The sequence below is a fragment of the Bubalus bubalis genome, chromosome 24 (assembly GCF_019923935.1).
Source record: "Bubalus bubalis isolate 160015118507 breed Murrah chromosome 24, NDDB_SH_1, whole genome shotgun sequence".
In the NCBI taxonomy this organism is placed as follows: Eukaryota; Metazoa; Chordata; class Mammalia; order Artiodactyla; family Bovidae; genus Bubalus; species Bubalus bubalis.
The window spans coordinates 8,807,083-8,876,079 of NC_059180.1; the positions used below are offsets into that span (position 1 = coordinate 8,807,083).

At 53.2% G+C, this 68,997-nt stretch overlaps 3 protein-coding genes and 2 long non-coding RNA genes across 6 annotated transcripts in view; 2 read left to right on the top strand and 3 right to left on the bottom strand.

Moving 5' to 3' along the window:
- The window catches only part of LOC123331506, a 10,212-nt gene extending 552 nt beyond the window's left edge, over positions 1-9,660 (bottom strand). The window contains exons 1-3 of the long non-coding RNA XR_006548156.2: positions 9,568-9,660; positions 6,851-7,377; positions 443-540 (exon numbers count right to left, since the gene is read on the bottom strand). This is a non-coding gene — a long non-coding RNA (uncharacterized LOC123331506). The remainder of the gene's footprint in view (positions 1-442; positions 541-6,850; positions 7,378-9,567) is intronic.
- A 1,273-nt stretch (positions 9,661-10,933) lies between these two features.
- CLDN4 (claudin 4) lies at positions 10,934-12,650 on the top strand. Its single transcript, XM_006057087.2, has one exon. The coding sequence runs from the start codon at positions 11,189-11,191 to the stop codon at positions 11,816-11,818; it is 630 nt and encodes a 209-aa protein (XP_006057149.1). The 5' UTR covers positions 10,934-11,188; the 3' UTR covers positions 11,819-12,650.
- Positions 12,651-13,538: 888 nt separating this feature from the next.
- On the bottom strand, positions 13,539-18,043 carry METTL27 (methyltransferase like 27). Its single transcript, XM_044935655.1, is given in 7 exon segments — positions 13,539-13,797; positions 13,799-13,928; positions 15,918-16,010; positions 16,389-16,524; positions 16,737-16,865; positions 17,388-17,508; positions 17,798-18,043. Coding segments are annotated over 6 exon segments (795 nt in total). The 5' UTR covers positions 17,505-17,508; positions 17,798-18,043; the 3' UTR covers positions 13,539-13,607.
- An 18,917-nt stretch (positions 18,044-36,960) lies between these two features.
- Positions 36,961-54,829, bottom strand: LOC123465335. The gene is made up of 3 exons (XR_006640562.1): positions 53,956-54,829; positions 39,116-39,309; positions 36,961-37,653 (listed from the first exon to the last, which is right to left on the bottom strand). It is a non-coding gene; the product is annotated as an uncharacterized LOC123465335 (long non-coding RNA).
- TMEM270 (transmembrane protein 270) lies at positions 41,476-43,993 on the top strand. 2 transcript variants are annotated; one of them, XM_006057085.3, is made up of 3 exons: positions 41,476-42,455; positions 43,101-43,520; positions 43,680-43,993. In XM_006057085.3, the coding sequence occupies exons 1-3, from the start codon at positions 42,384-42,386 to the stop codon at positions 43,974-43,976; spliced, it is 789 nt and encodes a 262-aa protein (XP_006057147.2). In that variant the 5' UTR covers positions 41,476-42,383; the 3' UTR covers positions 43,977-43,993. The 2 variants fall into 2 exon arrangements, with proteins under 2 accessions (XP_006057147.2, XP_044791668.1); XM_044935733.1 differs by having other exon boundaries at positions 41,476-42,080.
- Positions 54,830-68,997: the final 14,168 nt, after the last annotated feature.

Genomic DNA, 68,997 nt, shown 5'->3' on the forward strand with positions numbered 1-68,997 from the left:
TACTGATCCACTGTTTTAAACGCTCCTCTTTCCTCTTTAAATATTTATCTTTTACTTGTGTTGAATTCTTCAAAGGAGATTGTTTCAGTATATATCTCCAGGTCCTTGCTTTGCTACTTTTACCAAATACATAAAGAAAAATAAAAATGCAAAATGCAATTCCATCATGCACTCGTGCACGTTAAGGGCTCCAATCATCAAAAATAGAAAAGAGGGGACTTCTCTGGTGGTTCAGAGGCTAAGACTCTGCACCCCCAATGCAGGGGGGACCTGGGTTCCATATCTAATCAGGGAACTAGATCCTACGTGCTGTAACTAAGAGCTCACATGCTGCAACTAAGACACGGAATAACCAAATAAATAAAAGCAAAATATTTTTTAAAAATAGACAAAGGAAAACTTTTTGGAACAGCCAGTTAAGTGAATTAAAAAAAAGACTCACATGAATTTGGCTTCGTTGGGGCAGAAATCCATTCCTATTATCCATCTCATCACAGGGTTGTGCAGGGTAACAGAGGTTGTGTGGGGCCTTCCTGGCACCTGATAGACATTTGACAAGTGATCATTATTATTTTGGGAGCAGCTCTACTGATAAATTGCGTTGGCCAAAAAGTTCAATTTGGTTTTAAGTAAAAATAAAAGACATATTTTGGGGGACTTCCCTGGTGGTGTGGTGGCTAAGACTCTGAGATCCCAATGCAGGGGGCCTGGATTCAATTCCTGGTCGAGGAACTATATCCCACGTGCCTCAACTGAGACCTGGTGCAGCCAAATACATAAATAATACATATTAAAAAAACCCATAATTTTCATTTTCACCAAGAGCTTTACTGAGCAATGTAAAACTGTGGTGCTAGAGAAGACTCTTGAGAGTCCCTTGGACAGCAAGGAGATCAGACCAGTCAGTTCTAAAGGAAATCTACCTTGAATATTCATTGGAAAGACTGATGCTGAGGTTGAAGGTCCAATACTTTGGCCACCTGATGGGAAGAGCCAACTCACTGGAAAAGACCCTGATGTTGGGAAAGATTGAAGGCAAGAGGAGAAGGGGGTGACAGAGAATGAGATGGCTGGATGGCAGCACTGACTCGCTGGACATGAGTTTGAGCAAACTCCAGGAGATACTGAAGGACAGGAAAACTTGGGGAAAAGAGTCGGACACAACTTAGCAAGTGAGCGACAACAGTTCACTAACTGAACGAACATTTTGGCCAACCCAATAATTCACATACTATACAATCCAATCATTTAAAGTGCATAACAAAATGGTTTTTAGTCTATTCAGAGTTTTTAGTCTATTCAGAGTTAGGCAACCATAACCAGTCAGTTTTAGAACATTTTCATCATACCGAAGAGCAGCCCCATACCCTTTATGACCCTACCCCACGTCCTCTCCAGCCCTAAGTCACTCATCTATTTGCTGTCTCTCTAGATTTGCCTATTCTAGATGTTTCATGGAAACAGAATCATGCGCTATGTGACCTTTCTGTCTGACACTTGCATTTAGCGTGTTTTCAAGGTTCATTCACGTTGTAGCATATATCAGCACTTCATTCCTTTTTATGGCTGAAAAATAATTCCAATGAATGAATATTGCCCACTTGGTTGATCAGTTCATCCTCTGATGGCCACTTGGGTTGTTTCCCCTTTGGCTATTGGAATTGTGCTGCTGTGAACATTCAGGTAGCTATTATTATTAATAATATAGATACTAGTATATAATACATTATCAATATATTGTATTATTATTCACATATTGTGTTATTATTAATAATATATTATTAATTAATAATAAGATAATGAGGCCTGAGCTCCCCAGACTGTCCAGAGCACAGAGAAGGGAAAGAGCCAGGGGGGTGTCATTTTGTACCAGATTTATCCCAGAGGGAAGTCCTGGGCCACAGAGTTACATGGGATGGGTGGGGGGTCCACCTCCCCATCAGCAGGGAAGCCTGGTGTATACAGATATAATTCAGGATATGAATGTGGAGTAGAAGGCTGGGCCAGACTTTAGTACAGGGGAAGGATTGTTGGTGCCTGGGTTAGACTTCTGTGGGTGAGTTGGGGTTGGGAGCAAGTGGGTATGGAGGGTGAAGCCTGTAGGAGGCCAGCGAGGAGGATGAGGAAACAATGGCTGGTGTGAGTGTGTGTGAGTGATTATTGCCACATCAGTTTGCCTTTGCGCTCTCCCCTTCCCTATTCCCAGCAGCAGTAGGCTTGGGACTGGGGTGGGGCGGAAAAAGAGTCAAGGTCCCCCTGAGTTTGACCTTGAGGGAAAGGCCAAGGTCAAGAAGAGCTGGGAGTTGGTGTTCTGGACTGGGGACAGGAGGAATGGATGTGGGAGAGACTCCTCCATTGGGACACAATGACTATCGGGTGTGGGTGACTTGAGAGTGTGCCCTGTCAGGTGTCAGAGAAAGTTCCTACTGTGTGCTCCTACTGTGCATCCGCCACTGTTCACAGGATTCACCTTTTAGTTGATGACTGTAGGGTTCCTGGCCAGCGATTTCTGATGCCTGGGTGTGGCCGGGAGGTCACTGAGCCCCAGGCCCTGAAGGGGCCACCCACACTGGAGCTTGGAGGTTTCCAGGGCAACCAGGGCTTGGCCTTGACTTATGAGTCAAGAAAGCATTTCTCTCAATGTCCTGGGATGTTGAGTTTCCCTGATCAGAGATGGAGCTGCAGGAAGATCTGAGGTTGAGAACATTTGCTTCATATCGAAGAAATGTTAGCCAGCCTGGCAAAGAGCTGGAATGAGGTCGGTTAAAAGAATATTAAATACATATTAAAAATACATATTAAAACACACAGGACCCTTGGTGTACACCCGCATGTGGGGGGGCAGCTTCATGCCGATGTGTGTGGTCTGAGTGGGCCCTGGAGGTAGACGGCTGTGGGGTGATGCTGAGGGGCAGTGACACGAAGCCAGTGGCAGCTGGCCAGCCCCCCCGGCACCTGCAGTCCCTCAGCATCATTGGAGGGAGGCAGGGAGTGGACGGGCAGAGAAGGGAGGGTGGGACCAAGGGCCTTGCGTGAGCTCTCAGGCCCATGACAGAAGCTCAAACCATGCAGGTTAAGCCCTGCTATAAAAAGCACCTTGAAAAGGAAAAAAAGTTCAAACTAACCACAAGCGTGGCTGCTCCCAGCTGATGGGGCAGGTCGGGGCCGGCTGCACCCTTCCCCAGGGCTAGACTGATCCAGAACTGGGAGCCAGCAGAGAATGAGGGCTGGGCCAGAGGGTATACCTGGCAGTGGCATAAAGATCTGCCTGATGAACTAGGCCCCAAGCAGGCCAGGGGTCAGGACCTGTGGGTGGTGTCTCCCCCATCCATGCCTGGAGGCTCTCGGACAGGAGGAAGCCTGGAGGGGCCCGAAGGCCAGGCCTGAGAGCCTTCTCACCAGAAGGAGAGCGCAATTAATATGATCTCTGAGTCACCCGGGGCTGGGGTGCCCCTTGTGATCCTTAGACTTCTGGTTTGGTCCCTGGCTTGTCACCGCTGACTCACTGGCTACCTACCTGGGAGTAGTACTCTGGCTGGCCTACTGGTTTCTGTCTTCCTTTCAGTGTGTCATGGAAGCAGAGATAGCTTTTCTGTAAGGCGGAGTCATCAGGTGTAAGCTGCCCAGGCTGCTGGGAGGGAAAACGTGCTAGGTTCCAGGGTCCTCTGGGTTCTCCATGGAGTTCTCATTTCATGTTCCAGAGGTCTCCACTGGAGGGATGAGGAGGAGGTGAGTCAAGGTGACCCCAGCCCCTGGCTCTGTCCACTGAAGAGCTCAGTCTGTCTTGATCTGGGGCCAGCAGGGCTGCTGTGGGGTCAAGATGTCCCATAATGTCCTAAGGCTCCATCCATGTGTCTTCCCGTCCAGTTAAGAAGTCACAGCTAGCTGGGCCTGCCCTTGACTGTCCATGACTCCCCTGGGCCTCCAAGCTTTGAGCTGGGTACTAGTGGTTTTTCCTGATGTGCCCAACGTGCCTTCCAGACTCCACAAGCCCCCCAAAAGGCACCCCCCAGTCTCCCCTGATCCTCTTTTTAGAGAACTCTCTCCTTTCCATAGACTTCCACGCTTTTACTCGCCTTTCACAGCTCTCCTCTCCCCTCTCCCTCCTCCAGGAAGTCTGCCTGGGGCCTCAAGATGCTGCTGCCTGTGGCTCCTCCAGAGACCTCACAGAGTGGCTTCTCTGGGCTAAGGAATTGTCTGTGTAGATCAGGGGGTCTCAAGGTCAGCTGTTGTTCATTTGCTAAGTTGTGTCTGACTCTGTGACCCCATGGACTGCAGCACATCGGGCTTCCCTGTCCTTCACCATCTCCCAGAGTTTGCTCAAATTCATATCCATTGACCTCAGGGTCAGGCACCAGCTCAGTTCCCCACTGTTCTCAATATTTTTGTGCCCCTGGAATGTCACCTGAGTTCTCCGAGCCTTAGTTTTCTCATCTCTGAAATGCCCTGCATGGTTTTGTGGTGAGATACGATAACTTGCGGAGAAGGCAATGGCACCCCACTCCAGTACTCTTGCCTGGAAAATCCCATGGACGGAGGAGCCTCGTAGGCTGTAGTCCGTGAGGTCGCTAAGAGTTGGACACGACTGAGTGACTTCACTTTGACTTTTCACTTTCATGCATCGGAGAAGGAAATGGCAACCCACTCCAGTGTTCTTGCCTGGAGAATCCCAGGGACGGGGGAGCCTGGTGGGCTGCCATCTATGGGGTCACACAGAGTTGGACACGACTGAAGCGACTTAGCAGCAGCAGCAGCACAATAACTTGTCATAATACTAAGGCACGTAGCCTACTGCCTGGCCCAACTCTTGCTGACCAGTGGGAAGAGAGACCTGGTTGGAAGGCGGATTCTCTGGCTGGGGGGTCGAGGCAGGGAAGGTGTGGACTGGGCAGGACTGATCCCTCCAAAGGGTTATTTGCTCCTCAGGGATCCCCTGGCCTTTAGGTCCTCTTCTTCCTCTGCCTCTAGAAAACAGAAATCTTACAACCAGGAGACAGGGGTTGCTCTGAAGTGAGGTAGGGGGAGCAGGAGGGAGGGATGGGTTGGGGTAGGGGGGAAGGAGTTCTCCTGTCCCTGCAATGGACTCCTGTGAGAAGTAGGGGACAGCTTGTGAAGAGCAGACAGCAGGGTGGGACGGTGGGGATGGCTGCAGTCTTGCATAAATACAGGCTCTTTAAAACTGCCATGCAGAAGCTCAACTCAGGAGGACTAATTTAATGGAAAGTAATTAAAAACCGCTGGCTCAGCGCTAAAGAATCCACCTGCCAGGGCAGGAGATGCAGGAGGGGCAGGTTACATCCCTGGGTGGGGAAGATTCCCTGGAGGAGGAAATGGCAACCTATTGCAGTATTCTTGCCTGGGGGAATCCTATGGACAGAGGAGCCTGGCGGGTGACAGTCCATGGGGTCGAAAAACAATTAAAAACTCATTTTCACCCATCTTTCAGTCTCCTCCCCTTCACAGAACCCTTCCCCGCATCTGAGCCCCTCTCTCTCACCAAGCCCATTCAGAGCATCTGCAACCCCTACTCAGCCCCGCCTGGCCTGCGTGCGCTCTCTCTTTCTCTCTGAAGCCATCTCCACCCACACCCCACCCCTCATCCTTGCATCCTGTCCGGGGAAGTGCCGGCCTTGCCTGGACTATGGGACTGTGACCAGCAGCAAGGTCTTGCTCCTCCTCCTTGGAGATGCCACCCCACGCCCCACCTTCTCCCTCCATACACGTGGGGCCCAGCCTGGGGGCAGCAGTGGCTCAGCCAGTCCAGCCAGGCTGGGCAGCTGGGCCTCTTGTGCAACCAGGCCTGTCATTACCCCCTCCTGGGCCAACTGGGGAGGAGGGCCACCAGTGTGGGCTGTCAGGCCGCAGGCGGAAGGGCTACCCGCTCAACCGAGGGCCTGGCCTCTACTTCTGAGCCCAGAGCCCGTGGCTTTCTAGGGCCTGGGCTGGACCCTCCAGACCCTTGTCAGGGCAGCCAGAAGAATCTCAGTGGACTAAGTGGGCCTTGATTCCCTGTTTTCACGGAGCCTCCCAGTCTCAGAGGGAGATGCTGTCGTCCTCCTTGCCTGGATGAGAAAATTGGCTGAGCGAGTTTGAATCTATTGCCCAGTATCACAGAATCGGTAGTGACAGAGCTGGGACTCAACTGAAGGATGGTTGGGGTCGTCTTAGATGAGAGCCATGAAGACACCACATTCTGCTCCAGATTTCGGAAATACCAGCTGGGGACCCAGCCTTCCCAGCCAGCGCTGGGTCTTGCCTGCTGAAATCTCCATGGTTGCTAGAGCCATCAAGAGGTGGCCAGCGCACACCGGCCCGGGTTTGGACGTGAACACCCGTTTGCTGAAAGCATCTAGGAGATCCTGCTTCCGGGACAATCCAGGGAGATGGCTCACGTGATTCAGTGACACAGTCTTTACACTCACAGGGAATTAGGACGCCCCTTTGCAGATTATTTACTGAAACTTAAACAAATTTTTAACTTAATGACATTGTCTGTGGTTAAAAAACAACAGGATCTTAACTTGTGTCCGTGGGCAGAGAAGTTAATGAACTCCTGCAAAAACAAGTCATTTAGAACCAACTTTCGGCTAGACTAATTTTTCAGCTGAGAGTGAAACTGCTTCTTTTTTTCTTCAAAAAAGCCATTTGGTTTTATACTGATCAAAACGTTATGTCTGGTAGGGGAAGAATAAACTTTTTTTTTTCTTGGCTGCACTGCACAGCGTGTGGGATCTTAGTTTCCTCACCAGGGATGGAAACTGCACCCCTTGCATTTGAAGCGTGGAATCTTTAACCACTGGATCACTAGGGAAGTCACAAGAAGAATGATTTTAAGCTGACACTGACTTACTGGCTTTGGAGTTCCAGGTCCCATAAGATGAGTGAAAGGGCCGAGACCTGGGTCTGCTCGACCCTCAGAGATTCTTCTGGATGCCTGGCAGGGGTCTGGTGGACCTGCACAGACCAGGGAGGGACAAAGAAGGTTCAGAAGGCAGCAGGGCGCCTCAGGGTTGGTTGAGACACTTTATCTGTCCCTTTCCCAGGGACACTCAGGGAGCTGGGTACGAGCACTGTGCGTGTGTGTGTGTGTGCTGTGATCAAAGACTTGGCTGAACCCCTGGGGCCCTGGGGACCCTGGTCTGAGAAGTCCTAGTGGAACCAGAGCTGAGGGGCTGTTGGTTTGGGACACGAACTTGGCTCTTTCCTCTTCAAGCTTTTCAGCTCACAAAGGATTTTCATATCCTCATCTTATTTCACATCTGGGAGAGGTGCTAATGCCTTCAGTTTTCAAAGAGAGGTGATGCTCAGATGTGGAGCTGGCTTCCCCCGAGGTCACAGGGCTGGTGAGAGGTTATGGGCAGGGATGGGTGATATGATCTGGTTGGGAAAGAGGGTTATCATAGATTAAAAAAACCAGCATGTGGTGGCTCAGTGGTAAAGAACCCGTCTGCCAAGGCAGGAGATGCGGGTTTGATCCCTGGGTTAGGAAGATCCCCTTGAGAAAGAAATGGCCACCCACTCGAGTATTCTTGCCTGGAAAATCCCATGGACAGAGGAGTCTGGTGGGCTATAGTGCATGGGGTCACAAAAGAGTTGGACATGACTTAGCACTTAGAAAAGTGTAAGACACAATTCTATTGGCATAAAATTAGTGTCTGTTGGGAGAAAGAAAAAGAAGTAAGTGCTAACCCTGCCCTCCCAGCCTCAAAAGCAAAAGTGATGAATGGCAGACACATTATTAAAGTGTCACAGTGAAAGGTTGTCTAAGCTGTTGGGAGGACCAGGCTTGGAGAGCCGGAGTGGGTGTAGCAGAAGTGTTCTGGCTTCGCTGGTGTTTTTCCTTTTCCTGGGAGGGACCCAGCCAGTGTCTCCTGGCATAAATGAAGCATCAACAAATAGCGGTCCAGCTCCACTCATGTGCAGAGGGTTCATGGCTCCCCCAGGACCGGCTCCTAATTATCTTTCATACCTGGGCACCTCCAGCTCTGCCTGAGCTCCCCCGCAGAGCCCCCCTACCCACCCCCCACACCTCCCCCCTTAGCTGTGGGCTTGTCCTCTGGGGCTCTCCTGCAGCTGTCCACCCCTCTAGCTCTCAGCCCCTCCCCAACCTCTGATGTGCTTGGCTGAGCTGGGAAGGACAGCTTCTTAGTCATTTCTGTTGGGCCACACATAGAAGGTTCTAGGGCCTGGCTGCTTCCCCACCCCCACTACTGCTTCTCCAAGTGCCAGCTGACGGTGTCCCAGAACGAAAGCCGGAAGTTGGCAGGGGCTGTCGTGGGGTGAATGAAGGCCTGGCCATCTGGCCAATTCACTCCTGTAGGCAGAAACCTTACAGAAGGGCTGGGATGACCGGCCCGCCCCATGTTGGGCAAGCTCTCCCCCTCCCCAGCCCTCTCTAGGCCTCAGTTTACCCGTCTGTGCCGAGGCAGTAAGAGTCTTTGCCCGGCTCACTGATGGGCAGGCGGTGATCAGGTCATCCCAGAGAAGCACTTATCCTGCATCTCAAAGGGTAGTTATCTCTGTTGCTCAGTCCACAGCCTGTTTGCGTGCCGTTCCTCAAAGCCTTGTAAGGAAAATGCCAGGAAGGTGTGGTCCTGGCAGAAACCATCCCTGTTTATGTTGCTGTGTGTGCTTGGGAGTGAGGCCGGGGGAGGGGAACCGGAATAATGCCTCCTGCCTTACTGAGCACCCAGTACGTGTCAAACCGGGCACTGAGCTCTGAGGTTGAATATCCTCAGGAGCCCCCAGCATCGTCCAGCCCCAGGCTTGACGCCCTGGGACGGAGGCTTTGTGTCTAATCTGACCCAGACAGCGTTCTTTGAGCTTCCTGAAAGAGAGCTTGCGTGACTTGGGTGGAAGCCTTCTGTGAGCTATCTGAAGCATGCTGATGGCCGGTGGAGCCCCCAGCCTTGTAGGGGAGACCGAAGTGTTTACAGTCAACCACAGTACAGGACTTCAGCTTCTCCATCAAGCTAGGTGATGCCCGCCAGCCCTGTGGTTCCAGGGGCCATCAGCACGCTTCAGATAGCTCACAGAAGGCTTCCACCCAAATCACGCAAGCTCTCTTTCAGGAAGCTCAAGGAACACTGTCTGGGTTGGATTATACACCCAGCTGCCCCAGGGCGTCAGGCATGGGGCTGGATGATGCTGGGGGCTCGGGGACTAATGGGAGCCCTGGCCCCTGGGATGAGCTCCCCAGCACATGGGGAGCTCTGCAGCACGTGGATCACGTGGGGTGCCCTTGATCCAGCCAGGATGAGCCCGGCCACTCTCTCTCACCTCCATAATGGCTGCTTCTTTAGGTTCCCAAAGTCCTCGGCCCTGAATCAGGCCCTTCCTGGTCCTCTGCCTGCTTTCATCTTCATTCTGTCTCCAGAGACTCCCCCTTCTTTTTTTTTTTTATTTATTTTTGTATGTGGACCATTTAAAAAGTCTTTGTTGAATTCATTACAATACTGCTTCTGTTTTATGTTTTGGTTTTTTGGCCCAGGAGGCATGTGCGGTCTTAGCTCCCTGACCAGGGATCGAACCAGCATCCCCTGCGTTGGGAAGGGAAGTCTTACCCACCGGACCACCGGAGAAGTCCCCCAGAGAGCCGCTCAGCCTGCATCCACTGCCTCTGTTTACAGCCCAGGGCTCCGCGGTGCCCGACACAGAGATTTCTGGCTCTTTCGCTCTGGCCCCTCCCCCACTTCCCCTGTCTCTGGTCAGACTGGATTCCTCTGAATCCGTTTGGCTCCCAGAACTGGCTGCATTTCCCCACCTCGGGCACCTTTGTCCTCACTGTCCCCTCTCTCTGTTCTCCTTCCCCTAGTCCAGCTGCCTTGCCCAACTCCAGGGGGACCCCTCCATGGAGATTTCTGTCCTCAGAGTCCTCTGCTGCACAACCCAAGAATTCAGTGCCACCTGGAGTTGAGCCAGGCAGCTCCCCCTCCCAATCAGGCCCCCTCCCTGGCAACCCCACCTCCAACTCCATCTGATTTAACCCTCCCCTTCGAAGTGTAAGTCTCGTGGGACTTTGCTCCCACTCTGGCTTTATCGGAGGACCGCTGTGTGTATCTTCACTAAGTAAACACCTGTTTGTTGGGCTGAAGTCCCCACAGTCTGACCCATGGCTTTCTCTTGCTGACTTCCCCCACCACCTAGTTCTGGCCAAGCCAACTTAGCTCCAGCAGCAACTGGCTGAAACTTCCGAGCTTGGGGGTCCAGGGGTGGGTGGAGCAGGCTTCCTTCTCTCTTTGGCCAAAAAGGTGTCTCCTCCAACACCCATCCTCTGCAGGGCTGGGAAGCCAGGTGATGGTGGGTAGAGAGGAGGAGGGCAGGTGAGGGACCCAGGAGTCCTGGCGCCCCCCCAGCCCCTTGCTCCTTAAAACTGGACCTCACCAGGCCAATGTCCAGACCTCAGGTGAGGATGGTGGCTGGTGAGACTCTTAGCTATTAATAATTATCAGGCCAGTGATGAAGCTGATACAGACTCTTCCAACAGTAATCAAGGTGGGGCTGCTCTTCGGCATTTCCAGGACTCTATCCTCAGACCCTCTCCCTGAAGGTGGCCACACAATCCCCCACTCCCACCCCGTCCATCCATCGAAGCCTGGAATGAGGGAGCCCTGGGACGTGGGGATCCTTCTCTTCAGGTTCCCAAACCCAGCTGGGCCTGACTCCTCCTCTGGCCCCTCAGGGATGTCCAGGTGCTTGGAGGCTGTGACTCAGTGTCTGTCTCTTGGGTGACCTCAGCAGAGGCCTGGGGGCAGGGGGAAAGGGCAGTTTCCTCTGAGACTGGATCGTGACTCAGGGGCCCAGGGCTGGGACCTGAAAGTCCCTTTGTTGGCAGGCTCAGGAATCTAGAGGAACTGGTCAAGGGGCGGCTCCAGGGACTGAAACCCCTCCCTCGGCCCCCGCCCCTCCCACGGAGCACCATATAACCGCTCCAGTTTGGAGCCCGCGAGCTTGTGGCACCTGTTGGCAGGAAGAGAACTGGTCGGGTCACACTCGCTGGGTTTGTGTCTCTCTCGGGAGAGACGCCTGAAGCGGCTCCAACTGGCTTTGCCCTCGGACTTCCTCCCGGTGTAAGGCCTTGCTGCGAAGTAGCCGTCCGCGGCTCTTGGACTCCTACAGCCTCCAGAGCCGGATCCTCAGCGCCTTTTCAGGTCCTAGACGCGCCTCGCCTCTTCGCCGACGCTGAGCCATGGCTTCCATGGGGCTGCAGGTGATGGGCATCGCGCTGGCCGTGCTGGGCTGGCTGGGCGCCATCCTGAGCTGCGCGCTGCCCATGTGGCGCGTGACGGCCTTCATCGGCAGCAACATCGTCACGTCGCAGACCATCTGGGAGGGCCTGTGGATGAACTGCGTGGTGCAGAGCACCGGCCAGATGCAGTGCAAGGTGTACGACTCGCTGCTGGCGCTGCCGCAGGACCTGCAGGCGGCCCGCGCCCTCATCGTCATCTGTATCATCCTGGCCGTGTTTGGCGTGCTGTTGTCGGTGGTGGGCGGCAAGTGCACCAACTGCGTGGATGATGAGAGCTCCAAGGCCAAGATCATGATCGTGGCCGGCGTGGTGTTCCTGCTGGCCGGCCTGCTGGTGATGGTGCCCGTGTCCTGGACGGCTAACAACGTCATCCGCGACTTCTACAACCCCCTGGTGGCCTCGGGCCAGAAGCGGGAGATGGGGGCCTCGCTCTACGTGGGCTGGGCCGCCGCTGGCTTGCTGATCCTTGGGGGGGCCCTGCTCTGCTTCAACTGCCCGCCCCGCAACGACAAGCCCTACTCCGCTAAGTACTCCGCCGCCCGCTCGGCCCCAGCCAGCAACTACGTCTAAGGCACTACTGTTGACTCTTTTAAATTTTTTTTCCTTTCGTCTTTGTTTCTCCCTGGACTGAGCTCACTGCAATCTGTGACCCTAGGCGGATGGCCCAGCCATGGGCAGCGGGGGACCGGGTTAGCAGCCCCCAGAGCCTCCTGGCCCTCTCGGACACTTTCTCAAGGCCACCTCCAACACCAGCAAGGAGGAATGGAAAGAGACTCCTGGGCCACCCTCCTCTGAATGGCTGTGGATACAGGGGGCTGGCTCCTGCTGGCCAGGACAGTTCAGCCTTGACTTTGCTTGGGCTCTGCCTCTGAGTGGGTGCTCAGTGGACCATGGGGCCCACGTTGACCACCGTCCCCCTTCTTCGATCCTTCCTGCTCCCCTCTGCCAGCATTCTCTGGCTGGGCCAGTGAGCACTTAGGCTGGGTCTTGCCCATGGAAACCTGGGGTCATGAGAATGGCCGCCTTGCTCACCTACCTGCCCTTGGAGCTTAGTTGCACAGAGTGGACGGACAGGTTTAGAGGGGAGGGGTGGAGGTGCTACAAACTGGTTTGGGTAGTGGTGGGGGAGGAGGCCATAGAGGTGGCCCAAGCTGCCTGCACCCCTTCCAGCCCCCGACCGTGGCCCCCGGCCCCTTGATCCTGGCCACCTCTGGATCCTCTGCCCCTGCCAAGGTCATTGGCAGCCTGGAGAGGGCAGGGGGAATACTCTTTCTCTGGCCCTCATCCCAGGAAGTCCTGGGGCTTTCCCCTGCCTCCTATGTGGTTTCTGTTTTGTAATTTAAGCTATTTGTCACGGTAATTGCTATTATTTTCTACAATAAATGGGACCTGTGCACAGGAATTCTCTGTATTGATCTGATTTCAGTTGTGGACATGGGGCGGGGGGTGGGGTTGGAGGCCTGGGCAGGGGGTTGGTAAGGGGCAGGACCCCCATGGAGTGGCTAGGATGGGAAGACTTAACAAAACTGATATTGGGGAACTGTGAGGCATGGAAACTGGCCCTGACCTTTGTAGCCACCTTGCTCAAGCCCTCTGTTTGTCAGTGTAAAGCCCAGGATCCTCGTGAAGTGCTGGGGACCCTAGAAGGGAGGACAGAGGAGAACAGTCAGCCCTGGGGGATGGGCCATCTGCCTTCTCCCACTTTTGTTCCAGGTTTGTCTGGGCTGCCAGGCTGGTCGGCTCACCCTTCAGATCCTTTCTCCCAGCCTGTGCTCAGGCTGTCCCTGCCCTCAGCCTGGAATGTCTTTTTTCCCTCCTCCACCCTCTGAACCCTGTTAGTCTTGAAGGCCCGGCTCCACGCCTCCTCCTCCATGAAGCCTTCCTGAGGCTCCTGAATGGAGGAGTTATCATCGGCCCTGGGCACATCCCCACCTGTGCTGGTGCTGACTAGTCACCCAGGCCCTTTCACCTGCCCAGCTCTGGGGCAGCCTCCAAGCTACACTCTGAGATCCTCCACTCTGCATTCCAATCCCTTTAGAGATGAGGAAACCGAACCCAGGACACGTGAAAGTGTTCGGCCAGATGTGTGAGCACGGGTTCCTGGTCTGCGGGTTAGAGGGAGGGGGCCCTCCACGCTGGGAGGAGTCACGGAGTCGCGTCTGTGGCCCTGCGTGCCAAGGCCCAGGGACAGCCAGGGGTGGGGGCCCTCTTTGTCCTGTTTCTTCCCTCTGTCTCCCACTGGGACAGACGTCACTCTGGCGGGGGGGTGAGAAAAACCACAGCGCCAGAGTTCTGATGCCCACTTTGGGTCTCATTTAATAGGCACAGCTCTCCTGGGGGCAGGGGTGACTCACTGGTTTCATTTTACAGGCAAAGCAGAGGGTGAGGCCACAGGAGGGTTAGAGGCCAGCTGGGGGCTAGGCACCGGGCCTCCCTCCCTCAGCTTGGGCTGCCGCCTGCTTCCGGTACAGGTAGATGATACCGGAGATGAAGCCGTCGCTGTCGGAGGTGCCAGGCCCCACCTCGAGCTTGGAGGTGGCCAGTTCCCACCGGTCTACAGGCCGGGCCACCAGGCGTTCCCATGCCCCGGCCTGCTCCAGCCTGTCCAGGGTGGCCTCCAGCGCCTCTTTGTACCGCAGGTTGGATGGGTTAGTCCTGGTGGTCAGACACACCAGCCCACCTGGGGAGGGGTGGGAGAGGAGCAGGTGAGTGGGGGGAGGGCGGGAGCCAGGGACAGGGACGTTTGTCCCCTTCCCACTCACATCCTCACAGGCGGAAGTCCTCCCAGCTTTGAACGCAGGCCAGCTGTTTCCCATCTCCAAGCCTCTGGGGCTCACTGCCCCCTCCCCCAGGCATACCTTCTGCTCCCCCAGCTTGATGGCCTCCTATGTACCTTTCAAGGCTCAAGCATCCTTTCCGCTGGGAATTCTTGGCTGAATCCCCTTGACAGAGGGGGCTACCTTCTCACTGCTCACCCAGTCTGTCTGCTGGAGGGTATGGTTGTGTCTGAACACTCATGGGCTTTGGACCTAGAGCAAGTCCCTTCACCTCTTGGCGCCTCAGTTTCCCAGCTTGCAAAGCGAGGAAGGTTACCCTGTCTCACAGGAAGGCCAGCACACTCAATAAGCACTGGCTGAATGAATGAGTGACCTCGTCCCTCCAGGTCTTCTCTAGGCACCTACTGTATGCCCAGCACGGGCTCAGATATACTCAGGAGAGATAGGGGTCTGGAAGGCTTCCTGGAGGAGGAGGTAAGGAGAAGCAGGGTGCTACTGGTGGAGAGGGGGCTTTGTAGAGGAAAGGCTCTGAAGCAGAAGAGCCTGTGACCTGTGGACAGGCAGATTGGCCAGCTAAGGGGTCTGGCAAGCCCAGGCTGGGCGAGGTGGCCTGGTCTTACTGATACAGGTAATGGAAGTTTCCTGTCCCCCTGAGCCTGATCACTACCTCTCTCTCTGACCCCAACACAATGTCCTTGCATCTGTCAGCCTCTGTGGTTCCCTGAGGGTGAAGCCTGCCCGGACCTGCCCTGATTTAACCACAGCCCCTTCTGGGCCCTGCGGGCAGGAGTAGATGAGGTTTTGCTGGGATGGGGCACCTTCGGGCTTCCAGATCCTGTGCTTCAGCCGGGTCTTAACCACAGAATCCTCATACTTCATCACCCTCCTTTCTGCCTGGGCCTTTGCTTAGACTGTGCGCCTGGGTGTCACCCCCCCCATACCAGAAGTGGGAGATGCCTCTCTTCCCTGAATTCTCGGAGGATTGAACACCCACATTCCTGGGGCCCACCTCCAGCCTGGTGTTTTTCCCCTGGCCCCTTCCCAGGGTGTGTGGGGTGCGTGTGTACCTTCTCTCCAGTCCAGAGGCTCCCATGGGGTAAGGCACACAGTAGGAACACAGTAACCACAATCCCCAGCTGCACACCAGCCCCGTGTGTGGAGTTTATAGAAAAGTGCTTATATCTATCAGCTCCATTTCACAGATAAGAAAACTGAGGCCTCGAAAGTGAAAGAGACTCCTCTAATGGCTGGCCCTGAGTTAGTGGGGAAGCTGGAAGATGAGGGAACTGAACTGAGCCCCTACTATGTGCCAGGATTGAAATACAGGCCTTATAGACACTGAGTGAGCAAGTGAAAATCATTCAGTCGTGTCCAACTTGTTGCGATTCCACGGACTATAGCCTGCCAGGCTCCTCTGTCCGTGGAATTCTCCAGGCAAGAATACTGGAGTAGGTAGTTAGTTATTCCCTTCTCCAGGGGATCTTCCTGATCCAGGGATCAAACCCAGGTCTCCCACATTGCAGGCAGATTCTTTACTGTCTGAGCCACCAGGGAAGCCCTGATAGACACTACTTCACCCAATTCTCACTGCAACGCTTGTGGGGAAGGGACTGTGGCATTCTGCTTATTGGTGAAGATGCAGAGGCCAAAAAGGAGTGGAGCTGTTTCCGGTTTCCCAATGGCTGAAAGGCAAGATGACCACCTGGGTCTGTTGATGGTGGCAGCTGAGGCCGAGGCTGGGCTGGAAGCTGGTGGCTGAGATGCTAGGCTGTGTGACCCCAGGCACAACCCCACCACACATCTCGCTTGGCCTGAGGGGTTCTGAGGCTTGTGTCTGTATGTGTGGAGAAGGGAAGGTGTGCGTGGGTGTGGTTGGATGGGCTGCTTCTCACCTGGCTTGGTAACTCGCAGGAGCTCAGGTATCGCGCTGCAGGGCACCTGGCCATCACTGAGGGCACCCACCATCAGCACCGCGTCAAAGGTCCCTGTGTGGGCGTGCGGATATGGCGTGGTGGTTTGGCTTCAGTGTGGCCTCAGACCACCCTGGAGGACGGTGTTCATGGTGGGGACTGGGGGGGGACCAGGCCTGCTGCTAGGGTCTGCAGGACCATGATCCCTGGGGCCATACGGCAGCTGTGGCTCAGTCCTGGACTGAGATAAGGTCGTGGGATGGAGGTTTCAGAGGAAGCATCTCATGCGAGATTGTCCCTCAATGAGAGATTGAGGGGCTCGGCATGGGAGGGGACTTGGGGAGGGCTAGGCAAGGGGGATGGCGTCTTGGCAAAAGGAAGGGGCTCTGTCAGCTGTCAGGTGGGCTAGGTCAGAGGGTGGGCCTTGGGCTGTCAAGGGGGGAGGGGAAGTACCTTCAGCGCTGGGTAGCGGCTCCTGGCCCAGGATGCAGAGGTTGAGGCACTGGTAGAGGCCGCGGGCCCGGGCCTGATCCAACATCCCTGGGCTTCCATCCACCCCATGCAGCTGGCGGAAGCCCCGAGCCTGCAGCTGGGGTGGGGGAACCCACTCACAGTTCACACCTGCCACCTCCCAGGTGGGTCCCCACGCCTCGAGGAGGACAGTGGGCCCCACGGTGGATGTGGCCCCAGTGTCTGGAAACAGTGAGTCTGAGCAGGCAAGTGGGGATCTGGGGCTGGGGTAGTAGGAATTTTCAGCAAGTAGGGGCTGATGGGAAGGAAGGGGATCTGGGGTGGCCTCACCTCTGCAGCCACAAGGCCAGTACCACAGGCCGCGTCCAGGATCAGGGCAGCATGGTGTGGACCCTGAAGGGCTTGCGTGAGGCAGTCAACTGCGAGGCGGGGAGCACGGTACTGCAGGGCAGCCACATCCTGGGGACAGGATGCTGAGCCAACCACCACCCCATGCTCCAGCATTTAGGGGTCCTTCTTGTGGGGTAGAGTCAACCAAGCCAAGCTGTATGTGTGTGCTGGGGGCCCAGGATCTGGTGGAACTACAGTGAGGGGAGATGCAGGTGTGAGGTACTTTTCTCTCTCAGTGGGCCCTTTCTGTGGGCCTTGGCATCGCTGTCTGCTTAATTCATTGTGATCGCTCACGGCACCTCATCCAGGCAGCTCCTCTGCCTGGACTCCTGTACCTGGGTGAGGAGGTCTTGGCTCCTAGTCTCTAGGGGCTGCCAATCTGGAAGAGGATCAGAGGGCAGGGCCACCGTGGTTGGGCTGAAGAGGAGTTGGATGGAGAGCAGACAGGGCTGGAGGTTGCACCCAGATCTTACTTCACTCTCACATTCATCTCCCTGGGATGATTCTAGGCTTACTATTCCGGCTTTACAGACAGGAAAACTGAGGCCAGGTGAGAGGAGGAGAGCAGAGGTGAGGACATGGCCGATTTACCTGGTCATAGTTCGGAGCCCATTGGTCATAGAAGTGAAGCTTGTGGGCCAGGTCAGTGATGCCATGCGAAGCCCCAACCAGCGCACGCACCTCGGGCAGGCTCCTGCCCTTCGCCATCCTGCTGTGGGGACATGGCCCACCTAAAGCTCTAACCCCCTCCCACCCTCGTGCGGAGCAGAGGAGGCTGTCAGGACGCGGCCTCTGCCCGGGGAACAATGCAATCCCATTTCACAGGAAGGAACACTGAGCACAGAGAGGGCGAGGCTGGACACCTGGGGGCTCAGGGCTGCGGAAGGGGTGTTTCTCGCGGTGGGGGAAAGGGGGATGACCTGCCCTCGTCTCCCAATCGGCCTTGGTGAGAGGGATTCCAGGGTAGAAGGGCCCTTAAGACGTAGGTGGTCAGAACTCACCGCCAATCTGACCCGCCAGGGAGGTGGGTGGGCTCCGGAACGCTGGGCGGGGCCTGTACTGCGAGCCTAGCCCCGCCCCCATCTCCCTCAATGATTGTTTTTCCGCTCAGAGAAAATGCCCAATCAGAGCAAAGCGCTGGCAACCCGTCCCTCCACCACCAGCCAATGAGTTCAAAGTTCTTGGGAACGCCTTCAGCCTGGAAAGATTCCAGGATCTTCAGAGACGCTTTGAAAGGTATCCCGGTGGAAGTATATTTCTTTTTCCTCCTGGCTCCTGAGGTCCTTTATGCTTCCCCAAAGCATCAGCTTTTAGGCAGTAGGAGCCTTAGAATTCCGGCGGGACAAAGAGGGACGTAGGATCAGCCTTCAGTTTTAGAATAGTCACCAAGATCCATGCGAGGCTGTCCAGTAGAACTGACGATGGCATTGTTTTATAATTACACGCTGTTCACATGGCTGTTGAGCACTTGAAATGCGTCTAGTGCTGCTGAAACCAAACAACTCAGATTGGGACTCGAACCCAGTTGTGCTTCAGATGGGACATGAACCCACAATCTCTGGCTATGGAGCAGGTTCCAAGCACCAGAGAAGAGTGGGTCTGTAGATGGAGGAATCTGGGCCCTAGATTGTGTGGGGCAGTGTCCTCTCTACCAACCTGCATTGCATTGTAACATGAACAACAACAAAAAAACTTTCATATTGTTAAGCCACTGAGATTTTGGAATTTGTCTACTACAGTAACTATTGTGTATGTGTTATATATGAAAGAAATGGCAACCCACTCCAGTATTCTTGCCTGGGAAATCTCATGGACAGAGGAGCCTGGCAAGCTACAGTCCAAGGGGTCACAGGAGTTGGACACGACTTAGTGACTAAACAACAACAGTAATATACACATGCTCTTTTTCACATTCTTTTTCATGATAGTTCGCCAAAGGATTTTGAATATAGTTCCCTGTGCTATACAGTAAGACCTTGTTGTTTACCCATTCTATAGATAATAGATTGTAGCTGCAAATCCCGCCCTCTCCCTTGGCAACCACCAGTTGGTTCTGTATGTCTATTTCTGTTTTGTAGATAAGTTCATTGATGTCATATTTTAGATTCCACATACAAGTGATATCCTATGGTATTTACTTTTCCCTAATGAAACAGGGGGGAAAGGGGCCAGGGCACAACTTTTAAAAGGATGACATAAGCCATCGAGGGTATAACAAACTGGTTAGAACCCACTAGGTCCAAGATGGCAGAAGATTCAACTTCCAGCAGACCCTGAGCCTCGTTACATGCTCATTGTAATTCACTGTTGTTGTTCAGTTGTGTCCGACTCTATGTGACCCCAGGGACTGCAACACATCAGGCTTTCCTATCCTACACCATCTCCTGGAGTTTGCTCAAACTCATGTCCGTTGAGTCGGTGATGCCATCCAACAAACCCAGTCGTGCCTCACAGGGGACATGAACCCAGCTGTGCTTCAGATGGGACATGAACCCACAGTGAACTGTGTAATTCATTATGTATGTGTGAAGTAGCTCAGTCGTGTCCGACTCTTTGCGACCCTGTGGATTGTAGCCTACCAGGCTCCTCCCTCCATGGGATTCTCCAGGCAAGAATACTGGAGTGGGTTGCCATGTCCTTCTCCAGGGCATCTTCCCAACCCAGGGGTAGAACCTGGGTCTCTCGAATTGTAGGCAGACGCTTTTACCTCTGAGTGACTAGCATAGACTATATGACACACCCATCGGTGAGATGACAGGTCTGACTGAGGCTGACCATAAAAGGCCAAAAATGGACAGTGGCCTGATTCCTGGAAATCTCCTCCCCTTATCCAAAATAGTTGGAATTATCTTCCCACTCATTAGCCTATGAAGTTACCTAGCCCATAAAAACTAACCACCCCATGTATCAGGGCCTCTTGCCTTCTGAAATGGCCAACACTCTGTGGAGTGTTTCTCTCTAAATTTGTTAATTTTTTTCGGGAATAGTGCTTAGTTGTCTTTAACTTGATTGGAAACAGTTTTGTTAGACTGTGACAGCTGCTGTATCAGTGTGCATTAAAAAAACATCAAAACTGGTGAATTTTTGTGTAGCCATTTTAATATTGAAGATGGAAGAAAAAAAGCCATATTTTCTTCATAAAATGCTATATTATTTCAAGAAAGGTAAAAATACAATTGAAATGCAAAAAAAAAAAAAAAGATTTATGCAGTGTATGGAGAAGATGTGACCGATCAGACGCGTCAAAAGTGATTGTGAAGTTTCATGTTAGAGACTTTTTTTGGGTGATGCTCCACAGTCAGGTAGACTGGTTTAAGTTAATAGCAATCGATTGAGACCTTGAGAACAATCAACATTATACCATGCGGGAGACAGCCAACATACTCAAAATATCCAAATTAAGTTTGAAAATCATTTGTACCAGCTTGGTTATGCTAATCACTTTGATGTTTGGGTTCCAGATAACTTATTTGAAAAATACTTTCTTGACCATATTTCCACATGTGATTCTCTACTGAAATGTAATGAAAACCTTCTGTTTTTAAAGCAAATTATGATGGGCAATGAAAAGTGAATACTGTATAATAATGTGGATGGAAGAGATTGTGGGGCAAGTGAAATGAACCACCAGCAACCATACCAAAGCCCGGTCTTCATTCAAAGAAGGAGATGCTGTATATATGTTGGGATTGGAAGGGAGCTCCTTCTGGAAAAATCAAGCAATGACTTTCAACAAGTACTGCTCTCAGACCGATTTAAAGCAGCACTCAGTGAAAAACATCCAGAATTAGTCAATAGAAAACACATAATCTCCATTAGAATAAGGCAAGACCACACGTTTCTTTGATGATCAGGCAAAAACTGTTACATTTTGACTAGTAAGTTCTAATTCATCTGCTGTATTTGCCAAACATTGCACCTTTGGATGTCCATTTATTTTAGTCTTTACAAAATTATCTGAAAAATTTTTTTAAGTCTTTATTGAATTTTTTACAATATTGTTTCTGTTTTATATTGTTTTGGGTTTTTTTTGGTCATGAGACATGTAGGATTCTGGCTCCTCAGCCAGGGATCGAACCTGAAGCCCCTACACTGGAAGGCAAAGTCTTAACCACTGGACCACTAGGGAAGTCCCTACAAAATTCTGTTAATGGAGAAATTTTCAATTCCCTGGAAGACTTTAAGAGGCACCTGGAAGAGTTTTTTATTTTTTGCTCAAAAAGATAAAAAGTTTTGGGAAGATGAAATGATGAAGTTGCCTGAAAAATGGCAGAAGGTAGTGGAACAAAATGGTGACTATATTGTTCAATAAAGCTCTTGGTGAAAACAAAAAATATGTCATTTATTTTTATTTAAAAAAACAGAAGGTACTTTTTGGTCAGTCAATAAATTCACTTCTTACCTATTACTTTGTCTCTCCCTGAATTCTTTCTGCAATTAGACATAAAGAACCTGAGCTTTATTAGGTCCTGAGACCAGGAGCGTGAACTCAACTAAGAGACAATGGTTTCTGGCTGAGTTTGAGTACTGGGATGTGGGTTTAAACCCGAATCTGAGGTGCATGGTTTTATTAAGTCTCAGAAAGAAACTCTGGGACTGCGCTGGTGGTCCAGTGGTTAAGACATCATGCTTCCACAGCAGGAACACAGATTAGATCTCTGGTTGGGAAACTAAGATCTCACATGCCTCTTGGTGTGGCAAAAAAAGAAACTTTGACCTTCCCCCTAACTGCCTAAAATATTTAGATAGGGCTATGGCCATAGATATCTGCTAAGAATGTGAGCTAGGTGTGGTGGGAGGAAATTCCAGGAAGTGCCTCGAGATCAGAGTCCTCTCTCTGCCCCATTATCTCTGCTTGGCCCAGCAAGCATTTGTTTACCAAACATGTACTTTTCTGTCGATATCAATGGCTTTCTTCCTTTTTTCTTAACATGTTTGTTTATTTATTTGGCTGTGTTGGGTCTTTGCAGCACTTGGGATCTTTACGTAGCACAGTCTTTTTGTAGATCTTTCTGTTGTGGTGCACAGGCTGCCCAGTTGTCGCTCATAGGCTTAATTGCCCCTCAGCATGGGGGATCTTCGTTTCCCAACCAGGGATCGAACCTGAGTCCTCTGCATTGGGAAGCAGATTCTTAATCACTGGACCACTTAATCACTGGACCAAGAAAGTCCTGCATTCTTCCTTTTTGACGTTCCAGACCCCTACCCCAACATCCTCCTTTATCTTTAGCTGACGAGAGTATTTAAAGTGAGTGTTTCAGCCATTTTGTTGAGTTACTCAGTTTTCCCGGGGTCTCTTCCATGTATGTTGTTGTTGTCAGTTGCTCAGTCGTGTCCGACTCTTTGCTACCCCATGGACTGTAGCCCACAAGCCTCTGTCCATGGGATTTCTCAGGCAAGAAAACTGGAGTGGGTTGCCATTTCCTTCTCTAGGGGATCCTCCCCACCCAGGAATCGAACTCACGTCTCCTGCACTGGGAGGCAGATTCTTTACCACTGGAGCCACCAAAATATGTTATTAAACTTCTGTTTGATTTTCTCTTGTTAATCTCATGTCAATTTAAATCTTAGGTCAGCCAGGAGAACCTAGAAGGGTAGAGGAAAATTTCTTCCTCCTCTGAAAGAGTTCCCCTGCTGAGTTTATGATTAACCTCTATCCAAAACGTTGTTCTCTTTCTTGTCTCACACCCGCTCCCCTCAGGATTGAGGAGTACCAAAGAAAAGGGGGGAATGAAACCCTCCTGAGTACAAAAGCCTCTCTGTGTTGCCAGGTTCCTGTTTACAGAAAATGGCTTTAGTCTCCTAGGGCTGCTCTGAGTTCCAAAGAGCAGGCACAAGCATTACTAACTAGGGAAGTGAGGGAACGTGAAACAAAGGAAAAGCAGTTAAGCGAGAAAATAATGACAATAATTCAGCTATAAAACAGAGTCCTAGTTCCTCTTTAAGGGATATACGTAACCATCTGACACATATCTTGGAGCTGTTCTGCAGGAACTAAGGCCCCCACCCAGGTGAAGGATGGTGACTCCATCCTCCATGCTGAGACCAAAAGGAAGATTGCAGATTTGTCAGTTGGAAACGGGGAGGTTGAGGATGGAGCTTGATGACATTACTGGAACACCACCTCACCAACCAATCAGAAGAAAGTCATGCACTCTGCAGCCCTCTCCCCAAGTGTTGCCTTTAAGGACCCTTCCCTGAAAGCTATGAGGGAGTCTGGGTTTTTTGAGCACAAGCTGCCCATTCTTGGTGGGCTCTACAATAAATGCTATACTTTCCTTCCCCACAACCCCGTGTCAGTACCTTGACTTTGGTTCATGTGGGCCAGCAAACTCAAGTTTGGTTTGGTAACACCCTGACACCAGTCTTCCCTGGGGGCTCAGTCGGTAAAGAGGCTGCCCCCAATGTGGAAGACCCGGGTTCAATCCCTGAGTCAGAAAGATCCCCTGGAGAAGGAGATGGTAACCCACTTCAATATTCTTGCCTGGAGAATTCCATGGACAAAGGAGCCTGGTGGGCTACAGTAGATGGGGTCACAAAGAGTCGGACACGACTGAGTGACTAACACTTTCACTGACATCAGCCAAGATCCCAACCCGACCTATCTTAGCCTAGAGCTGTACTGAGAACATGTGAACCTGCTGCAAATAATAGACCCCTGAGTGGCTCGGCTGGTAAAGAATCTGCCTGCAATGCGGGAGACCTGGGTTCGATCCCTGGGTTGGGAAGATCCCCCTGGAGAAGGGTAGGGCTACCCACTCTAGTATTCTGGTCTGGTGAATCCCACGGACTACAGTCCATGGGGTCGCACGACTGAGTGAGTTTCACTTCCCTTCACTTCACCTGTGTACATGTGGCTTCAACACAGAGGGATTTACAGGTCTCAGACAGGAAGCATGGTCTGGGGCTCAGTCACACCATCAGGGACCCTGGCTTTTGTCCCCTTCTCTCTCCGCTTCCTTTTGTATGGAGGCCTTTGTCCTCATGTCTGTGGCAGCGACTATACTTCCCAATAGGACAAAGGGGAAACGGCACAGAGCCAGGCCAGCTGGGTTTATTCTGTCACCAAAGCTTTATTAGAAGCCCCACCCCATGACTTCTGCATCCTCCTATTGGCCAGAATGGGTCACATGACCACCCCTGAATCATCACTGAGTCGGGGGGAGGTGGGGCGGAGATGGCGGCTAGCTCAACCAGATGACACCTGGGCCCCATCTCTGCAGCCTCATGTGCCATTTCAGCCCATACATATTTATTGTTCACCTTCTGTTTTCCAGGTCCTGGGCAGGACACTGGAGGCTGTCACAGAGATGAGTCAGACGTAGCCCCCACTCCGCCCTGTTCTGGTGGTGGTGGTGAGGGTGGGGTGTCTTCTCCTGTCCCAGCTCTGGTCACCCACCCCCTGCATGTCCAGGACCACTGCTTTGACTGGGGGTGGATGGGCACTATGATGGAATGTCACTGTGGGGAGTGACCCTTCACGTAAGGTGCTGGCTCCGATAAAGGCGGCTCAGTTAGACCAGCAGAGGGTGGCCTTGGGTTGTTCTAGGAGAAGCCCTGGTTGGAGGGGAGGGTCCCTGGTGGGGGCTGTATGTCCCATCTGCCTGTGTAGCCCCTCAGTGGCGTCCTGCTCACCAGCCTTCACAGTTTGTGGGTACCTATATCTAAGACTCCTGCTGAAACAAGAGACTTGCCATGTAAGACGTTGTGTGTGGGGGTGCTGGTGGTCTCTGGACACCACTGTGCTCCCCTCACCCAGGCATGGCCCCAAGCCTCATGGACTTCTCCCCCTGTAACCCACTCTATTCTTTCCCCTGTTCTAGCCTAGGGTGGGGAGGCCTTTTCTCTGACAACACATTTTTATCTCCTTTGATCGTTCCATCTCAAGTTTCTAGAACCTTTGCCCAAAACAATCTTTCCCGGGGCCATGGACACCACTGGAGGAAAGGGTCACGTAACAGAAAAACAGTCTGGGGGTGAGGAGGGGGTGGTAATGATCTCTGGTGGCCTGGGCCTGCAGCGGCTGGAAGCAGGGTTTCTGGTTCCTGGCCAGAGACTTAAATCCCCCTGCGGCAGTGAGAGCGCTGAATCCTGGCCTCCAGGGCCCGGTGGTCATGACAAGGCCCGTCAGCTGTGCAGAAATGAATTTCCACATAGAAAAGGAGAGTAGCGAAACAATTAAAGTGTTTATTAGGAGGAGAAAGGGTGCGTGTGGATAGACACACGGGTGTTTATCAGAGAGTTGTGCCCTCATGGTAGTTTGACTCACTTTTTTTTTTTAAGTTTCAGACTATCTATTAATCAGTACACCAGCATGCTTTCATGCATTTAGAGAGGAAATATTTCCTGGTTAAGTGGGAAATTGTGCGGATGTCTTCTGGAAGACCTTCATTCTAGCAGCTTTATAGTGAAACGTTTCATATAGGAGTCTGGACCTTCTTTCTTCAGTTTGTTATAATCTACATTCACAGAGTAGAACTTGTACTGACCATTAGGACCCAGTTTGTTCCAGCTGTCGTTGTTGTTCAGTAGCTCAGTCATGTCTGATTCTTTGTGACCCCATGGACTGCAGCAAGCCAGGCTTCCCTGTCCTTCACCAACTCCTGGAGTTTGCACAAACTCACGTCCACTGTGTCGGAGATGCCATCCAACCATCTCATCCTCTATTTTCCCCTTCTCCTCCTGCTCTCAATCTTTCCCAGCATCAGAGTCTTTTCCAGTGAGTCAGTTCTTCGCATCAGGTGGCCAAAGTATTGGAGCTTCAGCTTCAGCATTAGTCCTTCCAATGAATATTCAGGTTGCTTTCCTTTAGGATGAACTGATTTGATCTCCTTGCTGTCCGAGGGACTCTCAAGAGTCTTCTCCAGCACCACAGTTTGCAAGCATTAATTCTTCAGTGCTCAGCCTTCTTTGGGCTTCCCTAAGAGCACTTTCATGCATTGGAGAAGGAAATGGCAACCCACTCCAGTGTTCTTGCCTGGAGAATCCCAAGGATGGGGGAGCCTGGTGAGCTGCTGTCTATGGGGTCACACAGAGTCAGACACGACTGAAGTGACTTAGCAGCAGCAGCAGCAAGAGCTCAGTTGGTAAAGAATCCACCTGAAATGCAGGTTCAATTCCTGGGTCGGGAAGATCCACTGGAGAAGGGATAGGTTATCCACTCCAGTATTCTTGGGCTTCCCTTGTGGCTCAGCTGGTAAAGAATCCGCCTGCAGTGTGGGAAACCTGGGTTCCATCTCTGGGTTGGGAAGATCCCCTGGAGAAGAGAACAGATACCCACTCCAGTATTCTGGCCTGGAGAATTCCATGGACTATATAATTCATGGGGTCGCAAAGAGTCGGACATGACTGAGCAACTTTCACTTCAGCCTTCTTTATGGTCCAACTCTCACACTCGTACATGACTACTGGAAAAACCATAACTTTGACTAGGTGTACCAGGGTTCCAGTTTGTTCTAGGGTTCTGGATTATTCTTCCTGATGTCACAGGATTGAACAAGGCCAAGCGCAAGACATACAGTGCTGCTCCAGTATCTCCTGCTCCAATAAATAGGAAGAAGGGGATCAAGCTAGGATGCTTCTTGGCCTGACCGACGGTCCGGCAGATCATGGTTGCGAAAGAGGCCTCGGGTCCAAACACAGAAAAAAATCTAACCCACAAGGCCAGGGATTAAAGTTTCTACCTGAATCATTTAAAAAAAAATTTTTTTTTAATTGAAAGATAATTGCTTTACAGTATTGTGTTGGTTTCAACATCAACATGAATCAACCACAGGTTTACCCATGTCCCCTCCCACTTGAACCTCCCTCCCATCTCCCTTCCCATCTCACCTGTCTAGGCTGGGACTGAGCCCCAGTTTGTTCCCTGAGTCATACAACAAATTCTCATTGGCTGTCTTTTTCACATATGGTAATACGTGAACTGTGAACTGCCTGATGTTCAAGCTGGTTTTAGAAAAGGCAGAGGAACCAGAGATCAAATTGCCAACATCCGCTGGATCATGGAAAAAGCAAGAGAGTTCCAGAAAAACATCTATTTCTGCTTTATTGACTATGCCAAAGCCTTTGACTGCGTGGATCACAATAAACTGTGGAAAATTCTGAAAGAGATGGGAATACCAGACCACCTGACCTGCCTCTTGAGAAACCTATATGCAGGTCAGGAAGCAACAGTTAGAACTGGACATGGAACAACAGACTGGTTCCAAATAGGAAAAGGAGTATGTCAAGGCTGTATTTTATCACTCTGCTTATTTAACTTCTATGCAGAGTACATCATGAGAAACGCTGGGCTGGAAGAAGCACAAGCTGGAATCAAGATTGCCGGGAGAAATATCAATAACGTCAGATATGCAGATGACACCATCCTTATGGCAGAAAGTGAGGAGGAACTAAAAAGCCTCTTGATGAAAGTGAAAGAGGAGAGTGAAAAAGTTGGCTTAAAGCTCAACATTCAGAAAACGAAGATCATGGCATCCGGTCCCATCACTTCATGGGAAATAGATGGGGAAACAGTGGAAACAGTGTCAGACTTTATTTTTTGGGGCTCCAAAATCACTGCAGATGGTGACTGCAGCCATGAAATTAAAAGACACTTACTCCGTGGAAGGAAAGTTATGACCAACCTAGATAGCGTATTGAAAAGCTGAGACATTACTTTGCCGACAAAGGTCCATCTAGTCAAGGCTACGGTTTTTCCCGTGGTCATGTATGGATGTGAGAGTTGGACTGTGAAGAAGGCTGAGCACCGAAGAATTGATGCTTTTAAACTGTGGTGTTGGAGAAGACTCTTGAGAGTCCCTTGGACTGCAAGGAGATCCAACCAGTCCATTCTGAAGATCAGCCCTGGGATTTCTTTGGAGGGAATGATGCTAAAGCTGAAACTCCAGTACTTTGGCCACCTCATGTGAAGAGTTGACTCATTGGAAAAGACTCTGATGATGGGAGGGATGGGGGCAGGAGGAGAAGGGGACGACAGAGGATGAGATGGCTGGATGGCATCACTGACTCGATGGACATGAGTCTGAGTGAACTCCAGGAGTTGGTGATGGACAGGGAGGCCTGGCGTGCTGCGATTCATGGGGTCTCGAAGAGTTGGACACGACTGAGTGACTGAACTGAACTGAATGTGTGTTTCCATGTTACTCTCTCCATGCATCCCACCCTCTCCTTCCTGCCCCTCAGCCATGTCCATAAGTCTGTTCTTTATGTCTGTGTGTCCATTACTGCTCTTCCAACAGGTTCCTCAGCACCATCTTTCTAGATTCCATATATATGCGCTAGTATACAATATTTGTCTTTCTCTTTCTGACTTACTTCACTCTGTATAGTAGGCTCTAGGTTCATCCACCTCATTAGGACTGGCTCAAATTCCGCCCAAATTACTTTCGGGGGCGTTTCTTCTGGGTTTCCCTTGGCCAGTCATTTTGGTTGCCAGGTTGGAGTTGGTGATGGACAGGGAGGCCTGGCGTGCTGCGATTCACAGGGTCGCAAAGAGTTGGACACAACTGAGCGACTGAACTGAACTGAACTGAAGGCTGTATTTGGTGTATATCTCAGGGTCCTTCTACGTGTGCATGCACATCTCTTAGTGAAGATGGATTCTAGCAAAGAGCCTCACGGGTAGGTTGACATCACTTACTATGGAGTGGTGCCCCCTCCCTTTTTGACCTTCAAGGAGACTTTCTGCGCATGTGTAGTTAGGAAGGTCTCCTTGACCTCGAGAATGAGAAATATGTGGTCTCCGTGTCTTATCTGGGCGAGGCGAGGCTCTTCTCTGGCTCCTGCTATCTCGGATCATCTGTCCACAGGGCACAGCTGACCAGCCTGGGGTCCACGTAACTCCTGCCTCAGTAACAGCAGCTGCTCATCTTTCAAAGCTATCCTCGGATCTCAGATGTACAAGCCACAGGTCAGGGGTTGCTGGTGGTGGAGGAGAGGGGCCAGAGTCATCTGTAGCCAGAGGGAGTGGGCCAGGGTGAGGGCGCGATGAAGCAAGACCTGGAGATGAGCTCTAGGGGGAAAGCCACTACTTTTCGGAGGTCAGGCATGTGAGGCCAGGTATGCACATGCGTGAACATATGGAGGTCAGCTGGATGGTGCTTTTTTTTTTTTGCTTTCTCATCAATTTCATTGGTAAAATTCACACCCTGCCAGTTGGATGCTTTCTAGTCTATTCCAATCTACATAAGCATCAGCACAGTTAATTTAAGACCTTGCTCATCATCCAAACGGAAGCCCCAACCCTGCGAGCAGTCAGTCCCCAACTCCAGCTGGGATGTTTCTGAATGCAACTATCAAAACCACAAACCTGCCCGGGGTGGCGTAAGCAGTGGGTTGCAGTTTCCTCTGACAGGAAGTCCAGTGGTTAGCAAAACCAAAGCACAGCTGATTTCTCCCAGGACTCAAAGTCCGTTCTCTGGTTTGCTGGTTCGTCCTGTGCCTTTGCTCTGGGAGCCCCTTCTGGTCCCGAGACAGTGACAGCAGCTCAGGCAGTCGTGTGTCCTCACAGACAAAACCCAAGGTGGGTGGGCTACAGATGGCCTTGTCTCCTGCTCTCGCTCTTGTACTTTGGGGAAGATGTTTTCCCAGAAACCCCAGAGACCTGGAAAGTAAAGTCTGGTACTTCCAGGCTGGGTTGTGGGAGGCAAGCAGGGTCTCCAGGGAGGAGGGAGGGGGAATGGCTGTTGGTCCAAGCTGCAGGGCCCGCTTCTTGATGTGGGAGCATTTGCGGGTGGAGCAGCTGCTGCGTGCAGAACCCAGGCCAAGGTGAGCAAGGTTACCAGGCTGAGGACTTGGTTTCTAACCTTGAATGAGTTGCAGGGAGTTACAGTGTCAGATCTGCATTTGACAAAGACGGTGAGAGCGGGGACTTACCTGGTGATCCAGTGGTGAAGACTCTGTGCTCCCAAGACAGGGGTCCCCGGGTTCGATCCCTGGTCACAGAACTAGATCCTACATGCCCAAGCCGAAACTAAGAGTTCCCATGCCGCAAGTAAAGATCTTGCATACCTCAACTAAGACCTGTTTCAGTCAAAAATAAAGAGAGTGAGAGTGGACATGGTGACTGCAAGGTCCCAGGCTGTTGCTATTATACACGCAAGAGCTGGAATCTGAGCAGCGTCAGGGACTGCCGTGGGGATTATAGGTTGTGGAGTTCGGAGAATGAGGGGAGAGGAACATTCCTTCTCTGGTGCGTTCTCCTTCCTGAGAAGCTGCTTCTTCCGGTCTCCTTTCCTGCCGCCTCCTCCTCTCCTCTCGACCATCTGTAATAGGAGGGCTGCCCCGGGCTTGTCCTGGGCCCTCTTTCTCCTCCATCAACACCCACATGGTAGGTAGTCTCTGTCATCCAGTCTCGTGGGTTTAAATGCTATTTATATGCCATATCAAATTGCCAACATCCGCTGGATCATGGAAAAAGCAAGAGAGTTCCAGAAAAACATCTATTTCTGCTTTATTGACTATGCCAAAGCCTTTGACTGTGTGGATCACAATAAACCGTGGAAAATTCTGAAAGAGGTGGGAATACCAGACCACCTGACCTGCCTCTTGAGAAACCTATATGCAGGTCAGGAAGCAACAGTTAGAACTGGACATGGAACAACAGACTGGTTCCAAATAGGAAAAGGAGTACGTCAAGGCTGTATATTGTCACCCTGCTTATTTAACTTCTATGCAGAGTACATCATGAGAAACGCTGGGCTGGAAGAAGCACAAGCTGGAATCAAGATTGCTGGGAGAAATATCAATAACCTCAGATATGCAGATGACACCACCCTTATGGCAGAAAGTGAGGAGGAACTAAAAAGCCTCTTGATGAAAGTGAAAGAGGAGAGTGAAAAAGTTGGCTTAAAGCTCAACATTCAGAAAACGAAGATCATGGCATCCGGTCCCATCACTTCATGGGAAATAGATGGGGAAACAGTGGAAACAGTGTCAGACTTTATTTTTGGGGGCTCCAAAATCACTGCAGATGGTGACTGCAGCCATGAAATTAAAAGACACTTACTCCTTGGAAGGAAAGTTATGACCAACCTAGATAGCGTATTGAAAAGCCAAGACATTACTTTGCCGACAAAGGTCCATCTAGTCAAGGCTATGGTTTTTCCAGTGGTCATGTATGGATGTGAGAGTTGGACTGTGAAGAAAGCTGAGCGCCGAAGAATTGATGCTTTTGAACTGTGGTGTTGGAGAAGACTCTTGAGAGTCCCTTAGACTGCAAGGAGATCCAACCAGTCCATTCTGAAGGAGATCAGCCCTGGGATTTCTTTGGAAGGAATGATGCTAAAGCTGAAACTCCAGTACTTTGGCCACCTCATGTGAAGAGTTGACTCATTGGAAAAGACTCTGATGCTGGGAGGGATTGGGGGCAGGAGGAAAAGGGGACGACAGAGGATGAGATGGCTGGATGGCATCACTGACTCGATGGATGTGAGTCTGAGTGAACTCCGGGAGTTGGTGATGGACAGGGAGGCCTGGCGTGCTGCGATTCACGGGATCGCAGAGAGTCGGACACGACTGAGCGACTGAACTGAACTGAACTGAACTGCATGCGCCACATTTGCGTGCTAAGTCTCTTCAGTCGTTTTCCAACTATTTACGATCTCGTGGACTGTAGCCTGCCAGGTGCCTCTGTCCATAGAGTTCTCCGAGCAGGAATATTGGAGTAGGTTGTCATGCCCTCCTCCAGGGGATCTTCCCGACCCCGGGATCGAACCCGCAGCTCTTGTGTCTCCTGCAGTGTCGGGCGGGTTATTTACCACTAGCACCACCTGGGAAGCCCCCAGTGACTCCCAAATGGGTGACTGGCTCTGACTTTTCCCTGAACTCTGGACTTATGTGCCTGACCTCTCCCTTCGGAGGCCACAGGCCTCTCCTGGGCCTCCTCCTGCCAAACCCCTCCCATCTTCACAGACGCCGGAACCACTAGGCATGCAAAGACTCAGTCCAGATTTTCTCTCATCCCACATTCTGTCTGTGGGCAAAGCCTGTGTCTGTTCCACTCCTCCCAGGCCCCTCCCACCTTCCCCAGACCCCTTTGGCGACCTCTAAACTGGCCTCCCTGCCTCCCCATTGTCCCCATACCCAGTCTGTTTCCCTCACAGCCAGGGGTCATAATTATTATTATTTTTAACTTCTTATGGGAAATTTCAAACACACACAAAAGAAGAGATTAAGACAATAACCTTATGAGTTTACCACTCAGTTTCAATCGTTAATAAAATATGCCCAACCAGAGTGATGTCTTTATAGTATAAGTTTGGTGAATTTCCCCTTCTGCTTAACCTCAAATCAGATTCCTTACCAACCTCATCCTTAACCTTTTTCTTCCTCACTCTGGCATTCTGGCCTCTGCTGATCCTGAAACATGGTATGGTGACCTCAGGGCCTTTGCACTGCTGGGTTTTCCTTTTTTTTTTGGCTTGATTACTCTTCTTTCAGATCTTTGCTCTCCTGGCTTGTTCTCAACTTCAAGGTATCCACCATTTGGAGTGAACAAATGTCAGTGTTTTGTCAATATGGCTTCTGAAATATTTGAAAATAGAAAAAGAGGAATGCACTGCAGGTGATGCTGAAGTTCCCTCCGAGTCTCACCCTCCTCCATCTGCTGCTCTAGGGAACCCGCTGCCATCACAAGTGGGCAGGGATCTTCTAGGTCTTTCTTTGGCCAGAACATGCAGCATGTGGGATCCTAGTTCCCCAACCAGGGATTGAACCTGAGCTCTGTGCTTCCAAGGCCTTGGAAGCACGGAGCTTAACCCCTGGACCACCAGGGAAGTCCCTAGGTCTTGTTTTTTTAAAAAATATTTTCACTCTACTTGTGTCCAGAACAGCATATAATACTGCTTAATGGGTTTGAAAAAATTATACACATGCTATCATTTCACAGCTATTACTCTGTAACTTTCCCCTCTCACGTGACACTGTGTTTTCCAGACCTGTCCATGCTGACGCATATAGATCACATTCATTTTAACCACTGCTTAGTCATCCCTGAGCCTCGTATACCCAGTATATTTATTCATTTTCCTAGTGATGGAAAAAATGCTGCCACACGCAGTCTCGCACGTGCTTTTTCATTCACAGATGAATGCTTCTGGAAGGAGTGCCTGTCAGGCTGGGGTGTGCAACCCTTGAGGGGGTGGTAAAAACAATCCAGCTGGTTGTGCAACAGGATGGAGAGAAAACAAAGGCGCGGTGAGGGTAATTGCTGTTTTGGAAACTTGCATTTCAGTTTCCCGTGTCTGGAGTAGTGGGTGGTTTTGTACAGGACACTTCTCGCCACTCTCAGAGTCTGAAAAACCAACAGAGAGCTGTGGGCTCAGACACAGGCAGAGGCCGATGCTCCTGTAGCCCCGTGAACTCATCCATGCCCCGTGTAGCGTCAGACTTTCTTGGTTTTTGCAAATGAGATAGTATCTCATTGTGGTTTTAATTTTGCATCTCCCTTGCTTACTAACAAAGTCGAACATCTTTTCCTACATTCTTGGCTCTTTGTTTTTTCTTCTCCTGTGACTTGCCTTTGCCTAGGTGTTCTACTGAGTCACTTGATTTTATCTTTCTGATGTGTAGGCATTCCTTAGATATTCTGTGAATTCTGGCTACTTGTCCTTGGACTGTTTCACGGGTTGCACACATTTCTTCCAGGCTATCATTACCTTTTGGCTTTGCTCCAGCTCTCTCTACACCAGACCCAGCAACAAGACATTTATCAGTGACTTGGGCCAGGCCGTGGGGAGGCGTGGGCAGAAGCCATATGGCCAGTGGCTGGTGGCTGCACACCTCTTTCAACAATATGGCTTAAATGATCAAGTGAAGGGGCAGTGAGGAACATTTTTCTTTCTTTTAATAAAAATTGTATACTTGTTTTTCTTTTTGCTGAGTCACACGGCTTGCAGGATCTCAGTTCACCAGGGATTGAACCCCGGGCCAAGGCAGTGAAAGCACCCAGTCCTAACCACTAGACCACCAGGGAACGCCCCAAATTGTATACACTTAACGTTTACAGGTTGGTGTTTTGGTGTACGTATACGTTGTGAAACAATCGCCACAGTCCGGCTAAACAACGTTTCCGTCACCTCTACAGCCAGCGTGTGTTGAGAAGATGTAATTAAACCTAGCCCCTTAGCAAGTTTCAAGTACACAAGGCAGCATTGTCAGCTGTCATCGCCATGCTGCAGGTTAGATCTTTAAACCTTACTCATCTTGTATAACTGAGACTTTGTACCCTTTGATACTGGAGTGGGTTCTCACTTCCTCCAACCCCAGCCTCTGGCCACCATCTTTACACTTTCTAAGAGTTCAGCTTTATTAGATTCTACATGGAACTGAGGTCATGCGGTCTTTCTCTTTCTGTGTCTTGCTTATTTCTCTTAGAGTAGTGTCCTCCAGCTCCATCCACGTGGTCACATCTCACACGTGGGAATGTAAATTAGTGCAGCCATTCTGGAACACAGGATGGAGTTTCCTCAGAAAATTAAACTTAGAACTACCTTAGGGTCCAGAAATCCCACTCTGGGTATGGCTGCAAAGGAATTGGAATCAGGATTGTGAAGAGACCCATCTATACCCCCAAGTTCACTGCAGTGTTACTCACAGTAGAAATGGAAACACACTAAATGTCCTTTGTGAGTGTGTGTTTAGTCGCTTCAGTTGTGTCTGACTCTTTGCCACCCTATGGACTGTAGCCCACCAGGCTCCTCTATCCATGGGATTTTCCCAGCAAGAATACTGGAGTGGATTTTCACACCTTCCTCCAGGGACTCTTCCTGATCCAGGAAACGAACCCACGTCTCCTCTGTCCCCTGCATTGGCAGGTGGCTCTTTACCACTGAGTCACCAGGGGAAGCCCCCTTTTGATGGACAGAAGGAGCAAGTAGGGAGAGGAGTTGTTGAGGAAGGGTAGGGAGTGGGTGGGTGTGGGAAGATCCCAGCAAGAAGTCCAGGAGAGCTGGCAGAAAACAAGACTGTGAAACACATTGGTTCTGCATAAATTAATAAATGAGTGGGTAAAAATTATATTTTCCATTGTTGTTTTTGTACCTTGCAGTGTGACTTTACAATCTGTTGTAGGCATTGATGTGCTTTTTTTCCCCATTTATCCAAACTTTTTTTGGGTGGTGGTGGTGAATGTTTTTCAACAATGGGATGGTTTCACAACTTCATATCCTTTTAAAGAACTCTTTTTAAAGCATTTTCATTTGTGCTTGTGTGCAGTAAAGTTTTTGCATTATTTTTAAAGTAGCAATGACCCTTTTCAATATGGTCGTTTTCTTTTTTTAAAATTTTACAATCTAGTCTTGGGCTCCAAGTGAATTGCTTGAAAGTGGTTTGATTGCAGTGAATATTTCCACATATTTGTTTACAAATTAACAAAACGTGTGCCCTCAGGAGGTGATTTCTTTGTAGAAATCTGTACATATTTGAAAGCAACCTGTAGCTTATTTGTTTTTTAAAAAATCCTTGCATTCCTTCTCACCTGTGGATGCTGACTTCACTCACTCATGAGCTCCCAAGCATTGGTGCATGGCCAGGTACCGGGCAAAGCATTTCACAGACATTATTTCATCGGCTCCTCCCCAAGGCCTCACCTGGCAGATTCTATATATAAACTATGTACCAGCTTTACAGATAAAGAGACCTGGGGCGGGAGCTTAGATTTATGATCAACTGGTAGAGGTCAGTTCAGTCGCAAGTCTGTCCTCTGATTCCAAAAACCTTTTCCCTTAGTCAGGATAGGTTCTTCAGCTTTCATCAATTTTTAACGATGACTTTTGCATTTTCAATCAAGCTATTTTTAGAAAGTTAAAAAAAAAAAAAAAAGCAAGTCACAGTAAGTTTGAAGGCATATTTATCAATTTTTGCCTTCTTCTGAGGGGGAAAAAAATGAAGATTTGAAATAAAGTGAGGTTTCATGTTGGAATGAGGAAGAAAGACTATTCGTCCCCAACATTTCTCAGCGGTTTCGCCTCCAGCAACTCAGGCAGGATGGGACCTGCACCGGGCGAGCTCCTCGGGATGACGTAAGGTTGTTGTCGCAGGCTAAGAAGGGACAAAATCAGCCACAGAAAACTTTCCATCAATTTGCGCAGCGCGCTCAGGTGCGTTGGGCCCCTGCGCCCCAGGTGTTTGCTGCCCCCTTGCGGTCTTGCCGCCGTCCTGCACCCTCAGGGAGAGCACCTAGGAGGCCTTGGGACTGGGAGGGAGGTGACGCTTCTTGCCTCTCTCGACCTGAGTCCGGGGCTGAGGAGGCGAATCTCGATGGAGAGGGATCAGGCCCGGGGAATGGCGCCCCCTGGCGTTTGACAATGCAGCGGTCACTAATAATTGCCTTACGCCACTTGGTCCTTCCTCTGAGGAAGGGGAGATGTGGTCTAACATCACTTAGCACACTTGGCATGGCCTTGAACCTAGGTGTTAGGCGGGGAAGAGAAAGGAGGGAAGGATCCAAGGTGGGGCGGGGGCGGGCTTCTGCAGCAGCTCCTCTGCTCCTATTCCAGCCTGGCAAGTGGGGATAGCTGAGGCCATTACTCATTCATTCATTTATAAATTCAACAAATACCGGGTTGGCCAAAAACTTGGTTTGGGTTTTCCTGTGGCGTGTGCGTGCATGCGAGCTCAGTCGACTCTTCCCGACCCCATGGACTGTAGCTCACCAGGCTTCTCTGTCCATGGGATTCTCCAGGCAAGATTACTGGAGTGGGTTGCTATTTCCTTCTCCAGGTGGTCTTCCCAACCCAGGGATCAAATCCACAGCTCCCACATTGTTAGATGGATTCTTTACCACGGAGCCACCAAGGAAGCCCACATTTGAAGATCTAATTGGCTTTATTAAACAACTCATGAGTAGGGTAGCATCCCATCAAGCAATCAGAAAGGTGCTCTGAGGAGCTGTACAAAATGGAAGGTTTTTATAGACAGAAGGGGGCAGGATATGGAAGTAGACACAGTGGATGAGCTCAATTCAGTCACTTTGTCCTGTCCGACTCCTTGCGACCCCATGGACTGCAGCATGACAGGCTTCCCTGTCCATCACCAACTCCCAGAGCTTACTCAAACTCATGTCCATCGAGTCGGTGATGCCATCCAACCATCTCATGCTGTCGTCCCCTTCTCCTCCTGCCTTCAATCTTGTCCAGCATCAGGGTCTTTTCCAATGAGGCAGCTCTTCGCATCAGGTGGCCAAAGTATTGGAACTTCAGCTTCAACATCAGTCCTTCCAATGAATATTCAGGGTTGGTTTCCTTTAGGACTGACTGGTTTGATCTCCTTGGAGTCCAAGGGACTAGTTAGGCAGGGTTATCTTCCCTTAGGGGAAGTCAGGGAATCTTAGGCAGATTTCCTTACTAGTGCTCACCAAGTAATTCCAGACTGATTGGTTTAAAACACCACTCTTGAGAAAGGCTGAAATTATAATCGTTGTTGCTTTTTAGTTGCTAAGTCATGTCTGACTCTTTGTGACCCCGTGGACTGCAGCACACCAGGCTCCTCTGTCTTCCACTATCTCCTGGAGTTTGCTTAAATTCATGTCCATTGAGTCAGTGATGTCATCAGGCTAGGTAGTAAGTCTTGGTGGCGCTTAGCATAAGTGACTCCATTTTGGACCTGTTGTTTCTTTTCAACAATTCCACTTTGATCAAACTCTCAGCCTAACTGAGAAATGGGATCAGAATTTAAGGCATCAGCACCACTCACCTATTGCTCTGTAGTTCTCACCGCTTTTGCTGATGCTGCTTTGTTGCTGAATCTGTGTGCTATCCACAGGTCACCACTCCAGGCTCACCATTTTTCAGTCAATCATTTGCTTTGTTCCTCTTCTGAGGTCCAGTCTTAGGGGGATTTGCTTGGTGACTAGAGGCTGTGAATATACATTTAAAGCTTTAGAGAGAATATGCAATGTACCAGGGATATTATTTTAACTACAAGCGGGATAATTCCCAGTGTTAAGAGTGCATTTGGGAGCCATGGGTCTCCAAGACCCAAACCACTCAACATCAGATTAATCAAAGGAAGACCCCATTGAAGGAGTCACCTTTAAAAGCCAATGGTTTGCTCAGGGATCTTATGTAACTGAGTTTTGGCCTCCCCGGAAGTATTAACTCTAGGTATAGTAGGTGATGCTGGCCATAGAACCGCTCAGCTGAAAGATAATTCTGTTATCAAGAACAACTTTGGCCAGAGAGTCTAAGGATTTTGCTGGGTAGCCAGTGTCTTAGAAACAGAATCTGCAATGTTTTAAGAGTTAAGGAGAGGTTTCTGATCGCACTGCCATTGTATTTACTCCTAAGCCAGGGCTCCTTTGTGCTTCCCTGATGGCTCAGCAGGTAAAGAATCTGTCTGCAATGCTGAGACACAGGAGGTGTGGGTTCGATCCCTGGGTCAGGGAGATCCCCTGGAGAAGGAAATGGCAACCTCTTACAGTATTCTTGCATTAAAAAGTCCCATGGACAGAGGAGCCTGGTGGGCTACAGTTCAAAGGGTCACAAAGAGTTGGACACGACTGAGCAACTGAACACCTCCCTCACCCCCCACCACACAAGGGTCATTCAGGAATTTTAGTGCATATGGGGGAAGAAACTTCTAGCCTGAAATAAAAAATTGTTCTAAATTCCAGAGCTTAACCCCTCTAGCAATGGCCTGAGAAATATGAGTGATGTCATTATCTTTCCAGGCCAATGCCAGGGTAAAGGAGAGGAAAAAGAGAGAGTTTCATGGTGTTTTTTTGTTTTTTTTTTTTTGACCAAGCTCTGTGGCATGCAGGATCTTACTTCCCCAACCAGGGATCAAACCTGAGCCCCCTACCTTGGGAGCTCAGAGTCTTAACCATGGGACTGCCAGGCAAGTCGTGAGTTTCATGTAAAGTGTAAAGTCTTGATCGGTGTCTTGAGTGCAAGCAATCTACTTTGATGTCTAACTACTTCTCTTCCTAGTCAATTTGATTTGGACGTCCCCAGTGTTTAGCACAGGACCCACTGATTTTGCAGCTTTTTGGCTTCTGAGATTCCTATTAGCAGTTGTTTTTACTGGACCCTGTCCAGCTCAAGTTGGACCCAGTCCGACTCCGGCTGGTAACCACCAAGAATTCCCATGGAACTCTGGAGTGGGGGAAAAGCCTTGAACCAAAGACCTCAGCTAAGTGAAGATGGCAGCTTGATTCCAAACAAATGGGGAACTACAGTGGCTACCGCATTTCCAGATGTGGAATTTGGGGAAGGAGTTCAAAGAAATGGGAAACTGTGGACTAAATCACCAGCAATTCCCAACATGAAATCTGGGGACAACATCAAGAACTGGGGTTTCCAAGCAAAAGGGGAACTGACCAGAAAACCAATTAGACCAGGCGCTTGATGCAAAGAAAGCAGAGCTCACGAACATGATGAACTTCCTCTGGCCTCAGAAATGGTGAGAAAGGACAGTCCAGTCAAAAAGGGGTTTGCCGGCACCACGCCTGTCTTTCTCATTGTCCATGAATGCAATCAGAAGGCCATCTTGGATCCCACCACTGCCACCAAATCTGTTAAAAGTCAAAATTTAATTGAATACGGGGAGGGAGATGGGAGGGAGTTTCAAAAGGGAGGGGATATATGTATACTTATGGCTGATTCATGTTGAGGTTTGACAGAAAACAGCAAAATTCTGTAAAGCAATTATCCTTCAATAAAAAATAAATTAATAAAAAGTTCAGTTGAGTGCATTTGATGATCTAATTGGCTTTATTCAATAACCTTGAACAGTTTGCATCCTGCCCAGCAGGTAGAGAGGAGCTCCAAGGAGTGGAACAGCAGTACAAAAGGGAGGCTTTTATAGGCAGGAGGAGGGCGGGACAAGGAAGTTAGAGGGTGAATTATTTCAAGTCAGGTCACCTTCTCTTGCTGCTGCTGCTAAGTCACTTCAGTCGTGTCCAACTCTGTGCGACCCCATAGACGGCAGCCCACCAGGCTCCCCCGTCCCTGGGATTCTCCAGGCAAGAACACTGGAGTGGGTTGCCATTTCCTTCTCCAATGCATGAAAGTGAAAAGTCAAAGTGAAGTCGCTCAGTCGTGTCCGACTCTTCGCAACTCCATGGACTGCAGCCTACCAGGCTCCTCCGTCCATGTGATTTTCTAGGCAAGAGTACTGGAGTGGGGTGCCATCCCCTTCTCCGCACCTTCTCTTAGAGGAAAGCAAAAACTCCAGATGAATTGGCTTAAAATTCCACTCCCAGGAGAGGTTGAAATTGCAATTAAGATAAATATTAAGTCCCGGGCTTCCCTTGTGCCTCAGCTGGTAAAGAATCCACGTGCAATGCGGAAGACCTGGGTTCAATCCCTGGCTTGGGAAGATCCCCTGGAGAAGGGAAAGGCTACCTGCTTGAGTATTCTGGCCTGGAGAATTCCATGGACTGTATAGACTGTGGGGAAGCAAAGAGTTGGACTCTGAGTGACTTTCACTCGCTCACTCACTCACATTAAGTCCTGGTGGGGCTTAGCACAAGTGATTCCATGTTGGGCCTGTTTCTTTTTACATTACTGACTGGGGGATTTTTGTAGAAACTAATGCCTGTGGCTAGTGATTTGTTGTTGTTCAGTCGCTCAGTCATGTCCAACTTTTTGAGACTCCATGGACTGCAGCATGCCAGGCTTCCCTGTCTTTCACCATCTCCTGGAGCTTGCTCAAACTCATTTCCATTGAGTTGGTGGTGGTGATGCTACCCATCTTGTCCTCTGTTGCCCCCTTCTCCCCCTGCCCTCAATCTTTCCCAGCATCAGGATCTTTTCCAGTGAGTCGACTCTTCCCATCAGGTGGCCAAAATATAGGAGCTTCAGCTTCAGCATCAGTCCTTCCAATGAATATTCAGGGCTGATTTCCTTTGATCCCCTTGCAGTCCAAAGGACTCTCAAGAGTCTTCTCTAGCACCATAGTTTGAAAGCATCAATTCAAATGTGGGCATTTAAATGTGGACATTTATTATTACAAAATCAACTGGTTTGATAAAGATAACCATCGTATTTTAAAATAACTTAATACAAATACAAATTAAAATAACTGTAAACTGTGATTCTTTTTAAAAAATTAATTAATTAATTTGTGCTGAGTCTTAGTTGCAGCATGTGGGATCTAGTTCCCTGACTAGGGATTGAACCCAGGCCCCCTACATTGGATGCACAGAGTCTCAGCCACTGAACCACCAGGGAAGTCCCATTGTGATTTTTTTGAGTGCCAACTGTCACCCAAAGAAGAAATAAACCTTGCATGCTCAGTCGCTCAGGTGTGCCTGACTCTTTGCGACCCCATGGACTGCAGCCGCCTAGGCTCCTCTGTCTGTGGGATTTTTCGGGCAAGAACACTGGAGTGGGTTGCCATTTCCTTCTCCAGAAGTGCATTTTATGCTCCACCCATACTGAATTGTTGGAATCATGCAGTTCCTTCTGCCCATACCACCCTTCACGCTTCCTCCTCCGGAAAGCTCCCAACCATCCTTCAAAACTTAGCTGAAGGAGGCCTTTTTGAACCCCAGCTTCCCCTCAGGGCTATAGTGTTCGGGGACTGTAGAGGGTGGTGGGGGAGGGGTAAGGGCAGCGGACGGAGCCGAGGGACTTTGCACCCTCCTCGAAGTGGACCCCAACTGTCGCCCCGGGAGAGGACACAAATGGGCGAACGGGACCCGTCCTGGGCAGGGGTCACCTCTGACCTTCCAGGGATTCTTTCTGACGGGTTGTATCCTGCACGAGGGTCCTCGCGGAGAAAGGGAGTGAGACTGCAACTGTGCCCTGCACTCACGGGCCACCAGAGGGCGCGCTTTTAAAAAATTTATAAATGGCTTGAGAGCCTCATCCTTGGAGCATCTCGGGGCACCTGCTGGGACCCAGACAGGAAAGCATTGTAGGAAAGGCTGTGATCAAGGTTCTGGATTCTCCCAGAATGCTAAGACTAACTCTGATCTTCTGAGGCTTCCAGAAACCTCTCTTCCAGGCAGCCTGTGGCCCCCAAGGGGTCTTGCGCAGCAAATTGCCCCCTTTCCCTCTCTGAATGTCTCTCTCCAAGACCCTCTGAAGCCTTTTGCAGGCACATTTTCTCTCCCCTGCCCTCCTCTGAGTCTTGGAAGCCACTGACGCATCACTCAGATCAGAGAATAAAGGTTACAGCTGACTTCTCTACTTTGTGATGAGACCAACCTTTTAGCAAAATGCAAGAAGGATGGATGGGGGTTAGGTAGGAGCTTTCAGAGTTGGGCGGCTGAGGCTTCCATCTGCCTTCAAGCGTTCTGCCACCTGCCGCCCTGGGGTGAAGATGTCTATCTCCCAGGTCTCTGATTCTTCAGGGTTTGGAAGGATGTGGGAAGGTACAGCATCTTTGTGCTGCCTTGGCTGCCTGTGCCGGGTGGACCGGAAGTTCGTGGAGGTGATGTCTCCTGGAGCAGTCTCCCATCAGGAAGGTGACAGGATGCGGAAGACAAGTACCCCAGTTCTTGTGCAGTGATGGGGCAGGAGGCAGGGAAAGGGGAGACTTTCGTGGCAACTGGGTCCCCACGGTAACTTGGTCCCCACCCTGTGGTGTCTGTGAGGTCACCCTGCTTCTTCCACTGGAGAAGGGAAAGGAGGGCCAGACATGGAGGCCATCCCTCCGGTCAGATCCAGCCTCTCGGGGTCTCTGCTGGTGGTGGTGAAGCTGTCCGCACTGGTGAGGAGGGGGTTGGAGGTTGGGGGCCAGGGGGCCAGAGGGCCAAAGCTGCTGCTAGATGCCACTGGTGAGACAAGGTGGCTGCCCCCCTCCTGGAGTAATCCCATAGCTTTCAGAAGCCCTACCTTCAAGCTGCAGAGCCACAGAATTTTCTTTAGAGCACTCCCGTGGGTTAAGCATTGACCTTCCCACCACTCTTTTTCAAACATGACCTTAGTCTGAAGGGTGGTAAATAACCATTGAAACCCAAAGGAAAGGGAATTCCCTGGTGGTCCAGTGGTTAAGACTCTGTGCGTCCCCTGCAGGGGACACGGGTTCGATCCTTAGTCAAGGAACTAAGATCCTGCAAGTCTCCTGGTGTGACCAAAAAAAAAAAAAAAAAAAAAAGAGAGAAAGAAAAAAACCCAGAGGAAAGAAAATCAAATATAATATGAAACACCTACTAAAGCTCCCTCCTGAGAATGGAGTCCTTCCAAGTGGACAGATAAAGATCACTCTTGGAATAGAGGAAACTGAGGCCTTGAGAAAGGGAGGGCCTGGCCCCGGGATGGCCTGGCAGCCACACCCGCACCATAAAGCCTGGGACAGGTGGGCCCCCGCGGCAAGTGAGTGGCAATGGGTGACGACATTCTCCTCTTCCTGTAGCTCGTCCAGAACCGGGCCCACCTCTATAATTTCCTGCTCCTCAAGATCTTCCTCTTCAACCACTGGCTGTCGGGGCTGACTCGGGAGGCCCAGGGGTTCCACCCATCCCCTAAGATTGCTGGCTGCCCTGTGGGCCGGGTTCTCCGGGCCGGGCTGACACTGCTAGAGGTCCCTGTGTGCCTGGCGCTGCGGGTGCCCAGGCTGGTGTGGGCAGGCCTGCTGGGCTGTGCCCGGGCCTTGGGCCTGGGCCCAAAGTGGCTGGGGGCCTGGGAGCAGCTGGGCCTGTCTGCGGCCACCTGGATGGACCTGTTCCTGTCGTGTCTGCACAGCCTGATGCTGGCTGCGTTGCTGTTGCTGCTGCTGGTCTGGAGACTGTACCGGAAAGCCCAGTGCTGCAGCCTGGGCCAGCTGCCCAGGAAGGTGGGTGAGGGCGGGTGCCGGCTGGGCTGGGGAGCGCAGACCTGGGACGCTGGGCCTGGGCTGGGCTGGGGGGTTGTGGGGGGCACCTAGCGGCCAGGCAGTGTGGCACATGAGCTCCGGACAGCCGCCTGCTCATCCACTTGCCCCCCCCGCCCCCAGGCTCTGCTGCAGAACCGCGTGGTGCAGAGGTCACTGGCGCTGCTGAAGAGTCTGTACTGGTGGGTGGAGAGCACGGTAGCGCTCACCTCCTGGCACCTGGCCTACCTCGTCACCTGGACCACCTGCCTCGCCTCCCACCTGCTGCAGGCCGCTTTTGAGCACACAGCCCAGCTGGCCCAGGCCCAGGAGGCTGAGCCCCAGAAGGCCTTGGGGCTCTCGTCTGAGACCCCACCCCCTGGGCCCCCAGCCCCCGGGGCCAGGCCAGTCCTGCCAGAGCCTGGAACTCCTGGAGAATAAATGTGTCCCCCTGTGCCTCCCCTGTCTGGTCTGGCCTGCGGTCTCACTCTCGGTCCCTCTTCCTTACTGGGCTGGAGGGATGTGCATGTGTGTGTTTCCTAGAATGCCTCACTTCATCTGGGTCCATGCGCCTGCTTCCTGAGACTGCTGATGCCCAAGGTTTTTAGGGACAATGGGTAGTTAGAGACTCTGGCCTCTGGGGGGTGCCAGGGCCTCACATTTCAGAGATTTAGAAAATTCCTTTAAGAAAGGAGTTATTCCTGAGCCAGTCTGCAGCTGGCCTGTGCATCCATGTATACACTTGGTCACTCATGTCCCCACTCATCCATCCATCTGTCCACTCAAACACCTATCTCTCAGCCTGTCTACCTATTCACCCACCTGTCCATCCACCCTGCCTGCCTGCCTGCCTGCTAAGCCACTTCAGTCATGTCTGACCCTTTGCAACCCGTGGACTGTAGCTCCCCAAGCTCCTCTGTCCATGGGATTCTCCAGGCAAAAATACTAGAGTGGGTTGCCATGCCCTCCTCCAGGGGCTCTTCCTGACCCAGGGATCAAACCTGCATCTCTTACGTCCCCTGCATGGGCAGGTGAGTTCTTTAGCACTATCGCCATCTGGGAAGCCCATCCATCCACCCTCTCACCCACAAGTACAACCACAGATCCATCTCCTCCAGGGAGAGGGAAACACCCAGTATCTCAGCCCTTGGCCCCAGCTGCCCAGGTCCTGCTCAAGGGGTGCGGATGCCATTGAGGCGTGCTCAGGCCGCAGTGGGTCAGATCCCCCATTCGCCACCCTTAGGGCAGTGCTTCTGTGAGAGGAGCGGAGAGATGGTTTCTTGGGAGTTAGTGATCGCTCCTTACTCATTCCCAAGCCTGGGGGCGATGAGTGTGGGAAGACATTCCTGAGAGCTCTGCTCTACATTCTTCTCCTCCATTCTGGCTCCTAGAGAAGTTAGGGCCAGATTCCTGCCTTGCCTCTCACAGAAAAACCTGCAGATGGCCAGGGGGTGGATGTGGGGTGAACTTCCAGGCCCTTCTTCTGAGTCTCAGGAGCAGACTCGTCCTGCCCCTGGCCCGATGACTCAGAAGGGCTCCCACCTGGCCAACCAGGCAGAACACCTGTGAGGGGGTCACAGCTGGGATTCTGGAACTCCCACCCAGCAGGCAGGGAAAGCCAGGCGCAGAGGTGTGTGAGCTCGGCCCCCGCTGAAGATGCGGGCTGGGGGACAGGGAGGTGGCCCCAGATCTCGCCTGGGAGCGGCCAGGGACCAAGATGGCACTTGAATGGGCTCTGGCCATGGGCCTGGGGTGCTGGGAGGGAGGGAGCAGGTGGAAAGGGGCCTCAAAGGCCAAGAAGGGAGGGGAGGTGGCAAGTAGCTGTGCCACCTGGGGAGAGAGGCCCGGATCCAGGATAGAGCTGGGAATAGGCTGGAGGCTGGGACCAGTGGTGGGGCCCATGGGCAGTAGATGGGGAGAGTTTGGTGGGGGTGATGATGGGGGTAGGGGCTATTTTTTTCCTTCTCCTAAATTTTTTTTTAATTACCACAAGTACAGAGATGTTGAGAATTCCCTGGTGGTCCAGTGGTTAAGGCTCTATGCTTTCACTGCCAGGGCCCTAGGTTCAATCCCTGGTCAGGGAACTAACATCCCACAAGCCTCATAGTGTGGCCAAAAAAAAAAAAAGAAAGAAAGAAAAGGGACAGAGATGTGAAGGTAAAAATGTTTCCTTCTCTCTGGTTCTAAACTTCAGAGAAACAGAGTCAGCTGTGTGTGGAATATCTTTCTAGTCTCAATATACATGCAAACCTGCGTGCGTCCACACAGAGCCCACCTACAGCCACTGATGGGGCGCCATACTGATGTACTGATGGGAATCCACTCACATAATACGTGTCGCTGGGTGGCCCCTCTGGGTCTCGGTTTCCATGTCTATGCAGTGTCAGGTGACTGGGTGATCCTGATGAAACAGCCAATGTTGGGGGGGGCCTCAATATCCTGGACACCCCAGCTGGGAGGAGGTCACCTGTACATCTGATAGGTCCTTGCTTGCTTAGTTGCTCAGTCATGTTAGACTCTTCATTACTCCACGGACTATAGCCCGCACTCCTCTGTCCATGGGATTCTCCAGGAAAGAATACTGGGGTGGGTTGTCATTTCCTTCTCCAGGGGATCTTCCCAACCCAGGGATCGAACCCACGTCTCCTGCACTGCAGGTGGATTCTTTACCTGCTGAGCCATAGATCCTTACATGAGCTGAGATCTGGCTCCACAAATGTAAGTGCTCCTGGGCCTTCCAGGGGCCCTGATGACTCGGGTCTGGGGCTTGGGAGAAAGGGGAGAAAGGCGTGAACCTGCCCATGGCTTTTCCTCGCTGCCGCCAGCGGTGAGAAGATCAGAGGCCCCGGGGTCAGACAGGCTGCAGTTTGAACCCTGGACCTACCCCAGCCCTTCTGCGTGACCTTGGGCAAATTCCTTAACCCCATGAGCCTCAGTCTCCCCACCTGTGAACAGGTACAGCCATAGCCTTGGGCCTCACACACAGGGCTGCGCTGGGTCTGCGCACACACAGAACCCCACCAGGCCTGGTGGGTCAGTGCTGGGAAACTCTCTCTCTCTTGGGCCTGCGGCCTTCCCAGCGCCATGGGGGGCCTTGCTCTGAGGTCTGGAAGGCGGGCGGGCGGGTCCGTCTATCTCAGGCCTGAGAGTGTGGAGGGGCCCTGGCCTGCTGGAGGAAAAACAAGTTGGGGGGCGGCGGTGGTGGGGGTGTGAACAGGGTGGGGGGAGCTGGCTGCAGGGCTGGCCAGCGGCTCCACGCAATCTGTCTGCTATGCAGTCCCGGGCCTGGGCTGTATTTATTTATGCTGAGCGTGTATTTATATCAGCCCCTTTCTCATTAATAGGGCAGGAAATGGCTGGAATTGTTACATACCTGGCGGCCCAGGGGTCCCGCTCGGCCAAGACACACAGGGCCCTGGCCGCCCAGCCACGATTGTGAGGGGCCCCCTCCTCAGTCCCAGGCCTCAGTCCCTGGCCTTTTGTTGACCCTGCCCCCCCCCCACCCCTGACCCCTGCACGGAGCACCCATCTAGGTCCTTGGGCTCCTAGTCACTCCCTGAGCCCACCGCCCTGGGAGTCAGGCTCCTTTTCAGGCTTCTCCTTGTCCCCAGGAGGGAGAGTGATGTTGGGGGCTGTCAAAGTGCGTCTCTGAGGATGGTGGGGAGTGTTGGTGCTGGGCAGGCCCCAGGCAGAACAGTGAGAATAGGAGAAATCAGGGTCCCCTGAGTTGGGGATGGGATCTTGGAGCCCTGGGGTGGGGGTCTGGCTGGAGGAGGAAGTGATGGACGCGAGAGGGCCCCTCCTGAGGCTTGGGGATTCTGCTGCCCAGCAAGCAGAGCTACCTGTAGGCTTGGACAGACCCTGCTGCCGAAGGGGGTGTCCCCCTGTTGGCCACCCAATGGAGGCCCGATGGGGTGGAGGCTCACCCGGGCCTTGCCTTCTGGGCTACCGTGGCTAAACGGCTTCCCTGCTCGGGGCGGGCAGCCCCCTACCCGGCCCTGCGGCTGCACGCAGAATCAGGCCAGCATCTCTCCCCAGGCCCCAGCTCTTGGGCGTGGGCCCCAGGTGGGTTAGCGCTCGCCTGATATAACCCGTTAGCGCCTCTCGCCTCGGCGGCTCCCCGCTCCGCCCGCCTCCCCGCTGACCCTCTCTGGGCTGCCTCACCAGGGCAGGGTGAGAAGGCATCTGCGGGGTGACCAGCAGCCCTCCAGGGTCTGCGGGGAGGGCCGCTGTGCCCACCCCGCTCTCCTCCGCTCGGGCCCAGAGGCAGCCTCTAGGCTGAGATTCCCAGAAGCCACTGCGGGCGGTAGGTCTGACCTCTGACCTCTACCCACTGGGGCCGCCACGCCCTCCTGGTTTAGAGGCCGGAGCCGGGGCCCCTGTGTAAACGTGAGGACTGAAGCTTAGAGGGGCTTTCCCAGGGCCCTCCATTGGCCTCCATCCTTGCCCTCTCAGCCCACTTGCAGGGTCTACGGGAAGGGGTGGGGAGGGGGCGGCTCTGGACATCGAGGAGGGGCTGCGGCAGGGGTCTGTGCTTCCCGAGGCGGTCCCACCATCGGGGCGGAAGTTATGTGTTGGAACAGGAGGCTTAGGTCTAGGGAGGCACCCCCCACCCAAGGCTTCCTTAGGAACGTTGTCCCCAGACACTGTCTTGAGACCCCAGCCCACAGAGCCCGGCAGGCCCGGGCCAGGGGCTGGTCCCCGTGCCCCTCTGGCCCTGCCTGGCCCAGCCTGGGCGCCTCTGGGACCTGCCGTCTCTGAGATGGGGAGCCCGCACCCCGCACCGGAGCTGTGGGGAAGCGCCCTGGCTGGTAAGGGGCCTGCGCACGGCTTGCATTCACTGGTGCTCAGGGAGCAGGAGCGCCTCTTTCAGCTTGGTGGCTGAGTGCCTGGGGTCGGCCGGGGTCTTTTGCCGAGCTGAACCCCAACCCTGCCACCCCACCGTGGAGCAGCACCGTCTGCGGCAGGAGGAGGCTGGGGGGTGGGGTGGGGCTGCGTCCTCTGAGTCTCCTGGGCCTGGCCCGTGTCCCCGCCCACCCCGTGGACCCCACCTCGAAGGTCAGGGCTGCGCCTGCTCCTACCACTCCCCCAGGGATGCCCAGGTCAGCCCAATGTGTGGCTGACAGCGTCTGGGGAGAGGCTGGCCTCCAGCCCTGGAAACCGTGCCACCCACCCCCCGCCCCCAGCTGCCTGTGGTCGGAGGGACTCGAGACCCTTTGTTCCTGCCAGGGGTCCTGCCTGTCTCTGGCTTGCTTGACCCTGGGCAGATCCTTGGGCTCTGTCCTTGCTCTGGAAATGAGGCCGGAGCCTCTGGGCTTGGTAGTTGCTGGGTCAGAGTTCTGTGAACCCTGAATCCCCTGAGGCCCAAGGGCTGGACTGGTGGGTGGGCTGGAGAGGATGCGAGCAGAGAGGCCCCTTGGCCCAGCCCTCGAAGCTCTAGGCCCCTGGGCCCCCAGGGTGCTGCCGCTGAGTACTACAGTCATCCTTTGCTCAGACTGCACACATCTGGAGCTGTGTCCCATCCCCCCTCCCCACCCCAGGCCCACATCTGGAGCCCAAAGCCAGCTCGCGGGCTCAACACGGAGCATCTGGGCCCTGAGGAGACTGCTCCCAGGTTAATGCAGCCCATCTGGCCCCTGGCGGCCGCTCTGGCCCGTCTGCAGGCTGCATGTCTGGAGGTTCCGAGCCCCGTGGCCGTCCCCTCGCCCCATGCCCGGCGGGGTCTGGAGTCGGTACTCCTTGGGGTGCCCTGCCCTGAGGTAGGGTTCCTGTGTGCAGAGCCCCCCCCCACCTCTTCCTTTCTGGATGTCACAGCTCCCAGGGCCTCTCCTGGGGGCTGCCTGGGGAATAGCTGAGTTGTGACGTAATGTAGACACACGTCCCCGCCGGGCGTGCTGACAGCTGCCGCTCCGCACCAGCTCAGCCAGCGGGCTCTTGGCATCTCTTGAAAGAGTCTCCGGCCCCCCCACCCCCGGCTCGCCTGCCTGCCCAGCCCCTCCCGGGGAGCCTAGCTGATGGTGGGACTTCACTGGGTCCCTGTCACAGAGCACACCTCACATGATGTGCCCACCTGTCGCTTCCTTTCTAACCCAGTCTCTTGCCAGTACCTGTGCTTGGCAGGATGGGCTTAGATGTCTCCCAGAGGCCCCCGACGCAGAGAAGAGAGCCTGGCAAAGCAGGTGGCTGGAGGGCACTGACGCTAGTCTGCAGGAAAGACCACCTCGGGGTGAGGGGCTCCTGGGGCAGAGACGTGGCATGGAGCCATGAGGGGAGGAAGGCAGGTCTGGGTTGGAGGAAACCTTCTAGCCGTGGGAACTGCCCAGTGGTGGCCTGGACTGTTCCTCCTCAGTGTGGGGCATGGCCCTTCTGACCTCACTGGGGACGTGGGACCCTACGGAATGAAAGCAGATGGGATTCTCACGGGATTGTGGTGGTGAGCTCCCCGTCACAGGAGGGGATCCAAGCTGGCAGGGCTGCTTACCATCAGGAAGATGGCAGAGGCTGTTCTCACCAAGAGTTCAAATGCTGTGTTAGATAGTTTTCCATCACTATATTCCAACCCTGTAACTCCAGGCATCTAGGATTCTGAGACTCAGCCGCCTATGACATGAGGCACAAACAGCCATGGGTGGAGGCCAGATATTTGGCATGGAAGGCGGCGGCGGGGAAGCAGGGGAGAGAGGCGCTGGGAACGCAGAGGAGTGTTGGCAGCCTGTGCCCTAGGACTGAGGGCTTTGCTGCCTCCCCACCCTGAATGGCCTCAGTTCTGGTGGTGGCCTAGCCTTTGAGGCCTGGGGTGTGAGCCCACAGCCCGCCGATTCTGCATCCTGTGGTCAAGCTTTATCAGAGCATCACTGGCCCCAACTGAAAGGAATCCTTTATAGCTGTAGCCTCCAGCTCAGAGGCCCTGGGAGCAGCGGGCAGTTTAGACCACAGAACTTCAAGCCTTCTTCTGCACCTCCTTACCCATGGAAAATTTGAGTCAACAAACATGCAAGACAGAGACACAAATAAAAAATAATGAGGTTTAGCATTTATTGAGTGTTCACCCTGGGCCAGATACCGCCCTGAGGCCTTTCCTTGTATTAACTCATTCCAGCCTCCCTGGGATGAGGTACTGTTGTTATTACTAATCCATTTTACAGATGGGGAGCCTGAGGCTTAAGGTCCACTCAAACCACCGGGTGGTTTGCCTCCCAAGCCTGTGTCCTTCCCGCTCTCACTGCCGCTCTGCAAGTGGGGTGGGTGGAGGAGACAGAGAGCAGACTTAGAAAGGAACTGGGCAGGAGGGTGGGGCCTTGGGGCGGCCCAGGAGAAGCAGACCAGCTGATTTACAGGGGCCTGTTCCCTAGAACTGCCCCCCAGGCCTTCAGATGAGGTGTCAGGCATGCAAGGGCGGTCCCCTGCCTTGTTGAGCCTTCCAGACCGAGAGACAGGCTTTTCTAGGGTAGGAGCCAGTTCCCCTGATTCTTCTGGAAGGAGGGAATCTCAGGCTGCTGGGGCTGTGAGGGTCAGCCCTGAGCCGCCCTGCTCTGTGGCCAACGTCCTCGGGGTACCCCTGCTCCCGAGGTGGGACCGCTGTCTGGAGGGTCACCCGGAGCTTCCAGGGCTGTGGGCTGGGGGTCTCCATGGATGTGTATCTATGTGTAGGGGGAGGGTCTTCCATCAGTCCGCCTCTGCCACCATCTGACCCGCCAGAGGAAAAAGCAGAAAGAAGGAGGAAAGGACTTTCTGGGGCCAGGGGTGTCATCGCTGGACAGCCCAGACTGGCCTGCTTTGTTCCACTGATACTTTCTAACAACCTCTCCCACCCGGAGCCCTTTGCCCTTCTTGGGCGTGGACATGGCAGCCGTCCTCACTGGGTACTTCATTTGTTCCAGGTACTGCCGTGAGGACACGGACCATAATGTCATACTTCACTAAATTGCTACGACTGTGGCAGCAGGCTGTTATCCTCACTCCCATTTTACAGACGGAGAAACTGAGGCTCAGAGAAGGCAAATCCCTTCATACAACTGACAAGCTATTCAAATCAAGGCCTGTCTGACCCCCTACCCCTCACTAAGCTCCTAATTCCCACCCCTACCAAGAGGGCTGGGGAGACACCTCCCCCAAGCCCCCAGACTCCTGGGGTTGGGCCAGGCGTCCCAGAGCCTCAGCCCGACGACCCCCTCATTCCCTAGCTGGGCTGGCTTCAATGGGCCTTAGCCTGGCCTTTGGGGACTGGCTGAGGGCCAAGAAGGAAAACAATGGGAGAGAAAGGAGTGGAAACCCTCTGGAGGTGCAGGGTAGGGGAGACGGCAGGGATTTTGGACACGCTGGGTCCCCGGGTCCACGGGGCAGGGGGCAGCGGTGGGGGTCGGCGTGCCCAGACCATGCTTCCTGTGTGCATTTGAGGTATTCTGGCCAGACCCTGTGTGGGGAGACCGAGGAAGGAAGGAAGGACCCATGCGAGTCCCATCCTGTGGTCTGAGGAGCAAGCTGCTGGTTGAGCCCGGACAGCAGCTCCTCTGCCTCTGGACAGGCTGAGCATGTGGGAAGAAACGGAGGTGGGTTCAGGCTGCTGGACCCCTAGCTGATCCAGCTTTCCCCTGCTCACAAGGTGGACTTCCAGTGGCCCCTCCTGTCCCCTCCTCGCCAAACCCTGGGATGCTGCCCTTTGGCATCCCTTATGTTAACTTGGGGGAAAGCCCAGGTCAGCCTGAACCCAGGTCCCTTTTTTTTTTTTTTAATTTAATTTATTTGACTGTGCCAGGTCTTAGTTGAGACATGCAAGCCTTTTAGGTGAGGCATGTAAACCCTTAGTTGCAGCATGTGGGATCCAGTTCCCTGACCAGGGATCAACCCCTGGCCTCCTGCATTGAGAGAGCAATGTCTTAGCCACCACCCCTAGGGGAATCCCAGAAACCAGGGCCCTCTGCCACTGCTTGTCAAGTTTCCAATGTCCTGACCACGTGCTCTGTGTCCACCCTGGTCCCCAGGACTGGGTCTGTCTTAGCCTCGGCGCTCAGGATAGGAGAGTGGTTCTCAAAGTGGCCTTGGACCGCTGTGACCCTGCAGCCTCAAGCACTCAAGGCCCTCACCTTGAGCCCCAGAATGGCAGGGTTCAGCCCTGGTCCCGGCGTCCAGGTGGAGCCCAGGTTCCTATCTGCGACTCTATTCTGTCTGGTCGGCCGCCCCCAGCGGCTGGTCTGAGCGATGCTGCGGCTCTGCCTCCATCGTCTCACCTCGGGGTGTCCCTGTCTTGCCCCCCATCCCAATAGCCCCTGGCCTTAGTGCAGGTGCGTCCCTCTCCCCTGGGAGCTGCTCCCAGCCCTGGAGGAGCGGCTCTCACCATTCACATCTTGGGGGAAGGAGATACAGACACTCAGGGCGCTGGGGGACCTGCCTGCCTCCTTGTTCTGCCCCCAGGGGTCCAGCTCCCTCTCCGTTTCCTTCCTCTGAGCTGAAGTTTGGGATGAAGGGCTTTGACCACACTCTCAATCCACCCACATTCTGGGGGGATTCCTGGGTGCCCGGCAGGCTCTTGGTGCCGGGTACGTGGAGTGAACCCTGGTGATGCTGTTAACAGCTTCTGGCACTTCACCTCACTCGCTTCCTGCTTCTGGCCTCAGTTTTCCCCTCCGAGGAATGCGGTTGGGCTTGAGAGGTTGATGAGGCCCCTCCAGTTCCTGCTGGAGTGAAGCCCACCCCTCATCCTTGTGTCCAGGGTCCCCAATCCACCCACATTCCCCAGGTCACAGGGCGCCCCGTGATCAGTCCCCAGGCTGTGACGGTCCCTGGCCCAGTGTGGGCCTGGTCCCCAACAGAGAGGGTGGGTCTTCCTGCCTCACCCCCTCCCTCTCTCTGCAGGGCCAAGTGGCAGGGAATTTGTGAGGGAGCGAAGCCTCCAGACAAGACAAACCAGGCCAGTCCACAAACAGGCGACCAAAACAACAAGGCGAGATTACGAAACCCAGATTCAGGGAAAGAGGCCACTCGGAGCCTCTCTCCAGGACAGGGGGCGGTGAAATTGGGCCAGGCCTGTGGGTCAGAGCCGGCCTGGCCCGGACTATTTTTGTACTGTCTGGGGGGTGGGGGCTGATGAAATCCCAGCTGCATTTCACCAAAACACTTTCCCCTTAAGCCCAGGGCTCCATGTGGCGCAAATTCATTGTCACTTAACTCATCACTCAGGGCTCCGAGCCGCACCCCTCCCCCTCCCAAGAAAGACAAAAACACAGTCTCTGGCCCGGGGGAGGTGGGCGTGAGGGGCTGCGACAGGCAGACTGGCTGTCTTGACCTGAGCTGCCCCCGGCAGGCAGGCAGCCGGCCCCTCCATCTTCCTGCCTCTTTCCCTCAAAGGCAGGCTGCGTGGCAGGGCAGGCCCCCCACGAGGGATTCGGGGGGAGGGTGTAGGTGGGAGCCTGGGGTCACTGACCTCTCCTTTTTGCCCCACGCAGCGGGTGCTGGAAACAGGAAACTGATGAGCTCTGCAGGCAGGAGCCCCTACATCCCCACCGGGGCGGGGGCCACCCCGTGGTGTTGTCCCGTGCAGACGCTCTGCGCCCGCCACACAGGAGATCGCAATCTGTTTTATCTCCTTGTTGCTTTGCACGTTTTGTTGACTTGTACCTGGTGTTCCGCACCTCAGGGCAAGGGAGAATCAAACCGGATGGGAAGGGCTTTCTGGAGGGGAGGTGCCTCCCGTCTTTTATCAGACCCTGCGGACGTGGCCTCTGCTTTTGCACACTGCCCTGACCCCTTGGCTTCCTGAGCTGGTGGCCACCGCCACGGTGCGTGTGGCCCTCCCTAGCCCCTCCCGCCCCCGCATTTGCCAATCCCTCGAGCCCTTATTTGAGCTGACACCATTCTGGTTTTTCTCAGGAGGAATTTCAGCTGGGACGGAGCAGGCCCCCACCTGCCATCTTATTGCATTCCGGGGGGCCTCCCCTCTCTCTTCCTAGACCGTGGGCCTCTCCAGGGCAGAGTCGGGGGTGATCTACCCCAGATCCCCAGTGCCCGGCCTGGGGCTTGGCCCAGAACCCAACAAGCACATGCTTGTTGAATGAATTAATACATTTCTCAAGTCACATCAAAGTGCTATTTGTATTATCTTTAGGCCAGATTAATCCAGAGCCTGGGCTCTCCAGATAAATATTGACAATCTGGCTTTTGTGTATCCTGCAGTCGGGGACAGAGGTCCCTTTCTTTTTTTTTTTTTTTTTATTTGACTTCATTTTTTTCTATTTTATTTTTATTGGAGTATACTTACAAGATTGTGTAAGTTTCTGCTGGACAACCACGTGAATCAGCTATATGTATACATATACCCCCGTCCCCTCCAGCCTCTCTCCCACCCGCCACCCCCCTACCCCATCCCACCCCACAGCTCCCTTTCTGATTTGGGCAGGAAGGAAAAAACTCCAGTCCTTAGAGGGAGGTGACCCCTGAACTCTCCTCTGGCCACCTTGGGGATGCCCGTGACCCGCTTTGCTCTGGTTTCTGATCCCCAGACTGAGGGGGCCGCAGGGTGGAGCTGGAGAATTTCGCTTTCCTGGGCAGGGTCAGGCAGTTCCTGAAGCAGCGGAGTTGTTTGGGTGCAAACATTTCCCTGTATTGTCCAGCTTCAGAAGGCAGCCAAAAGTCTAGGCGGGAGGGAGGGAGCTACAGCAGAATTTTCCTCGCCTCTGCCCCTAAGAAGACAGGAGCCTCAGAAGCTCACAGGTGGGGGTTGGGAGGTTGTTTCAGGCCCTGGAGGATGCAGAGGAACAAGGAGGAAACAGAGAAGGGGGCTCTGCTGGGCAGGACAGGGAGGCAGGTGGGTTGGTCTTTGATTCGTGTCCAGCCAAACGATGAGACTGTACCTGCCCCAGAGGATGCTGGGAGATGTGGTCACTCCCTTGCAGGCTGGCTTTTCCAGATTAGCCATGGTTTTCTCTTCTGATGCAGCAGATGGCCAACCTCCCCTCTCGGCTAAGCTTGCCCCCTCCTCCTGCGGCTTCTGTTCTTTGACCTCTTTTCTGGGGTCAGTGGCTCTGGAGATGGGTCTTTCTGGAGGCAGAGACAGGGATGCCCATGCAGTATGTTATTTAGGTCTCAAAAATGCCCCAGTTACAGATGGGGAAGCTGGGGTTCAGCTAGTAGCTGGGAGGGGGAGACCCTAGAGCCTCCTGCCACTACAAGGCCCCACCACCTGCCCCTGCGGACTTCCAGGGTCCCTGCTCTCTCTGTCTTGGGGTCTTTTAATAAGAAGGCCCCCCTCTCCCCACCTCCAGCTTATGCTTTTCCTCCCAGAAATTCCAGAAAGAAGTTCCTCTGTGTCAAGATAGCAGTGGGAAATGTTGCTTTGCATTTTGGGTGGTTCCCAAGTGATGCTCCACAGAATGTTCTTTTGGGAGAGGTAAAAAAGGTTCTGGACCCAATAAGCTGGAGAGACACTGGATTTGACAAGTCAGACAGACTTCTCTCTCGTGGGACTTCTCAGAACCTTTGTCTATTTTGATCTATTAAGAAGGGGCTTCCCAGGTGGCTCATTGGTAAAGAATTTACCTGTCAATGCAGGAGATGCAAGAGATGCAGTTTGATCCCTGGGTTGGGAAGATCCCCTGGAGGAGGAAATGGCAACCCATTCCAGTATTCTTGCCTGGAAAGTTCCATGAACAGAGGAGCCTGGCAGGCTGCAGTCCATGAAGTCACAAAGAGTTGGACATGACTAAGCGAGTACACGCATACACCAGTATGCCGTGTTTCCCACGCTTATTTGATACTGGTGCTTTTTTCTCCATGAAATCTTTCCTAGGACAAGCAGGACATACTCTGGGCCATGGAGATTTTGAGGATATCTCTGGGCTTCTTGGTCTTCCCTGGTGGTTCAGACAGTAAGGAATCTGCCTGCCATGCTGGAGACCCAGGTTTGATCCTTGGGTCAGGAAGATCCCCTGGAGAAGGGACCCAGCAGACACGGTGGCTGTGGCTAAGGATGCTTCTTTTTTCATGTTGAGTGGGAAATGGTCAACGTTGGAGGAAGCTGGCCATGGAGGTTCTCTGGTGTCAAGCAAGTGGAGATCTGGTCACATGAATCGCCTGCTCTTCCTTGGTACTGAATGGACAAGAACTGGCAGGTGGACAGAAGAAGGAGGTAGGGACAGACCTTGTTTGTCTCGCTAATTTGTTCTGAAAATATGAGTCATGATTCGGTCAACTGTGACCAAGTTTGGGCAAGACCCAGACAGTTGGGAAGCTGGGAGGATTTCACTCATCCAGTTGGTGTGAAGTTCTGGAAAGGGCAATCCCAACTTCAGCAGATATCCATCTCCAAGACCAGATTTGGGGACAAGTTACCAGGGATCAGAAGGTAGCAGGTTCTTACCAAGTATCTCCCTGTCCCCTCCTGACAGCTAGAGACCCTAGACTCCACGGGCAGGCTCAACTCTGCCACAAGCTCTGGGGCCAGACCTGACCTCAGGGCATTTCAGAAGGAGCCATGTTTGGTGTCCAACCTTGTGTCTTAGTTCTAATAACAGAGGCTCAACTTTGCTCCCAGGGCCCCTCTTATCAATTCTTCCTTGGCGTGAGAGACTTGGACCCCAGCTGTATGCTGAGGACCTTCTTGCCTGCCGTTGGATGTTCCCAGCTCTGCCCTCCTGCTTGGTTCCCAGGTCCTAGGTTCCTGATGCTGAGTCCCATGGACCTGCTGGACCCCTTCTTCCCATCAACTCTGGCTCCCCTTTGCACCTCCTAAGTCCCAGGCCCCAGGGCCTCTGGATGGGCTTTCTGCAGGTAATGTTGTTTCAGAGCCTGCTCTACCTCAGAGGGAGTCCAGCCACTCGGCCCTCTCTTCTTCCAGTCTGCAGTTCTCTTGGACACCAGCTGGGCAAAAAGGAATCATTCTACTCAAGCCTGGGGATAAGACCAGGCCTCCTGAAACTCACTCCACTTCCTTGTTCATTCACCTGATTATGTATCATTTCTATCAACATTTGTGGACTTAAGCAAGGTCACACTCTAAAGTCAGTGGTGCTCAAGCTTGAGTGGGCAGTGTAGGCCTATGGGACTTATTAAAAAAAAAAAAACAAAAACAGGCTGTTGATTTCATAGATTTGGGGTGGAGCCCAGTCATCTGTATTTCTAACAAGTTTCCAGGTGATGTTGATGCTATAAGCCTGGGGACCACAGCGAGGACAGGTCGAGCCGTTGTCAGCTATCAAAGCCCACCTGTGGACTAGCTTATTGAGCCATTGAAACCAGAAGCTTCCCCAAGAGAGGTCTGGATGGAGCAAGGCTGTGGACCTGAGAGGGGAAAGGAAGCAAAAGACAGACAGAGGCCCATAAAGCTGGTTGGGGGCACAGAGGATGAGTCTGTCTCTTTCCTTGGCTGGGCTGGACCTCGGAGCTCAGGGTCTAGGGACAGAGGGAGGCAGGCAGGCCTAGGAAGTCTGGGGCCCTACTGAGCAGAGGCTGGGATTCGGCCCGGGCCCAATGCACCTGACCCGTGGCTCTGGGAACAATGGCTGGCCCAGCCCTGCCTGGCCTGCTGCCTGGCACATCTCTGTTTTCCTTCCCAGCTCCCATCTCCCCGACCTCTCCTCGCTTGCTCTCTCTCCGGCGGGCCCATCCTGTCCGCTGGAGCCTGGACAGCACATTCCTTCGTGCTGATCTTTTCCCGGCGGCTGCAAGCGCACGTTCTCACAGCAAGGCGAGGAGAGTGGCCAGGGACTGGGGTGAGGCAGAAGGGGGCTCAGGCGGGCCTCCCTGGGGCCCTGGTTCCCACATTCAGAGACCAGGAGGCATCTGGTGGGGAGAAAGGGGTCCCCCAGGACCCAGCCAGCCCGGGGAACTTGGACTCCTTCCTCCCCAACCTTGTGTATCCTGTTATTAGATGAGGACCAGACATCGGGAGCCCCATGCATAGCACCCTCTGTCGAGAGTGGCCCTGATCCAGCTGGCCCTGGGTATGGTCTGTTCCCCCTGGAGGAAGGCTCAGTGTATGGGGGAATCATCCCTTCTGGAACAGGGCCTCCCTCAGGGCAGGCCACCATTCCTGCAAGTCCTGTATTGCCTCTCCCTTCTCCATACCTTCTCCATAAGCAATCCCAACCATTCAGAGGGAGCTGCTGTCCAGGCCAGCAGCAGAGGAGGTGGGGGCTCACGTCCTGGCCTCTCTGGAGTCTTTCCTGGGCTGTTTATGCCACGCCAGTCCTCTGCCTTGGGGCCAGGTGCAAGGTTCACTTTTGGGGTCGGGGTCAAAATCAAGGTTTAATTTGGGCTTGAGATTAAATTCCCCAAAGCTCAGTCTGGGCTGGGCTCAGGTGTCAGCCTGTATTTCAGGTTGGACTCCAGTCCAGCTGAGAGTGGAGTTGGGGTTCATTTGGATGCCAGGCTCAGTCTGGGGTCATGGGTGGGCTTAGCCTAGTATTGGGGTATTGGGGTTACTCTGGGTTTGGGGTCAAGGCTTGGACTGGCATCAGACTGGGCCCTCAGTATGAGGGCTGGACCCGGGTGTAGAGTTGACTGAGGCAAGTACGTGTTAAGAGTGACCCCTGGCGCATCCCCACCATCTCCCTCCCCCTACTGCCCACCCTCCGCAGAGCTGTTTCCTGACTCCTGAAGCCTCTAAAAGGGTCCAGAGGCAGAATGAAGGCTAGAACCCAGCTTGGTGGCTGGGGAGGGCATCCAGTCTGGCTCTTTCTTTTTTTTTTAGCAAAATGCACCCCAATGCCTGGGCGCACAGCCCCTTGTGCCTCTCTGGGCCTCAGGTTCCCTGTCGGAGGCTCAGTGTTGGGGAGCTGAGCTCCAGAAATTGGACACCTCGGGCAGCTGTGTCAAGAGGATTAGAGGGAGGAGGGCATGCCCGGGGCGGGGGGCGGGGTGGGGAACCACTTCAAAAGCACTGGCCTGGAGCGGGGCAGGGAGGGGGCTGCCCTGGGCAGGGGAGGAAGGAGGGTGGGCAAGGACAGTTCTTCCTGGGACCACACTGGGCGAGGGTCTGTGTAGTGCAGGAGGCACCTAGGGCCCCTTAGTGGCCAATGGTGCCACCTCCGTAGTCAAAGGACCTCCTCTGGGGACATGGAGCCTCCCAGGCAACAAATTTGGCTTAAATGTTAGGGCTCAGGGGTGCAGTCAGTAAGGGGTCCCAATGCTGCTGCTGACCCCCGATGCCCTGACGCCTGCCCAGTAGGTGACCCCTGCTCAGCTCATCAGCAGGGCCCCCCACCGCCCCCACAAGCTCTCTGGGCCCAGGAGGGCAGGTCAGAAGACTGGGGCTGCCCTCAGCCTCTGGTCCTTCTCTTGCCTTTTCAGCTCGGCCCCCTAATTCGGCCTCCTTCTGTCGAAGCCGCAGACACAGAAGAGCAGCCCCGATTGACGTCAGGCGAAGCGTTCACAGGGCCTCTGTCTCTCCCAGAGATTTGGCTCCGGTGCTCCATGTGGATGTCTGTGGTTTTTAAAAGGTGAAAATGGCCCCTAGCCCTGCTTCTGCGTCTCCACCAAAACCTGGCAGGGGATGGGCGGTCTGGGGGAGGATGGGCTCCGGGGTCCTGGTCCTACACCGGGGAGGGGGGGCTGGACTGGTGAACCCCTTCCCCTCTCTGAGGTCCCCTCTCCCAGCCCCCATCCATCTCCCCTGTCTCCCACTCACTTGCAGACCCGGGCACCCCATGCTCCCCTGTGGGCCCCAGCAACTCCTGCCCCCTGGCCTCACCGCCCCTTCTCCTTGCCCCCAGCTCCTCTCCACACCGAGGCACTGATCCTTCCCATGCCGAGGCCCCACTGCCCAGTCTTCCTGGGCGCTACTTGGCTCATGGATCTCTGGGTGCCTGACACCCCCTTGGGGTCCAGCCCCAAGCCTGGACATAGCCGGTGCTCAGTGAGACTGCTGGCTCAGGTTGGATGAATTCCTCCTGAAACCTCTGTCTTCTCTCATACTTAACCGCAATTTGATGTGGATATTTGAACCACTGATTTCTGGAAACCATTCCGTGCCCCAAGCAAGGGCTGCTGGGAGGAGCTGGGGGAACCAGATGCCTGTTGTGCCCTTGGTCAACTCGACCCAGTTCAGCCCAGGGGTGACCCCTCCATGCACAGGGCTCTGATGGCCAGGCTCCCTCGGGACCTGCACACAGTCAGCAGGCCAGTCCTGCCTCCTGATGCCAGCCCTGGGCACCACAACCCCCCTCTTAACATCGAGGGGCCCACAGTCCAGGACGTATGGGGAGTGAAGAAAAACTCAATCTCTAATTCTTGCTCAGAGCCTTCTCGACTTCTGCTGCAGCCTCAGGGCCATGGACAGCTGTACGATGACTCCTTCCGTGGGCCAATGGCCCCAGCTCCGGGGTCAAGCTGACCATGACCCTGCCTTACTTAATCTCCTTGTTCTCCTATCATTTATGGACTGTCGTCCAAGCAGCTGACGCCAGCCACCCACACCCATACTTTCTATTCCCTGTCCATTCATCGCTCCTCCGGCTCCTGCCAGGACTCTTCGTGTCTCTGAGGCTTTACCTGGTCCCTCCTCAGGCCTCATGTCCCAGCTAAGACAGGGATCATCACAGGCGCCCTGCTAGAACTGGAGGGCTCCTGAGTGTGGTCAGGATTTGGGAGCCCCAGGCTGGTCCTCAGAGCACAGCAGAGTCACTGTGTGATCCCGTTGGAGCCAGCATCCTTTGCCCTCCTTGTATTCATTCGTGAGACCACTGAGGCCTGGAGAGGGGAAGTGACCATCCCAAGGTCACACGGGCAGTACAGCTCACCTTCTGATTCTTCTTTGCGATTTTCCTTTGGTTGATCTATTGCTGTCTCCACCTGGGATCACCTGAATGGGCTTCACAGAGAACCCAACTGTGGGGGAAAGCACCTCTTCCAGGAGGCCTTCCCACAATTTCCCAACCTTCCAAGCCTCGGACCCTGCCTGCTGCCTGGCATGATACCCAGGAGCATCCTCATCGGAATCTCACCTTCACCTCTGTTGCCCTCTGACCATGGGCAAGCCTTTGTCTTTTTTTTTTTTTTTTTCTTTTCTGAAACCCCAGTTGACCTCTTTATAGAACCAAGATATTGAACTTGCTGATCTTTGAGGCTCTGCTGTTGGAACTAGGGGTTGATCCGGTGGGCTGGGCCTGGGGTCTCGGTGGCCTCTTGCTGTTGGGATGAAGTGTGGCAGGAAAGAATTCGGAGTGGGAGGTGGCAGTCCTGGGTGAGAACGTGCATTCACCTCTGTGTGAGACACTGTGTGGTCTCAAGCAAATTCCACTCTGGGCCCTCATTTCCGAAGAAATGGGGAAACCTGCCAGGCTTGGCTTCCTGCAGGGGTGATTAAGTGAGACCAGGGCTTTGAAGGTGTTTGCTGAATCAAAGGGCTGTGCTCAGGTGCTTGAGCAGGCTCCCCCGGCCTGCAGCGCTCCTCCCGGGGGGCCCGGCTCAGAGAGACCGGGCGGATGAGCCCCACGTGGCGGGCTGCCGAGGGAACGTGGCAGGTGTCTGGACGCTGCGTCCCCGGGCGACTTGTGCGGGCAGCCTTCCCGGCAGCTCATGCTCTGTTCCCAGCTGGTCCCACTGCTGGGCAGCTCCCTCCTCCCCACCGCCACCCCCGCCCGTGGATGGGAGGAGTGGGGGTGGGGGAGCCACCTGGCACTGGCCCAGGTTGGCCGGCCTCCCACCCCATGTTTTGTTCGCAGAGTTTGGAATGTCCTGGGACGAGGAGCCGGGCTCCCTGGGGAGACATGGGTGCCATCTCCTTGATCTCATCGCTGGACAGGTTTCTCGCTCATTCCAGCCTGGGACTCGGCAGGCTCCCAGCCCCAGCTGCTGCCAGTCCTGCTCTGTCTGTGTCTGTCCCAGCGCTGGCAGCCAGGAGCCGTGCGGCTGGGAGCCGGGGGGCTTCCCAGAAGGATCGGGGAGCGGTTCTCCCAGGCTGTCTGCCGTGGGCCCTGGGCATGCCTTGAACGGGCTCTCTGCAAACCCTTTCCAGCTGCTTTTCTTCACAAACTCCTTTGTCCATGACCCCCTGATCCTGGGGGGTCTGTTTGAAATGATGTTCTCAGGACCTAAGGAACTTGGGAAGGGGCAGAGTGGGCCCAACTGCTTTGATTTCTGGTTCCCTTGGTACAGGCTGTGCACGGAGTGAAAAGTTGTGTGTGTGTGTGTGTGCGCACGCACACATGCGTGTGTGAATTTGCACGTGCCCGGAGTCTTTTGGAATTCCTAGTTTTATGTATTCCTAGACTTGATTCATTGCAGGAAGAGGTTGAGGGGAAGGGCTAGGGAGGTCAGGGGTCTAGTTCAGGAAGGAGTCCGTCCTTTCCTGGACAGCAGATGCCTCTGGGTGGCTGGACACTCTGCACCCCGACTTGGGCCCACATGCTCAGGTTGGATCCACCTGGCTGGAAAGAGGAACAAGTGCAGCTGATCCTGTTGTCGGAAATGTGCAATTATGTGTGTGTGTGTTCATGCACACGCACACCCAGGTCAGGAAGGAGATTCATCATTACTTAGCCACAGGATACTCCTGGTGTGCGGAGCTCACACCTGGCTGGGTTGTGGGGCTGGGGTATCCTGGTAGTGCAAGAGGAATCCTCACTGGAGGAACAGAGCCCCGGAGGGACCCCTGCAGTCTGTCCTCAGCTTGGGCAATCCCTGGCCTGATGTAGGTCAGCACCCGCCCCAGGCTCGGGTAAATGCTCTTCTTTCCACATCATTAATGAGGAGACTAAATAAGTCAGTGCCTCTGGCAGGCCCCCGAGCCCCCCAGGCAGTCTGGCTGAAGCTATTAATATTCCCCGTGTTTATGACCCCCCTGGCCCCGCCGACGGGCTCCTCTCTCTTAGCCATTGGAATGAATTTTGTGAATCAGAAGGGGGCGGGGGTGGGGGGGGCAGCCTGTTGGAATCCAGGACCATGACATCTCCACCCACTCCTGCGGCGGGTCCCACTCACTAATTCTATAAAACAGTCACCGTGTCCAGCCCAGCCTGGGGCCGCCTGCCTGGCCAGGACTGCCTCATACCTCTGCTATGCTCTCTCCTTCCCCCACTGAGGGAGGGGGGTGGCGGGCTGGCCCGGGGCCCCAGTGATTCAGGCCCCCTGACACCTTACACTGATGTCAGTGGGAACTGAGACCTCAGGCCCTGCGACCTTCTGGCCTGTTGCCTGGGCCCGCGCCCTGCACGGGGCTTGGCCCTTGCCAGTGCCTCTCGTGACCTTCCCATGGACCAGGACTGGCCGGGAGAGGGAGTCCAGGCCAGACAGCCTCTCCCTCACGCTGTCCCTTTTCTGAAAGCTGCCCGCCCTGGCGCCGGGCCGTCCCCCAGCCTCCTCGGGTTTCGAGGACTGTTCTAAAATTAATATGGGGGAATTCGGGGAATTTGCAAGCGAGTTCCCAGAGAACTGTGGCTGCCCTGGGGGCAAGGGTCGCTGCTTCTTCCCAGCCTCCCCTAATTCTCCTTTCTGATTGCCTATATGGGCAGATCCCCATGGGATCAAGCTCATTCCCTGGAGGGTGGGGTAGGTTGCCTGTGGTCTGTACCTCAGAGCAGGGTTATCCCCCTCCACACCCCGACCAGAGAGAAGTCCTTCATCCAACATACTCTTAAGTCATTTGAAATATGATTTGCAAATATTTTCTCCCATTCTGAGTCGTCTTTTCACTTTCTTGATAGTAAATTTTGAGCCACAAAAGTTATTAGTTATGGTGAAGTCCAATTTATCTATTTTTTTTCCCTTGTGCTTTTGGTGTTATATCCAAGAAACCATTGCCAAAATCAAGGTCATGAAGATTTATCTCTGTGTTTTCTTCTGTGAGTCTGATCGTTTTAGTTCTTACATTTAGGTCTTCAATCTATTTTGAGCTCATTTTTATATATGGTGTGAGGTAGGGGGTCCAACTTTATTCTTTCGCTGTGGCTCTCCAGTTGTTCCAGCACTATTTGTTGAAAAGACTGTTCTTTCCCCCACTGAATGAAGTCTTGGCATCCTTGTCAAAAATCAGTTAACCATCAACGTAATGATTTATTTCTCAATTCTGTTGCACCGGTCTCTATGTCTGTCTTCATGGCAGTACTACAAGGTCTCGATTACTGAAATCAGGAAGTGTGAGTCTTCTGACTTTCTCTTCTTTTTTAAGATTGTTTTGACTCTTTGAGATTCATTGCATTTCCATTTGGATTTAGGAAGAGTTTTTCCATTTGTGCAAAAAAAACACCATCGGGATTTTGAGAGGGCTTGCATTGAATCTATTTTTGGTAACTTTGTCATCTTAACAATATCAGGTCTTCCAATCCATAAGCATGAGATGTCTTCTCATTTATTTAGACATTTAATTTCTTTCCATGATGTTGTGTAGTTTTGGGTGTACAAGTCTTGTTCTTTTTTTGTTGAAAGTGAAAAGTGAAAGTGAAGTCACTCAGTCATGTCCGACTCTTTGCGACTCCATGGACGGTAGCCTACCAGGCTCCACCGTCCATGGGATTTTCCAGGCAAGAATACTGGAGTGGGCTGCCATTTTATTTGAACATTTTATTCTTTTTCATGCTATTATAAATGGATTTTTTTTTTTACTTAAAAAATTGTTTATTTATTTTTGGTTGCACTGGGTCTTCATTGCTGTGTGTGGGATTTCTTTAGTTGTGGCTCATGGGGGCTACTCTCTAGTTGCCATGCATGGTCTTCTCACGGTGGCAACTTCTCTTGCTGCAGAGCACAGGTTCTAGGGTGTGTGGGCTTCAATACTTGCAGCACTCCAGCTCTAGAGCATGTGGGTTTCAGCAGTTGTGGCTCATGGGCTTAGTTGCCCCACAGAAGTGGAATCTTCCCAGACCAGGAATCAAACCTGTGTCCACTGCACTGGGCAGGTGGACTCTTAACCACTGGACCATCAGAGAGGTCCTGAAATTGTTTTTTTCCAATTTCATTTTTTTCTCCCTCCCCACTGACCTTTTAATTTCATTTCTGAATCAGGTCATTTAAAATAGGATTTGACATAAAGCATCAGCCTAAGCATCGTTTACCACCCAACTTGTCAAGAACTTACTTATGTAAAATGTGAGATCTACCTGTGATTTTTAAGCCTAGGTCAGTGGCTCCCTAGTGCCTGATCTAGGACCCACCAATGGGGCCCTGGCCTCTCAGGGGACATTTCATCCTCATCCTATGTCTCCCCGTCTCTGGTCTCTCACTGCGCAGGCCAGCCTTCTCCCCACTGCCTGAATGATTCTTCTAAATCTGATGCTGATAGCCCTTGTGGGTCTTCTCTACTGAGATGTCCCTGGTGCTGGAAGCCATCAGGTTCAAGGGAGGCTTGGGGATGCTACCAGATAGCTGTTCCTCCACTGTCTCCATCTCTACCTGCATCCGGTCCATCCTCCCTACTTCCCAGACACGTCCTCCTCCCCCACCTCAATTCCCTCCCTGCTGTTACCAAATCCTATAGATTTTACCTACTACGCTCTGTGTCCCTCTTCTTCATGGCCATCAAAGTTGGGCTCTATTTTGGCCTGTTCAGGTCTTTTCAGGTGGTGTTAGTGGTAAAGAACCCCTCTGCCAATACAGGAGACGTAAGAGACTTGGGTTTGATCCCTGGGTTGGGAAGATCCCCTTGAGGAGGGCATGGCAACCCACTCCAGCATTCTTGCCTGGAGAATTCCACGGACAGAGGAGCCTGCTGGGCTACAGTCCATGGGGTCGCAAAGAGTCGGACATAATGAAGCAACTTAGCATGCACGCACTGGCTTATTCACAGGCATCAGAATGATCTTTCTTTCTTTTAAATTTATTCATCTATTTAGCTGCATGGAGTCTTAGTTGCATCATGCGGGATCTTTTAGCTGAGGCATGAAGAATCTAGCTCTCTGACCAGGGATAGAACCCAGGCCCCCTGCATTGGGAGCGAAGAGTCTTAGCCACTGGACCACCAGGGAAGTCTCAGCCATCAGAATCTTTCTAAACATTAGTCCTCCCTCCTTCAAACCTTTGATAAATCCCCCATGAGCATGTGAACTTCAGTAGTTGCGGCACACGGCCACAATGAGGCCCATGGCCTCTAGGGACAGAGCCTGATGCGGATGTACTGACCTTGCTCACCTCCGCCCTCTCCTCAGGCCTGTCTATCACCCTCTGTGAAGCCCTCTGCAGACCCCCTGCTGTCCCCCCACCTCCACGCCCTTGAAAGCTCTTCACCCAGGCCTGCCTGACAAATTCCTGCCGCCTGCACCAGACTCGCCTCTCTAACACGGCATCCGCACGTCCCAGGTGGAGTCAGTCACAGCATCCGGGACACTCCGTCTGTCTCCCTCCCCCGGCCAGGACTACGCTTGGTTTTCGTCCATACCACAGAGCCTGGCACGGACCTGGAACATGACAGCCATCAGCCCATGTTCGCTGAACACTGAGAGGGTCAGGATGGGGGGTGCTTGGGGAGACATGGAGCCACAAGATGCTTTGGAAGAAAGCTGGGTCTGGCGCCCCACAGCTCGTGTTTGAGTGCTACGATGATCTGTGGAGCCGCTGGTGGTTCTGCAGGGTGGGGGTGGGCAGTGGGGTGGGGTAGTGCCGGAGCCAGCATCCTTTGCCCCTTAGGATTCATGAGACCACTGAGGCCTGGAGAGGAGGAAGGGACAGTCCTGAGGTCCCTTCTGCAGGAGGGCTCTGGGCCCTGGGTCCCCAGGGGGGCTTTGCCTGGGTGCTCCCCACCCTCCCAACACCTCCCCCTCAGGACTCCCCCTGGCAGTCAGGCGCCTCCCTGCTCCCAAGGCTGGGTTTTGATCACCTCCACTTCCTCTCTTTGTCCTCACCCCTCCGTCTACTCCAATTTGGCTCCACTCTACTGAGGCGTGGAGACCAGGGGCCTCTTCACTCATTAATCTCAGGGTCTGAACAGCGGGATACAATCTCCGCCCCCCCCTCCCCACCTCCTGGTTTCCTTCATCCTCAGAATCTCTCCGGGAGCGCCTGGCCCTGCGCCACCCCCACCTCACAGCAGGCCCTGCTGGACTGTCCTCAAGCACACTGCTTCTCCACGGCCATATGCCTCCCCTGCTTGACGGGACAGCTTTCAAAGGCAGGGCCTTAGGGAGTCTTCTCAGAACCTAGCAACAGGTCTGGCTCAGGAAAGGCTTGATAAATGGTTTAGCATGGAGTTCTTTGAAAAATGCCTTCTTCTCTGCTTTCCCCTTGCCCAGAGATGAGATATGATTTGAGGGGCACAAGAGCAGCCTCCCAAGGGGAAGGGAAGTATGTGACTGGATTTGAGGTGAAGGTGTTTACATTACCACTAGGGGAGGTCCTAGGATCTTCTTGGGGTGGGGAGTAGTTATGTGGGACAAGCACCTGGAATCTTCCTTCCTCTGGACAGCAAGTGTTATGGAGCAGATGGCAAGGGGGCCCCCCACCCCATGTCCCATGCTTCTCTTCTGCCCTGGCATCCTCTCTTCCCTGGGTGGGGGGCGGGGGGGGGGGTCCTGGCTCTAGCCTTCTGGTCCTGTAGCACAGGAGCCTGGCTGCACAGCCTTGCCTGCAAACCGGCACAGCAGCCCCAGGCCCGTGGCAACAGTGCAGCTGGGAGAAGCCGCCCGCCAGGGTCTGAGCTCTGAGCCCTGAGCCCTCACGCTTGGTTCCCATCTCCGCCCCCTGCACCTCCTGCCAGCGTCTAATCACTTCCATCTGCCCCTCTGACTCACGGGGCTCCAGCTGTCAAGGTTCTAAAAATTTCCAAATTCCTCCCCACCCTGTCCTTCCAGGCTGCTTCCCCAGCTCTGACCCCCTGGTGGCATCCCCATATACCCATCCAGCTGCTCACTCTGGCCACACCCAGCAGGGCAGCGGGTGGCAGAGAGGGGCTCTGTGAGGGGCTGAGCAGGAAGCATCTCTGGACCTCTCCCCCCTCCACCCAGGGAAGGTCCTGACAGCAGCAAAGAAAATGGAAGTTGGGAAACCAGGGTCAAAGGAAGCATCAGGACAAACTGTCCATTTTACAGATAAGGTAAACTGAGGTCCAGAGCCAGTGGCAGAGCTGGGTGTAAATCCAGGCCTTGGGACCCTGCTCTAGGGCTCTCCTCCCTCTGCTGTCACTCTTCTTCTCCCTCTAGCTTTCCCTCTGGGCCTTGGGAAAGGAACTTCAGCCCTGGCCCCACCGTCCCCAGGGACCAGGGTTACTTGGTGACCAGGAGGGGCCTCTTCCCAGCTGGCTTGCTTCTCCTTCCTTCCCCCCAGGAGAGCTCCTGAAGAAGTGTTTGTACCTAAACAGTATTTCCAGGGTAACTTGCCTTCCAGGGGGTGGGGGTGAGGAGCGTGGGGGAAGAACCGGTTCAGTGCTGACGGCCCCCACCCACCATAACCCACAGCCCCTCTGGGTTTAGGAAACTTGGGCCCTGGGAGACCATTTCACACTTGATCTTGGATGGAGCCTCAGGATGACGGAGTGAAACACTCATTCCTTCTCTATAGGGCATCCTGCATGGATGGGCAGAGTCCAGGAGCTCCTTAAGGAGGCAGA

Excerpts from the sequence above, each read along its gene's own strand:
- CLDN4 (XM_006057087.2), top strand. The coding sequence starts at position 11,189 with ATGGCTTCCATGGGGCTGCAGGTGATGGGCATCGCGCTGGCCGTGCTG.
- TMEM270 (XM_006057085.3), top strand. The coding sequence starts at position 42,384 with ATGGAGGCCATCCCTCCGGTCAGATCCAGCCTCTCGGGGTCTCTGCTG. Across the intron at positions 42,456-43,100 it reads TGGTGAAGCTGTCCGCACTG|CTCGTCCAGAACCGGGCCCA; the intron begins GTGAGGAGGGGG and ends CTCTTCCTGTAG. Across the intron at positions 43,521-43,679 it reads TGGGCCAGCTGCCCAGGAAG|GCTCTGCTGCAGAACCGCGT; the intron begins GTGGGTGAGGGC and ends CCCCGCCCCCAG.